We start from the raw sequence: 72089 nt of genomic DNA, 5'->3' as shown, positions 1-72089 counted from the left end.
TCTGTGTTCTGGTGGGCCCCTGCGGGGACGGTGCATCGATTTGTGATTCGTGCAGCAAACACTGATCGTATCACGCTGCCTCCCGCTGACTGCGCCGACAGGATGAAGTGAACAGGAGCAAACATTCATATCCATGATTGCATTGAGTGAAATTGAAAACAGAGGTGAGCCGAATCAATCATGCATCATGTCGCCACTTAAGTTTGAGTTTCCATTATGAAACATCATCGAGTCAGCGCGGATTCACAGCGTGTTCCCAACCCTCCAACCGAGTCAATATCGCATTTAAAGTGAGGAGGAACATATGGCCGCCTGTTACAGAGGAAAGTTTGATTCCACTTCCTTCATCTGCGCTGTTGTTTTGAACCCTCATCCGTTTATCTCAGCACGGATCATTAGTTTAAGAAGCGGGTTATTGTCGAGCGTCAACATCTGTTGTGTCGCGCGAGAGTGTAGACAATATTCAAAGTCTCTCTCTCTGAATCACAATGAGGCTCGTTGTGTCCTCAGCGGAGAGTTCTGTATGTATTTACATTTATATGGCTTTTCTTCTCCTGCTGCTACTGCTGTGTGTGTGTGTGTGTGTGTGTGTGTGTGTGTGTGTGTGTGTGTGTGTGTGGGTAGAAGAAATTAAAAAGTCTAGGATCACACACACACACACACACACACCACACACACACACACACACACACACACACACACACACACACACACACACACACACACACACACACAGAAATCAGTGCCAGAAAAACAAGTGATGCTTTCGTTTCCTTTCTCCCAATGTAAGTCTGAGCTGTGAACTCACCGCCCACGGTTCTCATCTTCCCTAAGCAGATGTGGAGCCGGTACCATGCAGGGTGGGTTGTTATGGGGGGGTGAGTTCAGGTTTACCAGTGTTAAAGAACTGGTTCTCTCTTATGCTGGATACCTCATAGCCTGGGTGCCAGCCGAATTTAGCCCAGCCCATAACATTTTGGGTCGGGAGGTTCGGTCTGGCTCTGCTCCGTTGGGGGAAACATTATCTCCGATCTTGCGACAGTCGAACCAATCAGGTTGCCAGGGCGGGCTTTATACGATGATGGACAGATGATCAACAGGGACGTAATCGACTACGTCACTAAAGAGCGCTGGGGTTGAATTCGTTTGAATCAAACATGGCTGCCGCTGGAGAGCGAGGATGTTTGGATTCTGCCATCGAGTCTGTCCTACAGGATCTCAACATTGCATTGCATTGCACAGTCATCTTCTACCCTCCTTCTTCCAGCTATCCCGCGTGCGTGCAGCTGAGTTCCGTTGACAACAAGTGTGTGTCGCTTAATCTACGTCACATACTACGTTGCTCTGATTGTAGGTCTATCCAATTGAGGCATTTTTTTTCCTGGTTCGGTTGAAACACGCCCCATAATCAAAGCTCTATGGATCAGTTTCAGACTCACTTTCTGAACAGAATCGTGAGTATGACGTAGTCAGGCTAGATACCTCAGTTCCAAAGACCAGAGTTAATTTCCCTCTCCATTCATTGGACTGAGCCAGAGATTAGAGGCGGGGCTTGAGGGAAACTCAGGTGTGCATGCTATTATCTTTATTATGGATAACAAACATAATGAAGCCTTTCCTTATCCAAGCGTTTTTATTTTGACTTTTAAGGACATGTATGTACTATATTTCCTCAGATCTCAGAGGTTCTCCCGTCTCTCTCCGCTTCCTGTTGGACTTTGAGCCCCGCAGACAGAAGCAGATGTTTTCAGGGTCAGTTTCCACTGAGGCGTCCCTGCCTGGAAACCTAATTCGGAGATCAATTTGAGATTGGTTAACACGCAAAGTGCAGGAGTGTGTTTAAATCTGGGAAAAATCTTTGTAACACACACACACACACACACACACATGCAAGCACACACCCTCCCTCCGTTGGGTAGCAGAGAGCGGTGCACTCAGGCTTGTAAAGCAAATAGCTTCTTTTCCCATCCGCAGTAAATGCTTCCCCGCTGCCGTGCGGGCGGAGGGTGGATTTAAATATTTATCACCTGTAATGATTGTCACATTCACCCCAACACCTGCTGTTCAGGTCACACACACACACACACACACACACACACACACACACACACACACACACACACACACACACACAGAGACCGTGAAACAGATACAGAGGAGGCATGGCTGATGCATATTTATCCCCCCGCTGCTTCTCACCTCTGCCATATGAAATTAGGACAGCACTGAAAATAGGACGAGACATCCACAGCTCTCACATGGACTCTCTCTGCTGGGAGATCACACGCTGAGGATTTACATGTAAATGCTTTTCCCTGCTCTGGTTATTGTTAGGAGTTTAAAGCAATGCTTTCACAAATGAAGCGTGTGCTTCTTTAAACCCGAGACACCTTGTCAATGAAGCAGAGACGCTTTATTCCTGTCTTCATTTAGCTTTCAGCAGCTGCTTCTAGTCTTTTCTCTTCCATGACTGAGGCGTTCACGAGGATGTTCTAATTGGGACATTTCAGACATAATTCAGGGGGATCATTTTGGTACATGTTGCGGACAGATGCTGGGGTCATTTCTAATCCACATACGGTTCTGAAGCTTTCACAAAAGTTGATAGTTGAGACTTTGTATATACAGCGGGTAAAATAAGTATTGGCCACGTCACCATTGCTCTCAGTAAATAGATCTCTAAAGGTGCTGCTGACATGAAATGCTCATCAGCTGTCGGTAACAACCCATGCAATCCACACATGCAAAGAATCAATCCGTAGATGTCCCTATATTAAGTTATATGTATTCAAATGGAATGACACAGGGAAAAGTATTGAACACGCTCACTGACATGTATTTAATACTTGGTACAGAAGCCTCTGTTGGTAATGACAGCTTCACGACGCCTCCTGTATGGAGAAACCAGTCTCATGCTCAGGTGGGATTTTGGAGTCTTGCAGGTTCCGTGGGCCTCTTCTGTGAACTCTGGTCTTCAGTTCTTTCCATAGATTTTCTATAGGATCCAAGTCAGGTGATTGGCTGGGCCACTCAGCTTCATTTTCTTTCTCTGAAACCAATTTTCCAAATGAGTTTTCTCAGAATCCTAAATTGAGACTTGTTTTCCAGGTGTCCTCACCTGACCCTTTTCCCTCTGTCTGACTTTCTGAAAATCTAAAAATTACTGATTTTTTTCCCTCAAAATTCAGACTTTGTGATGATCTAAATCCCGTGCAGATATGATGTTTTTTGGTCAATAGTTGTCAAAATATGTACTTTGGTTTGAGGGTGCAAGCCGACAGTAAGAGGGAGCAGAGCCCATGTGTGTCCACATAAACACACACCTGTAATACTGTGTATCCTTACCACTGTGTGTCTGTGTGGTTCCTGTTCAACACATCAGCAGGAAAACCTGGCTCTATTTGTCCATGAATATACTACATTTAAAAAGTTTGTCTCTTTGACTACTTTAATTTCACTTCTGAGTTAACAGGCGGCGGTGTGAATCCCTGTTTCTATGGTTACCTGCAGCTTAATATTCTAAATCACTGTGCAGTGATTTAGAAAAGAGGAGTGTGATTCACACGTTAAGCTCCATACGACGCTTAATATTCCCCCGAATAATCTCCCTGGTGTTTAACCGATAAGGACTTGTCAAGAAGCCCAAACTAAATATTAAAAAAAGACATCAGAGTGTGTGTGAGACATCAGAGTGTGTGAGACATCAGACTGTGTGTGAGTCTCACCGGAGGACGACGTGCTGCTGATGAAGCTCCAAATAAAAAAGTGAATCATATGCCTGCAGCCGCCGTGACCTTTCTGTGACTCCAGACTCCGTGAGCCGGAGACAGGGAATCACAGGAAGTAGAGCAGAAACAGTGTGTGTGTGTTTGTGTGTGTGTGTGTGTGTGTGTGTGTGTGTGTGTGTGTGTGTGTGTGTGTGTGTGTGTGTGTGTGTGTGTGTGTGTGTGTCATGGTAACGGTACAATTCCTGACCTCGCCCTGTCACACTGACTGTACACTGATACACACTGCTCTGAATTTAAAATGATGATCAGACTCGCGTGTCAGCAGTTTGTGTACAAACAGAACCCAGTGGTGTGTGTGTGTGTGTGTGTGTGTGTGTGTTCACTGTCCCTCTGCATGGCTGAACCTCATCTCTATTCTTGGCAGGAGGCGGGGAGTGGAGGGTTCATCAGGGTATTTTTGACTTTGCTGAATGTTGTCGGTTGTTTGAGTCCCTCAGCGGGGGCGTTCACAGGGTGACAGCAGGGGAAGGGAGCGGATCAGAGGCAAAAGTAAAAAAGAGGAGACTGGGGTGTTAAATGAAGAGGCAAGAACACATTACCAAATCTAACAGGTACTAAAATAAGTTTAACCCAAAAAAAAGAAAATGAATCTGAATAAAAAGCGACAAACAGAAACAAAGTGTGTTCATTTATTCTGCAGAATGTTGTTCTCCCACCGTTCCAGAGGCTCGGACCAGCCTACGTCGCCTCTGGTTAGTTGCATTTGTTGTTTAGGTTTAAGGACATGACATGAGATTGGTTAGGCGGCGTAAACATATCAAGCTAAGCCAGTCAGAGGCGGAGTAGGGCGGGACAAACACCCTCTGCTGTTGTGTTGCAATGGGAACAATGGACATCTGATTTCTGTGCAATGGAACATTTTTAGCAACCAATGCAGGACCCAACAGAAGAGAGCTGGATAACTAGCATGACGCTAACTCTGGAGCTATGTGTTTGTTTCTGTTATTTCATATTTCAACATTTATTTGTTAGCTGTTTTTTTTTATAGTAAATTAATAATTATTTATCTCTTTGTTTTTGATCAAGTCATTCTTTATGCTTTTATTCTGAAGGAGGTTTTGGGCACCGTGTGATCAGTATGTATTGGGTTGTGGTGATTGGGTTTTTCCACCAGATAACAGAAATGTGTTATTACCCTTCAAATGTTTTGAGGACATTTGAGTTTTTATCAGAAATATCAGAATTCTGAGATTTTTTGCATAATTCAGTCTTTTGTTCTCAAATACTTGTATGTTGACGTTTTTCAAAAACTTCTAAGCATTCTTGGTTCTTAAAACCTCAGAATTCTGACTTTTTTTTTCTCAACACTCAGAATTGTTGTCATGATCCGTGTCTCGTGTCTGTCATGTCCTTGTGTTGTGTTTCATTTTGAAATGTTGTCCCTCTTGTGTCACTCGTTAAGCTTCACTTCCTGTCTGCGTTTCCCTCCTGTGGCTGATTGTGTCATTGTGTTCACCTGTTGCCCCTGTGTTTCTCCTCCCCCTTCCAGCTGTCTCTCCTCTTGTGAATACCCTTGTGTATTTAGTCCCTGTTCCCCTTTTGTCTGTCGTTCGGTCGTCATCATTTCTTCCCTGATCCCGTCCATGTTACCTGCCTGTTCCTGTCGCCCTTCATGTCTGGAGCTAAGTGTTTTTCATGTCCTGTGTTCCCCTTGCTTCATGTTTTCATCAACAGCTTTTGAATAAAGCTCGCTTTTTGTTCGGGACCCTTACCTGCCTCCCCTTGATGTACTGCACTGGGTCCTGTTTCCCAACCCTGAGACTTTTTATCAAAACTCATTTTTTTGATCCTCAGAATTCTGAGATGTTTGATGATCTAAATGCTGTTCAGATGTGAAGTTTTTTTGGTAAAGACTATATCTGAATTATTTTATTTGAAGTAATTCTTTGTGCTTTTATTTTGAAGGAGATTTAGGGCACCGGCTGATCAGTATATATATTGGACGCTGGTGGTGGTGGGATTGGCGCAGGTAACAGGTGAAGTATTGGAACACTGCATAAGTGGATGTAATAATCTCCTTTCCCACTGCTTACCAAATCACGCTGCAAGAACCCGTGGCAGTTTTGACAGTTTACACCTTTAGACCTGAAAAAATGAGTGAACTAAACAGGAAGTTCCATATTTATTCATCAGTGTTGACTTTCCAATCATCCCCTCTCAAACAAGTAGGTCAACAGAACCCAGAACTTTGTGATGGTAAAAGTTTTCTGCACAAAACTTCCAATCGGTCCTGTTTTCTTCCAGAGAGAAACTTTTTGTATTTCATTAAAAGTATTTGAGGAGAAGCATCTCAAGAGTAGTTCCCCCGGAGCTGCAGGGACAGCAGATTATCAGCAGCGGAGGATTGGATCAATCTGTCTTTGGAAATCAATAAAGTGGTTCACACAGCAGGTACGGTCGGGTCCTCAGGGGCAGGAAACACTTCAAACATCCCTAACAGAGAAGAGCAGCGCTGCTGTTGAATCCACGACTTCCCGAGGGTCCTACACCTTGAGAGGGATGTTATTCACCCAGACGGTCCTCAGAGGAAGAGACAAACTCCAGGCATACACAGAGGGGAGAAGTAGAGCGAGAGTCTGTCAGACTTTACATAACAAAGACCTGGAACTGGTGTGTATCAGAAGCTGAACCAAACACACACGATTTATGCAGCCGTGCATGTTAGTCCCACAAAGATGATGAGGTTTTGGAAAGGCTGCTTGATATTCAGCACGAGCGCTGCACCGTCAATCGCCTCAGAGATGGGGTGAAGCCTCAGAGACCCCGGGGGAAAACAGAGAGGTGGGAAGCGCTCAGTCCAAAGGGAGCTTTACCGTTGTCATGTAGCGCCGTGGGATCGTCCTGCACATCACATCTGAAGAGGCCAGCTGACTGATGGATGAGGTGGGCTTTGATATCCGGAAATGAAATGAAAGCATGAGGACGCTTCACTCCATGCTGTAGGACACAATGAGGCAAGCTAGCAGCTAAGCTAATGCAGCTAGCTTGCCAGATTTAGCCAATATTCAAGCACATCTGCACATTGAAAGCCCAGATAAAGCAGATAGGCACAGGCAACTAGTTCTTGTACCTTTTGTGGGGGGTTGTTCTGCCGGATACGAGAAGGCTGACCGCCCAAAAGTACTTTCTCTTAATCACAATCCCCTCGGGTAGAAGCTCCAGTTCATGGGTTTTGATCTTTAGTTGTTATTTAGTGTCCAGACACTAAACCGAGTTGACTTGCTGTCCAGTGTTTGATGAATCACGTTGTTTTATTCATATTCTAACATTTACTTCTGAAACAGTATGGAGCGTCTCTAGTATTTTTGGACCAAGTCATTGTCTGCAATAAAGTCTTTGAATTCAAGTCCAAACGAAGACGGACGAGTCACAGGATCTTTGGGCTTCAAGTCCCAAACAAGTCTTTATGTCCCCAATTTTGACTCGAGCGTTTTGCACACCGCCTCATATTTTGTTGACCACTGCTTGGATCAGACGAGGTTGATGTTTGAGGACAGAATGTCAAAATGAAGCGACAAAAACAGTGAAAGTCGAGAAAGGACACCATGGTAGTGACCTGTCAATCACACGGTAGCCCCGCCCTATGGACCCATTTACGTTTCACCCGTAAATGGGTCCATAATTTACTGATTGAACATCATGCTGTGTTGAAGGAGACTTGAAACTAGAGACTGACACCATGAAGTCACCGGGAAAACGTTTTCTGAGGGAGTGACTCAAGAGAGAGGAGGGATAATTTTCTCATAGACTTCTATTCACTTTGACCAACAGCTGTCAGATTCTCAGTGGGAATGAAGACGTGTGTGTGTGTGTGTGTGTGTGTGTGTGTGTGTGTGTGTGTGTATTACTGATGCACCTCATGTTAAACACTCACACTGCCTGCTCATTTAAATCAGACCTATCTCCAGACACCCCGCCACACAGATCTGCAGAAGTGAGTGGTAATCTGGGGGATCTGCTGCAGGATTTACCGCTGTATGTGTAATTCAGTTTGTCCTCCACCACCCCGGCTGTGTTTTAATTAGACAAACCCAATTTCACTCAGACACTATCTCTACTTTATTCCCCGTCATATCAGACCCTTTGCTTATTAAGTTCTTCAGAGAATGAACTACAATCTGCACATTCTGCCTCCAGGTTTACTCTCTCCTCCGTCAGTCAGCTCCCGGTTCAGGGGAGGGAAGACGGCAAAGTGTCGTCATGTCGGCTCCCGTCAGGCGCCTGGCCCCCAGAACAGGAAGATACAGAAGCCCTCGCGGCATAAGGAAGGGAACTTTGATTCCAATCCGTGTTTCAGTGCCAAATCCAACCCTCCACGCCGATCAGAAGTCTGTCAGTCCTTCTGTACTCACTTTTGAAACAAGGGAAATCTGTGAACTGCTTCCACAGATTTTGCACGCCATGTAAAGATCCCATTCGCATACCACTTCTGCCACAACGCTTCATACAACCTGACAAGTAGTGTCATAAAGGGGGGGTTCAAGGAAGGCTGGATCCAAACGCAGTATCATTAAGTCACCTGTGAGACGCTTTTCTCCAGAGCGACTTACACACACTCAGTGCTGAGGACAATCCCCACAGGAGCAACTGGGGGTGAGGTGTCTCAGGGACTACAGTGGGGATTGAACCAGTGCTCCCCTGATCCAGAGATTAGAGCATTATCCCACTGAGCCACAGCCTCTTCAACAGGGGGGGTATAACAGGATGAACAAAAAGGGAGCTTTATTAAATAAAAAGCTGGAACACACACACACACACACACACACACACACACACACACACACACACACACACACACACACACACACTAACATTGATCCCAATTTGGGATTGTTTTGTGTTTCAGCAGCATAAAAACAAGGCAATGTAAATACAATAAAATAGCTTTTAAAAGAAAGCACAAACAAAAACTCAAATACAAAGCCTGATATTATATGTACAATACGTGGAATATTGAATAGAACACAACTAGAATTTACAGAATGGTTTAAGTCCAGTTATCCCAGTGAAGCTATGGAGCAGAGCTGTCAGCCAGAGGTGAACTGCTGTACAGGGTTATGGCGGTGGGCAGGAATGTTTTCCTGTAGCGTCCTCGGAGACGAGAGAAATCCAGAAAAATGCAGACAAGAAACCAGGAACCGAAGGAGGGAAACACTGGAAGTAAAAAAAGAACAAGCAGGGAATACATTTCAAAATGAAACAGGAAACCGTCGCTTGTTTTGCACATTATTAAGTATAGAGTAAAGCTCCGTTCTAAAGATGAAGTAATGGAGGCGTGGATTTATCAAGAAGTGATCTGACCCCTGCTGCAGGCTGGAGCAGAGCTCTCCAACATTTCTCTATCTGCATATACAGCACATTTAAAACAGTGCCGTACAGGGAACAAGAAAAAAGATAAAAACGATATAGAATAATACAGAGAATAGAATCAGAGAACAGAATCAGAGAACAGAATCAGAGAATAATACAGAGAATAGAATCAGAGAACAGAATCAGAGAACAGAATCAGAGAATAGAATCAGAGAACAGAATCAGAGAACAGAATCAGAGAATAATACAGAGAATAGAATCAGAGAACAGAATCAGAGAACAGAATCAGAGAATAGAATCAGAGAACAGAATCAGAGAACAGAATCAGAGAATAATACAGAGAACAGAATCAGAGAACAGAATCAGAGAACAGAATCAGAGAATAGAATCAGAGAACAGAATCAGAGAACAGAATCAGAGAACAGAATCAGAGAATAGAATGAGAGAATAGAATCAGAGAATAGAATCAGAGAACAGAATCAGAGAGCAGAATAACACAGAGAATAGAATCAGAGAACAGAATCAGAGAATAGAATCAGAGAACAGAATCAGAGAACAGAATCAGAGAACAGAATCAGAGAATAGAATCAGAGAACAGAATCAGAGAACAGAATCAGAGAACAGAATCAGAGAAGAGAATCAGAGAACAGAATCAGAGAACAGAATCAGAGAACAGAATCAGAGAACAGAATCAGAGAAGAGAATCAGAGAATAGAATCAGAGAATAGAATCAGAGAATAGAATCAGAGAATAGAATCAGAGAACAGAATCAGAGAAGAGAATCAGAGAACAGAATCAGAGAATAGAATCAGAGAATAGAATCAGAGAATAGAATCAGAGAATAGAATCAGAGAATAGAATCAGAGAATAGAATCAGAGAATAACACAGAGAATAGAATCAGAGAATAGAATCAGAGAACAGAATCAGAGAACAGAATCAGAGAACAGAATCAGAGAAGAGAATCAGAGAATAGAATCAGAGAATAACACAGAGAATAGAATCAGAGAATAGAATCAGAGAATAGAATCAGAGAAGAGAATCAGAGAATAGAATCAGAGAAGAGAATCAGAGAATAGAATCAGAGAACAGAATCAGAGAACAGAATCAGAGAACAGAATCAGAGAATAGAATCAGAGAATAGAATCAGAGAATAGAATCAGAGAACAGAATCAGAGAGCAGAATAACACAGAGAATAGAATCAGAGAATAGAATCAGAGAATAGAATCAGAGAACAGAATAACACAGAGAACAGAATCAGAGAATAGAATCAGAGAATAGAATCAGAGAACAGAATCAGAGAACAGAATAACACAGAGAACAGAATCAGAGAATAGAATCAGAGAACAGAATCAGAGAATAGAATCAGAGAATAGAATCAGAGAACAGAATCAGAGAACAGAATAACACAGAGAACAGAATCAGAGAATAGAATCAGAGAATAGAATCAGAGAATAGAATCAGAGAATAGAATCAGAGAACAGAATCAGAGAATAGAATCAGAGAATAGAATCAGAGAACAGAATCAGAGAACAGAATAACACAGAGAACAGAATCAGAGAATAGAATCAGAGAATAGAATCAGAGAATAGAATCAGAGAATAGAATCAGAGAACATAATCAGAGAATAGAATCAGAGAATAGAATCAGAGAATAGAATCAGAGAACAGAATCAGAGAATAGAATCAGAGAACAGAATCAGAGAATAGAATCAGAGAACAGAATCAGAGAATAGAATCAGAGAATAATACAGAGAATAGAATCAGAGAATAGAATCAGAGAACAGAATCAGAGAACAGAATCAGAGAATAGAATCAGAGAATAGAATCAGAGAATAGAATCAGAGAATAGAATCAGAGAAGAGAATCAGAGAAGAGAATCACACAGAGAACAGAATCAGAGAACAGAATCAGAGAAGAGAATCAGAGAATAGAATCAGAGAATAGAATCAGAGAATAGAATCAGAGAATAGAATCAGAGAACAGAATCAGAGAACAGAATCAGAGAACAGAATCAGAGAATAGAATCAGAGAATAGAATCAGAGAATAGAATCAGAGAATAGAATCAGAGAAGAGAATCAGAGAACAGAATCAGAGAACAGAATCAGAGAATAGAATCAGAGAATAGAATCAGAGAATAGAATCAGAGAATAGAATCAGAGAATAGAATCAGAGAACAGAATCAGAGAATAGAATCAGAGAATAGAATCAGAGAATAGAATCAGAGAATAGAATCAGAGAACAGAATCAGAGAACAGAATCAGAGAATAGAATCAGAGAATAGAATCAGAGAATAGAATCAGAGAATAGAATCAGAGAATAGAATCAGAGAATAGAATCAGAGAATAGAATCAGAGAATAATACAGAGAATAGAATCAGAGAATAGAATCACACAGAGAACAGAATCAGAGAACAGAATCAGAGAATAGAATCAGAGAATAGAATCAGAGAATAATACAGAGAATAGAATCAGAGAATAGAATCAGAGAATAGAATCAGAGAAGAGAATCAGAGAATAGAATCAGAGAAGAGAATCAGAGAATAGAATCAGAGAAGAGAATCAGAGAATAGAATCAGAGAAGAGAATCAGAGAATAGAATCAGAGAAGAGAATCAGAGAATAGAATCAGAGAACAGAATCAGAGAATAGAATCAGAGAAGAGAATCAGAGAATAGAATCAGAGAACAGAATCAGAGAATAGAATCAGAGAATAGAATCAGAGAACAGAATCAGAGAATAGAATCAGAGAATAGAATCAGAGAATAGAATCAGAGAATAGAATCAGAGAATAATACAGAGAATAGAATCAGAGAACAGAATCAGAGAATAGAATCAGAGAATAATACAGAGAACAGAATCAGAGAATAATACAGAGAATAGAATCAGAGAACAGAATCAGAGAATAGAATCAGAGAATAGAATCAGAGAATAGAATCAGAGAACAGAATCAGAGAATAGAATCAGAGAATAGAATCAGAGAACAGAATCAGAACAGAATCAGAGAATAGAATCAGAGAACAGAATCAGAACAGAATCAGAGAATAGAATCAGAGAATAGAATCAGAGAATAGAATCAGAGAACAGAATCAGAGAATAGAATCAGAGAACAGAATCAGAACAGAATCAGAGAATAGAATCAGAGAATAGAATCAGAGAACAGAATCAGAGAATAGAATCAGAGAACAGAATCAGAGAATAGAATCAGAGAATAGAATCAGAGAACAGAATCAGAGAACAGAATCAGAGAATAGAATCAGAGAACAGAATCAGAACAGAATCAGAGAATAGAATCAGAGAACAGAATCAGAGAATAGAATCAGAGAACAGAATCAGAGAATAGAATCAGAGAACAGAATCAGAACAGAATCAGAGAACAGAATCAGAGAATAGAATCAGAGAACAGAATCAGAGAATAGAATCAGAGAACAGAATCAGAGAATAGAATCAGAGAATAGAATCAGAGAATAGAATCAGAGAACAGAATCAGAACAGAATCAGAGAATAGAATCAGAGAATAGAATCAGAGAACAGAATCAGAGAATAGAATCAGAGAACAGAATCAGAACAGAATCAGAGAACAGAATCAGAGAATAGAATCAGAGAACAGAATCAGAGAATAGAATCAGAGAACAGAATCAGAGAATAGAATCAGAGAATAGAATCAGAGAACAGAATCAGAACAGAATCAGAGAATAGAATCAGAGAATAGAATCAGAGAATAGAATCAGAGAACAGAATCAGAACAGAATCAGAGAACAGAATCAGAGAATAGAATCAGAGAATAGAATCAGAGAATAGAATCAGAGAATAGAATCAGAGAACAGAATCAGAGAGCAGAATCAGAGAATAGAATCAGAGAATAGAATCAGAGAACAGAATCAGAGAATAGAATCAGAGAATAATACAGAGAATAGAATCAGAGAATAGAATCAGAGAATAGAATCAGAGAACAGAATCAGAACAGAATCAGAGAACAGAATCAGAGAATAGAATCAGAGAATAGAATCAGAGAACAGAATCAGAGAACAGAATCAGAGAATAGAATCAGAGAACAGAATCAGAGAATAGAATCAGAGAACAGAATCAGAACAGAATCAGAGAACAGAATCAGAGAATAGAATCAGAGAATAGAATCAGAGAATAGAATCAGAGAATAGAATCAGAGAACAGAATCAGAGAATAGAATCAGAGAACAGAATCAGAGAATAGAATCAGAGAATAGAATCAGAGAACAGAATCAGAACAGAATCAGAGAATAGAATCAGAGAATAGAATCAGAGAACAGAATCAGAGAACAGAATCAGAGAATAGAATCAGAGAACAGAATCAGAGAATAGAATCAGAACAGAATCAGAGAATAGAATCAGAGAATAGAATCAGAGAACAGAATCAGAGAACAGAATCAGAGAATAGAATCAGAGAACAGAATCAGAGAATAGAATCAGAGAATAGAATCAGAGAATAGAATCAGAGAATAGAATCAGAGAATAGAATCAGAGAATAGAATCAGAGAACAGAATCAGAGAACAGAATCAGAGAACAGAATCAGAGAATAGAATCAGAGAATAGAATCAGAGAATAGAATCAGAGAATAGAATCAGAGAACAGAATCAGAGAACAGAATCAGAGAATAGAATCAGAGAATAGAATCAGAGAACAGAATCAGAACAGAATCAGAGAATAGAATCAGAGAATAGAATCAGAGAACAGAATCAGAGAACAGAATCAGAGAATAGAATCAGAGAACAGAATCAGAGAATAGAATCAGAGAATAGAATCAGAGAATAGAATCAGAGAACAGAATCAGAGAATAGAATCAGAGAACAGAATCAGAGAACAGAATCAGAGAATAGAATCAGAGAACAGAATCAGAGAATAGAATCAGAGAACAGAATCAGAGAATAGAATCAGAGAACAGAATCAGAGAATAGAATCAGAGAACAGAATCAGAGAATAGAATCAGAGAACAGAATCAGAGAACAGAATCAGAGAACAGAATCAGAGAACAGAATCAGGAACACAATAGAAATGTCAAGTTCAACTGTTATTAAAAGCCAGTGGAAAGAGGAGGGTTTTTAGAGGAGATTTAAAACGTTCAATGGACTGAGCAGTTCTGATTTGTACTGGGAGGCTGTTCCACAGACTGGGAGCTGCAGCAGCGAAAGCCCGGTCCCCTCGGCTCTTCCTCCTGCACAGAGGAACCACCAACAGGTGCTGCTGAGCGGGGCGCATTGCTCTAGCTGGTGGTGCCAGTCCACGCAACCACTTGAAAACAGTAAGGTCATCATCAGCTGTCACATTTTTTAGAAACGCTTTCCTGCTGTTGCTGTCAACTCTGGTGTGGGGTTGCTGGTCTGGTATCAGCTGTGTGACTGGTTTACTGACTGATTGCAGGTAATTATCTTATGTCAATTTGACTGAATTAGGAAATTACACATGGGGACACGGGTCTACAAAACGACTTCAAAGCCTTTAGATATTTCTTTAGCTCTTAGGGAGTCTTTAAGACCCAGGAAGCGAGCTAGAAAAAAAACCAGTACACCAGGCCCAGGTGAGCTGAGTGTGATTCATTGATACCTGCAGGTGAGGGGCACGCCATGATGTCACACAGGTGCGTCCCGCGTCATAGATATTACACAGCTGACTAAACCTCTACATTCATGCCTACTGTGGAGGAAATCAGAGAGAAAGCAGAGAGTCGGTCAGATTTGACCCAAACACAAAGGGAGTGTTGCACTCTGGGTAATGTAGTTTGCAGTGTTTAGCAGCGAAGGAAGAAATACGAACAAAAAGGCGTATTTTTTCCAAACTAAGGGCTCAGTGGGGAGTGTTGTACGCTGCACAGGTCGAGGAGACTTCATGATGTTAGTCTATAAATATGACAGACCCCCCCCCCCCTCGTGGTTAAAGGTCACGCCGCTCTCACCCCTGGCTCATCCTCACTGTGACAGGATGACCTTTGACACCTGCAGTGCCTTATCTCTGGATGTTCTTCTACTTGTCCGACAGTTTACTGATTATTTATGTTCATAGTCCTACTGTAAATGTATATTTATAATACTGCTTCACTTCTGTTCCTTCTTTATGTTCATACTTACATTGTTTGTTTCTTATGCCATGACTTGTATTGGGTTATGCTGCTGCAACACAAACATTTCCCAGTCTGGGATCAATACAGTCATTCTTATCTTATCTTATGTTAGTTCTTCTCGAGCAGCGGCATACTAACAAGACTGATTCATATTTAACAACTGTGAGGAAACAAAATAGAGTCCATTTTACGGTGAGGATAATCCTCCATTCAACTCATCACTCAAAGGACTCAACGTCTGGGTTTCTTTGCAATTTGAAAGCTAATTTCTCTGATGCATTCAAATCCAAAAGGATGCTGTTCACTCACCATGGATGCATAGAGAGGATGAACTCCATGTTTCTCCTCAATGCTAAACATAAGTCCTAGCAGTTACCCTTCTGCAGTTCCCTTTGCTCTCTCTAAAGACAGATAGAAATGTACATTACATGTTACTTGTTAGATGCTTTTATCCAAAGTGACTAACATACATACTGTTGAAAATCCCCGCAGGAGCAATTTGAAGGTGAAGTGTCTTGCCTAGAGACACAACGACATGCTGACTGCAGTGGGACTCAAACCCGCCAGAGCCTCCAACAAACCCCAGCTGTGCCTCAGTGTTGGTCACCAAGAAGCTGAACACTGGTAGCTCATTGAGGATTAAATTGGGATTTCTGGAAAACCAACTTGACAATTCACAGGTGAATCCAAGTTTGCCATTTAATTTTGGTCGGTCAATCTCAAGGTTCATCTGTCTGTCACTTATTAAACAACCCAGCACTCCATTTGTGCTGCAGAGAGTTATACAGGCAAAAAGAACAAGATGAAACCATTGCATGAGGGGAACCTGATTTGAAGTATAAGGAATGGATAAAAATCTTAGAATTAAAGAACAAGTTACTATTTTTGCAGGAAGATGAGAAAATGATGTGCAAAACCTGATGACTATCATCTGGTAAGGACATAAATAATGAAAATAACTGCTGTCTTTACGATCTATGTCCTGAATCCCCTCCTCCTCTTCCTCCAGGTGTGGGGTTTTTTCCCAGCGTGAAGATCGACCGAGACTCCGAAGGCTTTTATCTCCCGCTGTGCTTCTGCAGAAGTTCTGTGTGAGCCTTGCCGGCCTCCACGCTCTGAAGGAACCTGCATCTTATCAGTCCTGTCAGAGGGCACAGTGCTCCCTTTACATGGTGTGTGTTCAGAGAAACAATCCTTTCAGTCGGAGGTTTGATGTTCGAAGCAAGGAAAGATACGTTTTGTGCAATTTATTTTATAGAAATACAAAGGTGCACACTAAAGCATGCTGGTTGAATATAGGACAGAACACACAACTTTCTGTCCAAAATAAATATATATAATATAAAGTGAGGGACAGCAGGCTGAGCGCTCTGTGAAATGAGACGGCCTGGCCGATGGAGCACTTCCTGTTTGCATCACCCTGCTGGTCCGGAGCACTGAGTGGAGAAGGAGAGTGCCATGGTCGTTTACTCGACGGAAAAAAAGGATTTTCAGGAATTCATCTAAAATAAATCTTTATGAATACCAGCACATTTTAAATTATAGCTGATGAAAGAAAGGTAGCTGCAGGGAAGTAAGGAGCCTTATTTATCCAATGCAATATACAATATTTAAGGGAACACCATACAATATACAATGTTCAACCCCCCCCAACTCAACATTTGGCAGCCCTGGTTTAGACGCTGGTCATAAACTCTGTCAGTCGACTCTTTTTATATCGGGGTTTCAAACAGGCACAAGACCACCGACAGCGCCATGTGTCACAAAGTACAATTCAGCTTTAAAATCAACCTCAAAATCCAGGCTCACAGTGACAGCAAATTAGCCGGGTTGAAATGTCCAAACCAAGACGAGAGGATCTGGATTAAATGACAGTCCTTCATCAGAGGGTGGTGTGGAGACACACTGCATACACCCAGCCCTGTGAGGGTACAAGTACATGAAGGAGGGGGGAGAAGTACGCAGCTCCTGTACTTCAGTAAAAGTAGAAGTACTCAGGTCTTGTATTTGAGTAAAGTAGAAGTACTCAGGTCTTGAGTAAAGTAGAAGTACTCAGGTCTTGAGTAAAAGTAGAAGTACTCAGGTCTTGAGTAAAGTAGAAGTACTCAGGTCTTGTGCTTGAGTAAAGTAGAAGTACTCAGATCTTGAGTAAAAGTAGAAGTACTCAGGTCTTGAGTAAAGTAGAAGTACTCAGGTCTTGTGCTTGAGTAAAGTAGAAGTACTCAGATCTTGAGTAAAAGTAGAAGTACTCAGATCTTGAGTAAAAGTAGAAGTACTCAGATCTTGTACTTGAGTAAAGTAGAAGTACTCAGGTCTTGTACTTGAGTAAAGTAGAAGTACTCAGATCTTGTATTTGAGTAAAGTAGAAGTACTCAGGTCTTGTACTTGAGTAAAGTAGAAGTACTCAGATCTTGTATTTGAGTAAAGTAGAAGTACTCAGGTCTTGTGCTTGAGTAAAGTAGAAGTACTCAGATCTTGTGCTTGAGTAAAGTAGAAGTACTCAGGTCTTGTTCTTGATTAAAGTAGAAGTACTCAGGTCTTGTACTTGAGTAAAGTAGAAGTACTCAGGTCTTGTACTTGAGTAAAGTAGAAGTACTCAGGTCTTGTACTTGAGTAAAGTAGAAGTACTCAGGTCTGTACTTGATTGATATGAATTGATGAACAGATGATTCCATGTTCATTTATAAGGGTTATGAAAGCTTCCCTCGTTGGGAACTCTGGATAAAGACATCACTCTGTGGAGATCTCATATCTGCCTGTTTTACTTTGACCAACAGAGGGTTTGTGTGCAAATGAAGTCTCATGAGATGAACCCTTTTGCAAACCGATTGGCTGGAAAGCTTCAAAGCTTCAAAGCTCATCTCGCCATCACTACAGTAGCCTATGGGGAAAAGGGAAGTAACATCAGAGACACTACACTACACATGCAGCCCAGAGGAGAAGGGAAGAGAGATGCAGCTCGTCAGATGCAGGTCCTCACTGGGGATTGGGACCACCTGAGGGAGAGGCTGCACCTGCAGGGAGACAATCAGAGGAAGGGGGAGACACACAAACACAACACGGGACGCACTTATACACTCCTTCTTTAATTAGTAAGATCAGAAGTGAAATGAAGGCAAATTGAGACGCAGCGTTAATTGTTATTGACATGTATTTTTGTTGCTCTGAGCACCACATCAGAGACGACAGACATCCTGAGTGTCAACATGCATGTGTGTGTGTGTGTGTGTGTGTGTGTGTGTGTGTGTGTGTGTGTGTGTGTGTGTGTGTGTGTGTGTGTGTGTGTGTGTGTGTGTGTGTGTGTGTGTGTGTGTGTGTGTGTGTGTCAGAAGCAGTGGTTGAAAGCCCCCTGACCCTGACCGGTGTGTAAATGTTTAATTGTTTGTGAGAATCTGTGTTTTTATAACGAGGTTTCTTGGTAGATTTTTATTTGTGACAGACGACTCTTAATAATCACTCACCAGTTTAAGTCCCTTAAGACAAGGGTACGGTGGAATAGTCCAAAAATCTGCTCCTATGGTCTATCTATCAGCTGTTCCTTGACCTCTGTGTGAAAGGTCCCGGGGTTAAGGAACAGTGGATAGGAGAACTCAACAGGACTGAGGAACAGAGGCTGCTTTGAGAACCCGACTGATCGACACTATCCACGTATTGATGATGAAGGCCGTCCTTAATGAGCGTCTGCTGTGGGGAACTACAGCTCCTCTAAAGCTACTGAGAGCCTCTCCTCTGCACCGTGCTCTCTGATGGTGCTGTTTCTGCTTTATGAACCAGGACAGTAGAGACAGATACTCTGCATTACAAACCCCCCCCCCCCCCGGTCTCCACGTATTAACCCACATGAATCCAATACGTATGATTATATGTGCTCCTCTCCTCTCCTAAAGGAAGGCCCAGTGTTTCCTAAAGGAGGTGATAAAGGAAGGTCCAGTGTTTCCTAAAGGAGGTTATAGAGGAAGGTCCAGTGTTTCCTAAAGGAGGTTATAGAGGAAGGCCCAGTGTTTCCTAAAGGAGGTTATAAAGGAAGGCCCAGTGTTTCCTAAAGGAGGTGATAAAGGAAGGTCCGGTGTTTCCTAAAGGAGGTGATAAAGGTAGGTCCAGTGTTTCCTAAAGGAGGTGATAAAGGAAGGTCCGGTGTTTCCTAAAGGAGGTGATAAAGGAAGGTCCGGTGTTTCCTAAAGGAGGTGATAAAGGAAGGCCCAGTGTTTCCTAAAGGGGGTTATAAAGGAAGGCCCAGTGCTTCCTAAAGGAGGTGATAAAGGAAGGTCCGGTGTTTCCTAAAGGAGGTTATAAAGGAAGGTCCAGAGCTCCTTTCCTCTCATCTGGAGAATCAGAACAGCTCTTATCATGGCGGCCACTGAGGGGCTCCCGGGTCATTTTGCTCCGTTAGGAACCTTCCTAACATAAACTGAATATTCCACCTCAACCCAAGACTCCCCGGGCGCCGTACACTAGGATGGGTCAAATGCAGGATGTACATTTCCCCTCTGTGGGACCAGTAAGGGTTCCTTCTTCCTCTTCCCCTACTACTGGGAATTGATCACCAGCTGGATGGACGGCACTTTGCTTTATATTATAAGTCATAACTCCAAATTGTAAAATAGAGGACCATCCTGAAGCTGTGTCTTGTGGTTTGGTGTGAGCCTCAGAGGGATTTTAAAAACGATATCTTCTTTAAATATTATGTGACCACTGATTGAACGTCCTGGTACTGAAAATCAGCCCTAATCCCCCGGGTGATTGGATTTTTAAAGTCTGGTTCTTGTTTCTTTTTATGTGAGATTCCTATTTTGTTGTCAACTTGCGTATTCTCTCGGGCAGGAATCGTGAATTCAAAGTGTCTGTTTCCTGCAGACACACAGAAACAGAGCAACAGGTGGACGGGACTTTCGGCACAATGTTGAATCCAGCAGCTCGTCTGTTTCCTGTCTGTCATTTCATGATGTGAGACAACAAGAGGAGTTATGAAAAGAAATACAAAGACAACAATAATCTGTGCAGTCATTCAGAGATGTCTGTGGTGGCTGCACGACACATGTTAAATCCTCATTGTTAACCATGAAGCGTCTTTGAGTGAGCAGTTTCTGATCCACAGAGAGTCAGAGGGAGTGCAGAGAAGGAGGGGGAGGAATATTCGAAGGCTCGCCCCAGAAGAGAGGAGGTTACATGAGTCTGGAACAGGAAACACCTTGGAGGAGGAAGAGAGGGCGGGAAGAGGAAGGTGAAGGGAGCTCTGAGCGGTAGCAGGGTTTCCTCTAAACCTGGCACCAGGGTCTCTGCTCCCTCTCACTGGGGGCGTCCCCCTCAAACCAAAATGCAGATTCTCCCCTTAAAATGTCAAAGTGCTGCCAGAAAACAATCTCTCTGTGAGTCAGAAAGGGTTTAATGAGTCCAGAGATATGGAGATGGGGTCAGATGTCTGGTCAGACGGCAGAGACAGCTTACGGAGAATAACTAGGGGATGGATGTCCGGTGGGTCTGCGGGGGACGCGTGGCAGGCAGCAGGCTGACACTGAGACTGAGATTTCTGATCCTTTCTTTTACTCTCCTTTCTTCTGGAGAGGAAGTAAATAAACTCTGGATGTATTTGTTGTTGGAGGTGCAATATATGACTCAGCAGCTTTAAGACATGAAGACACTATTATTTTTAGCTTCTCTCTGATGCAGGATTTACATCTGGAAGTGGGCGGGGCTTACTGTAAACAGGAAGTGACGTTGGCGTCTCATGCTGTATTTCTCTACCTTGCTAACACAGCAAGAGTCCTACAGTTCGGCTTCCAGTGAACCCTGACTGAACCCTGACTGAACCCCTCTGTGGATGTAGGAGTGAAGCTGGAAAAGAGCAGAACTTGTCTCCAGAAATGAAACGGCTCTAAACAGCCTGTCCATGCTAACCTGAACCCTGAAAACAATCAATACTTTTATCCTTTATGGCATCAATCAATAGGCTGTGCAGCTCCTCCTCGGCTGGATGTTGTTTCCAGTTAGCTTCTTACTTAGGGAGCAGATTAGCTGCCCCGAGGCATCAGTGTAATGGGCGTTGTGGCGCGGTGGGCAGAAGGTCGATGGACATCGATCCGCCTCATTATTCCTCTCCATCGAGCGCTCACCTCGGCCATTAACGGCGAAATAAAAACCAGATCTCTGCCTCTCTAACGCCCGGCGATTCTCTGACGCTCGGCTCTACCTTTGCTCTTTATTGTTGTTTAAAAGCTGCAGCACTTTATCGACTCTTTGTTTAGGCGCTGTGGCTCCGGAGGATGTGATTACCGGCTGTTTAGCTTTTTGTTTCGGGCGGAGCAGAGGAACCTCGGGAGGCGGCGGTCGATCACGCCCGGCGGCACGGGGCTCTTATCGAGAGAAGAGGGATCGAATTTAAACTCCCAACTTTCCACTTTCAACCTCCAGATGCAGACTGTTAGAAAGGCCTCTGTCAGGACACACACACACACACACACACACACACACACACACACACACACACACACACGCACACACACACGCACACACACTTCAGTAACTAGCTTTCCTTGGGGGTGTAACAATCAGGTTTATATGGCTGTACAAATGGAGTGGTGCAGGAAGGAGTCCTTAACCCTCACACAAGTCAGCATTTCATCTCATCCTGTCCCCTGGTCTTGAAGACAATGGTTTTCTGAATGTGGTTTTGGTTGTTACTCTGAAATAAGGTCTGAGGTTAACACCAGCTGGAGAGATTACTAAAACTAAACATCATCACAGCCAACATTAGCCTCCTTTAGCTCAGCGGTGGAGACGTGAAGTCATGTGACCGTGCTGTAGTTCCTTTATAGCCCAACATTAGCCTCCTTTAGCTCAGCGGTGGAGACGTGAAGTCATGTGACCGTGCTGTAGTTCCTTTATAGCCCAACATTAGCCTCCTTTAGCTCAGCGGTGGAGACGTGAAGTCATGTGACCGTGCTGTAGTTCCTTTATAGCCCAACATTAGCCTCCTTTAGCTTAGCGGTGGTGACATGAAGTCATGTGACCGTGCTGTAGTTCCTTTATAGCCCAACATTAGCCTCCTTTAGCTTAGCGGTGGTGACGTGAAGTCATGTGACCGTGCTGTAGTTCCTTTATAGCCCAACATTAGCCTCCTTTAGCTTAGCGGTGGTGACGTGAAGTCATGTGACCGTGCTGTAGTTCCTTTATAGCCCAACATTAGCCGCCTTTAGCTCAGCGGTGGAGACGTGAAGTCATGTGACCGTGCTGTAGTTCCTTTATAGCCCAACATTAGCCTCCTTTAGCTTAGCGGTGGTGACGTGAAGTCATGTGACCGTGCTGTAGTTCCTTTATAGCCCAACATTAGCCTCCTTTAGCTTAGCGGTGGTGACGTGAAGTCATGTGACCGTGCTGTAGTTCCTTTATAGCCCAACATTAGCCTCCTTTAGCTTAGCGGTGGTGACGTGAAGTCATGTGACCGTGCTGTAGTTCCTTTATAGCCCAACATTAGCCTCCTTAGCTTAGCGGTGGTGACGTGAAGTCATGTGACCGTGCTGTAGTTCCTTTATAGCCCAACATTAGCCTCCTTTAGCTTAGCGGTGGTGACGTGAAGTCATGTGACCGTGCTGTAGTTCCTTTATAGCCCAACATTAGCCGCCTTTAGCTTAGCGGTGGTGACGTGAAGTCATGTGACCGTGCTGTAGTTCCTTTATAGCCCAATGTTAGCCTCCTTTAGCTTAGCAGTGGAGACCTGAAGTCATGTGACCGTGCTGTAGTTCCTTTATAGCCCAATGTTAGCCTCCTTTAGCTTTTCATTGTGTCATTATCAAACCACTTCTTCTGTGGTTTCTCATTCTGGATTCAAACAGACATCTTAAACCTGCAGAAACTGAGCCACTTTTGTTTGGTTTCCTTTAGACTTACCAACCTGTAATAGCTATACTTTTCAAGTTACGTTTGGAAGTATCAGGAGTCTCACTTTCGTGCGTGTGTGTGTTCATTGTATTTCCTGGTGCGACGGGAAGTGCATGTTGTTTCCATGGAGATACCGTTGACAGGAATAATGTGGAGCCTTTTTATTGTGACAGCAGCAGTGTGTGTGCAGGCAGATAAGAAGCTTTCTCTGAGATCACAAAGGGACTGTAAACTGCAGGAGGAAGATGAACTCATCAGGAGACGGTAACAGTTCAAAGATAACCTGAACATGATGTGAACACAGAGGAAACACAGATACAGATTACAGAGGAGAAGAGAGACTACAGTTCAGATTCATCTGTACAATTACTCAAGGACTTATACTTTATAGGCACAGGTATTGGGCCACTTGATCATTGGATTCAGTTGCTTCCTTCAGTCCCACAGGTGTATAAAATCAAGCACTGAGCAATGCAGTCTGACTTTACAAACATCTGTGAAGGAATGGGTCGTACTAAACAACAGGGTCCTGTGATAGGATGCCACCGCTGCAACAAGTCAGCTTGTGAAATGTCTTCTCTCCTGGGGGTCGGCCAGTTCCACACTCCAACATCTTGTAGAAGGCCTTCCCAGAGGAGTGGGGGTTGTTACAGACTGGACTGGGTGTGATGTGTAGGTGAAAGACTTCTGGTTCCACTGGGGATTGAACCCAGGACCTTCTGCGTGTAAAGCAGACGTGATGACCGCTACACTATGGAACCTCTGCTAGTCCAATGTTATCCAAGTGAATCAAATGAAAAATGTAACCGAGGTGAAAAGGGTGATTCCTCTATATAATTCGTAATGTTAACGGTCAAAAATAGGTGAAACATTTTTTTCACCTATGAGATCTACCAGCGCAACGCCCCCCAGATCTTGCGCCCTAGGCAACCGCCTATATCACCTATGCCAAAAAACGGCCCTGGATGCAAACAGGATCAGGTTTCTTTGTACCAACATTCAGGAGTTTAAGGGTTTCGATTACAACAGTTTACTTAAGAAAAGTGGTTCCCTGCTGAATCAATATTCTCACAGCTGAATTCAAGGTAGTGTCCCGGTAAAGTTACGAACATGGTTCTGAATCCTTTGACCAAGTGAAGACAGACTTCTGGTTCCACTGGGGATTGAACCCAGGACCTTCTGCGTGTAAAGCAGACGTGATGACCGCTACACTATGGAACCTCTCAGCTACTACGCCATGGTCAAACGCCCTGGGGTTCCCCTGTGGTTCTGGGGGTTTCTTCTGCAGACTTGAGTCGTGCTGAGGAACAATGATCGGTTAGTCTTTAGAAGACGAGTTCTGTCAAGACGGCCGTAAAAGTTGTCTGAATGCGTCCACCACGAATCGCTCTGCAGTGAAGAGTGGATCCAGATCAGAGAACCTGCCACCTGCAACCACTCAGCGCATCGTCTGTGACATCATGACATCAGTGACATCATTACGTGAGAGTTCCAGAACTCTAGGACACAGACACAGGGGTTCCATAGTGTAGCGGTCATCACGTCTGCTTTACACGCAGAAGGTCCTGGGTTCAATCCCCAGTGGAACCAGAAGCCTGTCTTGTTGTTCCCTGGCTGATCTTCACTCAGTCAAAGGATTCAGAAACACAGGAAAACAGAGTTCAGTCCCTGACGGTCCCAGTACTCCTGTCCATATAGTAAAAGTGCACTTTACTTTACTTGAGTATTTCAATGTTATGCTCCTGTGTACTTCTACTTCACTACATTTATTGAATACATTTTACTCGAGTACAAGATCTGAGTACTTCTACTTTTACTCAAGATCTGAGTACTTCTACTTTTACTCAAGTACAAGATCTGAGTACTTCTACTTTTACTCAAGTACAAGATCTGAGTACTTCTACTTTGACTCGAGTACAAGATCTGAGTACTTCTACTTTACTCGAGTACAAGATCTGAGTACTTCTACTTTTACTCAAGTACAAGATCTGAGTACTTCTACTTTTACTCAAGTACAAGATCTGAGTACATCTACTTTTACTCAAGAACAAGATCTGAGTACTTCTACTTTGACTCAAGTACAAGATCTGAGTACTTCTACTTTTACTCAAGTACAAGATCTGAGTACTTCTACTTTTACTCAAGTACAAGATCTGAGTACTTCTACTTTACTCAAGTACAAGACCTGAGTACTTCTACTTTTACTCGAGTACAAGATCTGAGTACTTCTACTTTACTCAAGTACAAGATCTGAGTACTTCTACTTTTACTCGAGTACAAGATCTGAGTACTTCTACTTTTACTCAAGTACAAGACCTGAGTACTTCTACTTTACTCAAGTACAAGATCTGAGTACTTCTACTTTACTCAAGATCTGAGTACTTCTACTTTACTCAAGTACAAGACCTGAGTACTTCTACTTTACTCGAGTACAAGACCTGAGTACTTCTACTTTACTCAAGTACAAGACCTGAGTACTTCTACTTTACTCAAGTACAAGATCTGAGTACTTCTACTTTACTCAAGTACAAGACCTGAGTACTTCTACTTTACTCGAGTACAAGATCTGAGTACTTCTACTTTACTCAAGTACAAGATCTGAGTACTTCTACTTTTACTCAAGTACAAGATCTGAGTACTTCTACTTTACTCGAGTACAAGATCTGAGTACTTCTACTTTTACTCAAGTACAAGATCTGAGTACTTCTACTTTTACTCAAGTACAAGATCTGAGTACTTCTACTTTGACTCGAGTACAAGATCTGAGTACTTCTACTTTACTCGAGTACAAGATCTGAGTACTTCTACTTTTACTCAAGTACAAGATCTGAGTACTTCTACTTTTACTCAAGAACAAGACCTGAGTACTTCTACTTTGACTCAAGTACAAGATCTGAGTACTTCTACTTTTACTCAAGTACAAGATCTGAGTACTTCTACTTTTACTCAAGTACAAGATCTGAGTACTTCTACTTTTACTCAAGTACAAGATCTGAGTACTTCTACTTTTACTCAAGTACAAGATCTGAGTACTTCTACTTTTACTCAAGAACAAGACCTGAGTACTTCTACTTTGACTCAAGTACAAGATCTGAGTACTTCTACTTTTACTCAAGTACAAGATCTGAGTACTTCTACTTTTACTCAAGTACAAGATCTGAGTACTTCTACTTTACTCAAGTACAAGACCTGAGTACTTCTACTTTTACTCGAGTACAAGATCTGAGTACTTCTACTTTACTCAAGTACAAGACCTGAGTACTTCTACTTTTACTCAAGTACAAGATCTGAGTACTTCTACTTTTACTCAAGTACAAGATCTGAGTACTTCTACTTTACTCAAGTACAAGACCTGAGTACTTCTACTTTTACTCGAGTACAAGATCTGAGTACTTCTACTTTACTCAAGTACAAGACCTGAGTACTTCTACTTTACTCAAGTACAAGACCTGAGTACTTCTACTTTACTCAAGTACAAGATCTGAGTACTTCTACTTTACTCAAGACCTGAGTACTTCTACTTTTACTCGAGTACAAGATCTGAGTACTTCTACTTTTACTCGAGTACCAGATGATATTTTTTTTTAAACATTAAACACAAATATATATTTGGTTTTATTATTTCTGATATGTATATCAGAAATCTCAGTTATACTCAATGTGATTTGACTTTTTGACCTTGAAATGATGTCACGGTGTGTCAGGAGTGCTTGGAGGTGTGTGTGTGTGTGTGTGTGTGTGTGTGTGTGTGTGTGTGTGTGCGTGTGGTCCCTGAAGGGTGCAGCTATGGGAGCAGGAATCGATGGAGCAGGAAATTATCCTTTAATTAATAAATATCTGTACTCAGCTCACACAGCGCTGCACAGGGAGACACCTGTGTGCATAATAAACACACACACACACACACACACACACACACACACACACACACACACACACACACACACACACACACACACACACACATATTCCTTTAACCGGTGTAAGTGACACTGCAATGCTTTTTTTTGGAAAGAACACAGAGACTCTGAAACAGAAGAGAAGATGGAGGCCAAAAATTGACGGAGAAAAACGAACAGAGAAGGAAAAGTATGTGACTCCATCTTTGTTACGTCTCTTCCTCGGCACTCAGGTAAAGATACCAAGTATTTTCTGAATGCAACACGAGAAGCGTGCTTGCACACTGCAGGACAGGGAAGTAAACACCTCACAGAGAAAGGGATGCTGGCAAATAAGAGAGGGATGTTGGGGACGTTCCGGTAATGGCAGGCAGGGGTCCGCCCTGCTGGCTCTCAGATGTGATTTATATTTTTTTTAAAGAAAGAGGGATGGAGGCGGAGGTGACGCAGAGATGGTAATGGAGGATGTCTGGAGGAAATGAAAGGAGGTCAGAGGTAGCTGGAGAGACGAGGCTAAAGGACGAGATGAGGAACAGAACCCTAAAGATTAAAGCTCCGTCGCTCTGCGGCCGAGGGAAGACCTGTGCAGAACTGTGTGGGAATAACTGGGGGAGATTTAGCTATTGTGATTAAAGCGTCTTACAGTCATTGTATAGTATGTCAGGTAATGTCATATAAAGTGATAGTCGTTAAAACCATACATTTATCGTATATGATTAAAAAAAGACATTAAATCTCATGAAAAGTCGTATTGTAGTACAAGTTTATCCTAAAACGTAAAAATACTTGATAAAAAAGTCCTAAAAGTCATTTAAAGTCATAAGTAGTAGGTATGTCATAAAACATAGATTGTATGTGATAAAAAGTCATATTATAGTAAAAGTATGTCAATAAAATGTCTCAAAAACATCATTCAAATGGACTTCTCTCCAGGGCGTCACAGATGAGTATTTAGGCGTTCAGACTCAGGTGGAGCGACAGTAACGGACCAGCTCCTTCAGTGTCATATCAGAGGTAAGTCCTGTTTCATTCTGTGAACGGAACATGACTTAGAGTTGGAGTGAGTACAAGTATAATGAGGTGGTAGTTGGTGCAGTCTTGTACCAGAGATGAACTGTGTGATATTTTCAGTCAGTAAACCCAGAGCCATGCGTCCCGTTGTGTTGGCCGTCTTCATCCTGGCAGTGCTGATGCTCACTGTGGACTCTCGACGCCGTAAGAACCAAAGACTCAGAATAACGTTCATAAATAAGACAAACAACAGGCACTTTAATACCTCCTTTTTCCTTGCAGTATATCCTCAGAGACCACGTGTGGATCCACAGCGACAGGGACGTGGAGGTCGAAGGGCAGCGCTCGATGTTGGGCCGAGACCTTTACAAATAGAACGTAAGCTGAGAACACCTCCATCCAATCACAGCATTGCATTTCCATCAGGTTATTATTAAAGTGTATCATCTTCTTCATAAATCTGCATTTCAAGCTTTAAGGGATCTGATTAATGACGGGTTTCATTTCACATGATATTTACTACATAACAACAGATGCACTGCAGGCCGTAACTATTTCATTCTGTCCTTTTTATTTTACTTTAACAATCAAACAATCAGACTTTTTTTGGGACGAATTCAATTTATTTTTAAATAGCATTCCAGAATGAAACACAATTATAATGATTTCCTTCAGGTTTTCTTCACTGAAGGCCAAACCTTTACATTTTTAGTCCAAAGTCTCGTTATGCTTGTAAAAGAAGTCCTCGACCAAGACCAAGACCAAGACACTACAAAGACCGGGGAGTATCGAGACCAAGACCAAGAGCAAGACCAAGACAGACCGAGACCAAGACCAAGACCAAGACCAAGACCAAGACCAGGCCAAGACCAAGACCAGGCCAAGACCAAGACCAAGACCAAGACCAAGACCAAGACCAAGACCAGGCCAAGACCAAGACCAAGACCAAGACCAAGACCAAGAAGACAGACCGAGACCGAGACCGAGACCTAGACCAGGCCAAGACCAAGACCAAGACCAAGACCAAGACCAAGACCAAGACCAAGACCAACACAGACCGAGACCAAGACCAAGACCAAGACCAAGACCAAGACCAAGACCAAGACCAAGACCAAGACCAAGACCAAGACCAGGCCAAGACAGACCGAGACCGAGACCGAGACCTAGACCAGGCCAAGACCAAGACCAAGACCAAGACCAAGACCAAGACCAAGACCAAGACCAAGACCAAGACCAAGACCAGGCCAAGACAGACCGAGACCGAGACCGAGACCTAGACCAGGCCAAGACCAAGACCAAGACCAAGACCAAGACCAAGACCAAGACCAAGACCAAGACCAAGACCAGGCCAAGACAGACAGACGGGATTCTGTGTTTTTGCAGTTAATCTGTGAAGCTGCACTTTTCTTCGGTGCAATGCTGCTCCGCTGCCTGCTCTGCTCCCTCTGTGTGTGTGCGCCGCAGAGCTATGCCTCTCAGGAATTAAGTCACGCAACAGAGTACCTTAGACGTCTGTGCAAAGCGCCAGTCAATGTAAGTACACGCTTAATGGTCCCGTGAAAAACAGTGAAACCAGACGTTTTCATGAATGTATAAGTTACTACAACTTTCATTTTGTTCTGAATCAATGAACGCAGAAATCTGAGTTCAAATGACACAACATGAAGTTGATGTAATTACCAACATCACTATGTAAACACAACTCATCGAAATCATTTGTGCAACTTCTAAACATTGATCTAAATCAATGAATTAGACTTTTTTTCTTGCAAACATGCATCTAATTCATTGGTGGTAAAAGGTCCCCTGCATTACTTTTTAGAGTGCAGCAGGGGAGCATTTCTGAGGGAGTCCCATTTTTAAAAAGCAGTTATAGAGACAAATCTTCATGTAAATCTTAAAGTCGTATCCTCGGCTTTTTGGAGTTCTGGACGTGTGTTTCTCAGTCAACATTTGGAGGGTAAAGACAACAAAACTCAGACTCAAGACTTAATGACATCTCTCTTCTAAAGCAGGGAGAAAAGGAGCGGGACAGTTTAGGATGAGCAGGAGGTCTGACGGAGAAGCGAATCAGACAGGAAACAGCAAAGGCCGCTCTTATTTCGAAAGTCCTTTGAATGTAAAGAGCAGGAGAGGAACTCAAAGGTGCTGAAGAGTAAAAACAGGCAGGATAAAAACAAGGCGGGTCCATCAGCTGTCAGTCAAAGTTCCTGCTTGATATTGAGTTCAAACATCTATCAAATCTCCATAAAGACGTCCTTCAAACACGATGTGATGAGCTGCAGAGGGAGTCCAGGGAAGTGGTTTTTATTGCCTGATTCTGCTGGAGTATAACACACACCTGTACTCTGCTGCCATCTGCTGCAGAGAGCGGGGCACTCAGGTGGGTTCTGTTCAGAGTGCCTGAAGACTGAGGAAGGCCAGAGGAGACGAACATTTGACTGCTACTTTCTTTTGGCCGTAGAGTCTTGAGATCCGTCTCAAACTTTTATTGGTTCTGTATTTTTCCTCCAAGGAGCGGGACAGCTCTTCTGAAAGAACTCCAAACAAACCCAGCCGTTTCTTTCTGTCTCACTTTTATTGTTTATTACATTTCAGATCCAGCAGTATCAAAACCAAGGTTTACAGAAAGAGCCGGACCGCCCCGAGCCGGGCTAAAGCTTGATGACCACGCTAACACTAACCAGTACTCAGGTACTGATAGGTGTTCTAGTAGAGAACCAGGAGGTGTCTTCCTGAGTGTCTGAGTATTAAACAAACTGAATTTCCCTTGGTATTATGGTATGTAACATCATGGTACAGAGAGCCTATTCCCCAGCCTGCAGCTGCACCAGAGTGCCCGGCTCGGGGCGGTCCGTGACGATGAAGAAGAGAATAATTCAAGAAGAAGAAGAAGAGTATAAGAACTATACCAAATACTCCTCAGCTGTTAGGAATATATAGTTATGAAACAGCTTCTGCTAAATGTCTGACAGAAATATGTTTCAGAGATGAAGCTGCAAACATCTGCAGGTCTCAGGAAGAACTGAGGAAACCTCCCTGCATTATTTTACAGCGATAAGACACAAGTCCACATGTTCGAAGGAATGAAGCTTTTCCTCCTGCTCCTGGGAGAGCAAGGCCCGACTGGAGAAGTGTTATGATGTTCCTCAGAGGGATGATAGCTCATAAATGAGGTTTCAAAGGTCTTTTATTTTGAAACTCTACATCAGATTGTCCTGGCTGAGTCACTAGATGGGGGGTCCTGCTGTCACCCTGCAGTGAAATATAATAAGCAATAGAGATTTATTTATTCATGTACCAACATGGAGGGACCATGATTGATAAATGAAATTCCAAAGGTCTTTTATCTTGAAACTCTACATCAGATCGTCCTGATACTCGCTGAGTGACTTCATCAGTCTGAAACGGAAGGACTCTTTGATTATGGACAGTTTCCATTCAATAATAACCAAAATATAGATGGACAATAGATCTAATTTGAGACTTTAAGCAGCATACATTTCAAATTGTGCTTCAGAATGCTGGTGTTGTGATGGTGTTCACCACGTGGAAATGCACATTTTAATAATGAATCTTGACGGTCAGGTATGTCTTCATAACCCTCCGTTCTCTCAGCTATGGTGTGGTCGTTATACGCAGTTTGTTTTAAGTTAGTATGGATCACACTCTATGGTGCATATTGCTTCATTTAAGCTCCGTATGTATGAATATGTTTGGTTGGCTGGCAGTTGAACTCCGTCCTTCTCTCGGATCAACTCCAGCACCACAGATATGGCGTCCTCCTGGTTAAGCTCCTTTATTCTGAAAGATAAATGTCAGATATCAGCTGCAGTGCTGGACGGCCGGCCAGGTGTGACTTGTGAATTATAACAAATCTTGTCTGAAAATCTGAAAATCTGAGAAAACTGAACTTTTTTCTTCAAATTTTATAATTTTCTCAGAAATAGAAATCTAAAAATTCTGCTTTTTTCAAAAGAATTTGACTTTTTTCTAAAAATCAAAGCGTTCTTTTTCTACAAATGTCTGACTATGTCTTAAACATCAGACATTTGTCTTAAATTCTGAGAATTCTGAATTTTTCTCGAAATCTCAAATTTCAGAAACCTGAGTTTTTTTTTAATTTAAAAATTCTGACTTTTCTGAAAATCCCAGAATTGTGATTTTCAGAAAAGAAAAAACCTAACAGGAAGTCTCACATCAGCTGCAGCCTTCTAAATTGTTTAACAAAACGCCTCCACGCTCCTCTACGTCTCCACCTCGCCCCGTAATAAATAAACTGAGCACAGATCAAACCTGAGCTGCAGATTTGTCTGGAATCAGAGAAACCCTGAGCAATAACTACATTTGATTCCGTGGTGAAACCTCAATGAATAACCTTCACACGGTACGACCTCTCACCTTTCTGTGTGTCTCCACTTCCTGTTCTGGAGTCACCTGAGAGGAGAAGGTGAGAGAGAATAATGATGATCATAGAACATGAAGAGAAACAGCCAAAGTGATGGAGAGAGAAAAACCAGAGAGTAGTTTTCCTCTGAGGACATGCTCCATGAAAGGGTTCAATATCTGGATGATGGAGGATCTGGTTTCAGGACTCACAGCTCTTCTGGATCTTGGCTGTGATCGTCTCGCCTGTGATCCTGTAGGGATGAACAGAGCCCAACAGTTTAGATCCAGTTTAAAATCAGTGTTAGTTCTTTGAGTCAGCTTCAGAGTCCTGACTGATCTTTACATCCCATAATATCTTCTCAGCAAACACTATGATGACTGCCTCAGCTCTCAGGAAATAACCAGTCATTAGATCATTGTTTAATACCACACTGCTGAACCAGCAGAGACCCCTTACTGACCTGAGAGTCTGCAGTCTGCAGTGAGGACTCTCCAGAAGATCTCTCAGCAGCTCCACTCCTGAATCCTGCAGAGTGTTGCCACTCAGGTCCAGCTCTCTCAGATGGGAGGGGTTGGACTTCAGAGCTGAGGCCAGAGCAGCACAGCTGATCTCTGACAGACTGCAGCACCTCAGACTGAATAAAGAAAACATGATGTGAGTTCAGAAACAAAGTTCCTGTTTGAAATAACTCCAGGGTTCATAATCTGATCAGAGCTGAAGGAGTTCAGGAAGTGGAAACTGATTGATCCGTATGAAGTACTATCAGTGAACTGACCTGAGAGCCTCCAGTCTGCAGTTTGGACTCTTTAGTCCAGAACTCAGCAGCTCCACTCCTGAATCCTGCAGATTAACGTTGTAACTCAGGTCCAGCTCTCTCAGATGGGAGGGGTCAGACTTCAGAGCTGAGGCCACCACCTCATAGTGAGCCTCTGAGAGATAACGGTAAGTAAGTCTATAATAAAACATATTACAACATGTGTTAAGAAGAGGGAACATTAGATTAACCTCAAGCATCTGATGGAAAAAGACCCATGTTCTGTTGGTCCTTTAATATAATATCTAATAATATATAACAGAGTGTAAAGTGAGGTCAGTGGGATCTGATCACAGGTGTTGCTCCTGCTGTCAGAGACTGTTACAAAAGAGACAGACATTAAATAAATCACTGACAATATTAGAGATGAACATATTCAAATGTTATTCATATTTGAAGTGAATGAAACACAATAACAAACCAATACAGAGCTATCATTTAAACTGGAAACCATCAGATGTTCCCAGTATGTCAGCATTCAGACATAACTCTGTTGTTGGTGGGAAAGGATGTGGATCTGATTCTAAACTCTAACACACTGTGATTAAACGTGTGTGTTTAATGATCAAGAAACTAGAAAGTAATAACTGAATCCTGCTGAGTGATCACATGCTGCTGTGAGGAACCTCTGAAGGCCTTCATGAGTTCCACATGTCGCCTGCATCACTCAGAGGAGGAGGAAGAGAGAGACGTTCAGTTCAACCATAATTATAAATGAAGAAGAACAGTGTGGGTTTATTTTGCTCTCAGTTTGTAAACAGCAGAAATGTTATCGTGTTTATTAGAATAATTAAACTTCTGATCCACATCAGTTTATGAAGCTCATCACATCTGGACTTACACAGCCTTCCTGCAGTTCCTCACAGCTGGAATCAGTTTCAGTCGTCCCTCCTTTGATGCGTTGTACTTCTTCAGGTCCAACTCATCCAGAACCTCCTCTGACATCTGCAGCATGTAGGCCAGAGCTGAGCAGTGGATCTCAGAGAGCTCCTTCTCTGATCTGTTCCCTGACTTCAGGAACTCTGTGATCTCCTGATGTACTGAGTGGTCCTTCATCTCTGTCAGACAGTGGAAGATGTTGATGCTCCTGTCAGGAGAGATATCATAACCGCTCCTCTTCTTCAGGTTGCTGATGGCTCTCTGGATGATTTCTGGACGGTTGTCTGTGCGACCCAGCAGGCCTCCTAAGAGTCTCTGGATGATTTCTGGACGGTTGTCTTTGCGACCCAGCAGACCTCCTAAGAGTCTCTGGTTGGATTCCAGAGAGAGGCCGTGGAGAAAGCGGACAAACAGGTCCAGGTGGCCATTTTCACTTCTGAGGGATTTCTTCATGGCTCTCTGCAGAAAGACATCCAGGGATGGGTAATCCTGATCACTGCTATACCTGCTGTTATAGTCTCCCTGCAGGAAGTCCTTCAGTACCGCTGTGTCTCTGTTGGTGTAGCAGTGCAGCATGTAGACTGCAGCCAGGAACTCCTGGACGCTCAGATGAACAAAGCAGTAGACTGTTTTCTGGAAGATCACACTCTCTCTTTTGAAGATCTCTGTACAAACTCCTGACTGCACCAAGGCCTCTGTGACATCAAGACCACAGCGCTGCAGGTCTTCTTGGTAGAACATGATGTCTCCTGTCTCCAGATGTTCAAACGCCAGCCTCCCCAGCTTCAGAAGAACCTCCCTGTCAGCCTCCGTCAGCTGCTGTGGACTCGTCTCATGTCCCTCATGGTACTTCTGCTTCTTCCTCTTTGTCTGGACCAGCAAGAAGTGTGAGTACATGTCAGTGAGGGTCTTGGGCAGCTCTCCTCTCTGGTCTGTATTCAACATGTGGTCCAGAACTGCAGCAGTGATCCAGCAGAAGACTGGGATCTGACACATGATGTGGAGGCTCCTGGAGCTCTTGATGTGAGAGATGATTCTGCTGGACTGTTCTTCATCTCTGGATCTCCTCCTGAAGTACTCCTCCTTCTGGGCGTCAGTGAAGCCCCGTACTTCTGTCACCCTGTCCACACACTCAGGAGGGATCTGATTGGCCGCTGCAGGTCTGGAAGTGATCCAGACGAGAGCCGAGGGAAGCAGCTTCCCCCTGATGAGGTTTGTCAGCAGCACGTTGACTGAGGACTGCTGTGAGACATCAGACACAACCTCACTGTTTCTGAACTCCAGAGAGAGTCTGCTTTCATCCAGGCCGTCAAAGATGAACAGCACTTTACAGACAGCCAGCTGCTCTGCTGTGACCTTCTGTAAGGCTGGATGGAAAACATGGAGCAGCCTGAGAAGACTGTACTGCTCAGCTTTGATCAGGTTCAGCTCCCTGAAGGAGAGCGGGATCACCAGACTGACCTCTTGGTTCTCCAAACCCTCGGCCCAGTCCAGAGTGAACTTCTGCACTGAGAAGGTTTTTCCAACGCCAGCGATGCCGATGGTCAGGACCGCTCTGATGTGGGTCTGATGGTCAGGTAAGGCTTTAAAGATGTCCTGGCACTTGATTGGAGTGTCATGGAGGGTCTTCTTCTTGGAAGCTGTCTCCAGCTGCCTCACCTCATGTTGAGTATTAACCTCTTCACTCCGTCCTTGTGTGATGTAGAGCTCAGTGTAGATCCTGTTGAGGAGGGTTTCCCTTCCATCAGTTCCTTCACTCACACGTTCACATCTCCTCCTCAGACTCGTCCTGTGCTCCTCTAAGACCTCCTGCAGACCATCTGTTGAAAAGAAGAACCATGAGAGGATCAGGAGAATGCTTCTGAGGATCTAACAATAACTAAAGACAGAGTTTAACTTGTTTATAAAACAGCTGACTGTCTACGCTCTGCAACAGCTAATCAAGAGCAGATAAACCAGGAAGAATCCTGCTCCACTTCCTTCTGTGAAGGTTCTTTGCTAACGCTCCCCTTCAGATCTGTCCAGTGTCTCTACTGAGGGAAACACTGCTCTCTGTTTTAACACACGTCAAAAACAAAGCCTGGAAGAAGATCAGGTGACCCTCTGAGCCAATGAGAGCTCCTCCGAGAGTAGAGACCCAGCGCCCCGCCGGCCTAAAGACGCTGCATGACTTCGGCCTCTTACTTCCTACAGAGCTGGTCTGACTGGCTGTCTGCAGTCCAGCTCTGGTTCTGGAACTTTTTCCACACTGGGGACAGGAGGGGTCTCCTGATGGAGGTCGCTGCTCCCAGTATGAGGTGATGCACTGTCTGCAGAACCAGTGTCCACAGCGGGTAGAGACTGGATCCTTCAGGACGTCCTGACACAGAGCACAGCTGGACAGCTGCTCCTCCACAGGAACAGGACTCTTCCTCCTGTGGAGAGGAACACATCCTTTACAGCACTTGACTTTAGTGGAGCTGATTCTCACCAAGGGTTCAACAACATTTAAAGAGGTCTCTATATAATACATCTTTGTGATCAGGTAGATAGTTTACTCATTATAGAGCATCCTGTCTGGATTCATGACATCACCCAGAGCAGCACATGCTCCCTGTCTGCACTGAGACACACAGCTGTGTGAACCTGCTGCTCTGTAGCTTTACACACACTTCACATAGAGTTTGCTGTGAATTAATATCAGTAGACACTTGGAAAGGAAGGAGCAATAACATCATGATAGTGGTTGGAGTTAGCCATAAGGACAGCAGAGACTCTAGTGCCACAGACAGCCTCTGGTTCATACAGGTACATGAATAACCTGATTCAATATGAGGTTCTGTAGAGCTCTGTTCTCCTTCTGATTTCAGACCGTCGGAGCCCACAGGAGCAGAATCTCAACACTGACAGGTTTCTGTAACCTCACAAACTTTACACTGAAGACGAAATGTTTCTCTCTGCAGGAATACGCAGGAGACCTGAATTTCACTTCTTCTCTTCAGTCTGTTGCCGGGCAGGATCTGGGTCTGTGCTTTGACTCTACATGTGATCTCTCTGTTATATCTGCTAATGCTAAACAACCAGCTCACCAGGGTATCACTATCATTCATAATACATCATTAACATGCCGGAGGAGTGAATCATGTCTTGGAGGATATATTTAGTTTAAAGAACAGTTAATGTTAATTAATATTTTGGGATTTAAAACCATGTAATGCCACTGATACTGATACCTTCAATAATGTTAGCTAACTGTACTCTGCTGCACACATCACATCAAGCAGGAACAGTTTAGATGATCAGAGAACATAGAAACTGGATCCTCTTCAGGGTCCAGGAGAAAGTCTTACTTCCTGTCTGAGGGTCCGGGTTCAGTACTGAAGTTTGGAGGTTCCCACATAGACTGGTCACTCTTCAGAGACAGACAGCTGGGGACTGGAGATGTGTCCTCTTCCTCATCTTTTAAAGCAATCATCTTCTCCAGCCTAAAACACACACACACACACACACACACACACACACACACACACACACACACACACACACACACACACACACACACACACACACACACACACACACACACACACACCAATCTAAACCATCCTGATAATAAACTTGGTTCAAAGACATCATATCAGTCAGGCTTCAGACCGGCCGCTCTCCACCCTGACTGTTGTCAGGTGTTATGTAGTGATGGCGAGATGAAGCCTTATGAGGCGTATGTTATGTTGCTCTAAAGAATCAGCAAACAGGAAATGGAAAAAAGTTCACAACATCTGCAGAGGTCTCATTGGACTCCAGGACGCTGATGTTCTGACACCAGTCTATCTGTGAATAATGAGTGTGTTTAAAGCAGAGGCTGGAGTAACACTCACCCTGTCCTACTCCTCTGTCGAGCTGTGAGAAATGAAATGGCGCCTGGCAGTCAGACTTTCACCTTCACTTTCACTTTCCCCCTGTCTGCAGCTCCTCCTCCAGCCTACAGAACAATATGGACGCAAACATGTTCAACTGCTTTCACAGTAAGGCAGTTCCAAAAACACACATAAGCAGGAACGGAACTCAAAGGTGCTGAAGAATAAAAACAGGGAGGATAAAAGAAGGTGAGTCATAACACATCTCCATAAAGACATTCAGAAAAACGAGTCGAGGGGAAGTGGTTTTATTGCCTGATTCTGCTGGCGTATAACACACACCTGGGGGGGGTCACTCAGGTGGGTTCTGTTCAGAGTGCCTGAAGACTGAGGAAGGCCAGAGGAGGTGAACATTTGACTGCTACTTTCTTTTGGCCGTAGAGTCTTGAGATCCGTCTCAAACTTTTATTGGTTCAAGGAGCGGGACAGCTCTTCTGAAAGAACTCCAAACAAACCCAGCCGTTTCTTTCTGTCTCACTTTTATTGTTTATTACATTTCAGATCCAGCAGTATCAAAACCAAGGTTTACAGAAAGAGCCGGACCGCCCCGAGCCGGGCACTCTGATGCAGCTGCAGGCTGGGGAATAGGCTCTCTGTACCATGATGTTACATACCATAATACCAAGGGAAATTCAGTTTGTTTAATACTCAGACACTCAGGAAGACACCTCCATGTTCTCTACTAGAACACCTATCAGTACCTGAGTACTGGTTAGTGTTAGCTTAGCTTAGTTAGCACTGTGCTGCTTCTGTTTCAGGAAGACTAAATATCTTGTTTTCAGCTCCAAATTGCCCAAAATCAAGTCTCTGATTACAGATATTTTAACTGTTTGTCTGTCTTTAGTTTAGCCAATCACACATTTGAGCTGATCTAATTTATTAACACGTTTTTTATTAACCTCACTTGGCATTGCAGTACAGCAATTCTGACACTTATCTATAGCAGTGTCTTCCAGTTGGCTGTACAGAAATATCAATGAAGTGACCTACAACACGAGGGACGAACCAATAAGGTGACAGAGAGGGAGCCAAGGGGGTCATCATCAGTGTACAAAATCACAGAACGGGACCAAATATACAAAGAAAGCCTCCAATTTAAAGCTCGTAAATTAGGATCTGTATCGTCACCCTGTTTTCAAACTATACACAATTACATTAAATTACATTATTGCTTGACATTCAGGTATGGCTAAAGTTCACACACACACACACACACACACACACACACACACACACACACACACACACACACACACACACACACACACACACACACACACACACACACACACACACACACACACACACACACACACACACACACACACACACACACACACACACACACACACACACACACACACACACACACACACACACACACACACACACACACACACACACACACACACATCCCCCAATTGAATACGTCACCCTGCATAGTTTCCTTTCTGTAAAGCATTGTCCATATTGCATATTGAAACCCTCACATTTGCAAGTGTTTTAAACCTATGGTCCACAGACAGGAAGTCAGACACCCACAGATATTTGGTTTATTTGCACATGAACTTTCTTGGGAAAACTCAAAATACGAATGCTTAAAATCCTCAGAGAAATGCAGACTATGACTTTAATGTTTCATTTCAGATTATGTTCGTCTTAGCTGCAAGATGAACATTAATAAGACGGTCAAAATGTCCACTTATTGCTTCAGTTCAGATGCTTTTAGTTGCTTTTGTTGGCAGAGTAATATTTAATGGGGATTTCAAAGGACAGTATTAGACGCTGGTTTACATTTTCTCACAGTAATGTCATTAAACCTGTAACTGCTGCAGCTCCCTGTCAGGCCAGCAGGTGGGGCTACATGCTAACTGCTACACTAGAATGAATGCGCTGCTCTGTGTCTGTGAGGTGATGCTGTCTGCTGGTCTGTGCAAAGACTCAAAATCACAAGTTTCTGTAGCCCAGTTTAATCTCTGTCTTAGAAGACGTGCCGTCAGTAGGGCTGCTGCTGCTACTGGTCAGTTTCTGAACACATTACTTCCAGGACTACACTACCCATGAGCCTCAGCGGTCAGTGCTGAAGACTCCAGAGTAAATCACAATGTGTCTGAATGTCTCCTCTCCCTGCAGGAGCTCGGTGTCTGTAGATCTCTCCGCTGTGATTGTGCTCGTAGTTTCTCAACATGTGCTTATTTACTTTGGTTGCTGTTGTTGTTGTTGTTGTTGTTGTTGTTTAGAATCAGTTCATTTCTGCTGCTTCGACTCCCGGATGACAGGCATTTCCCCCTATATCTCCACTACTAGTCATTGTTCCTGAAACATCACAACAACAACAATAATACAAATGAATATTGTCCTCCTACGTGGGTCCCTCTTCAGAATCGGGTTGGCACCGTATGCTAATGACATGCTAATGCCAATCAGTAATCCTGCCTGAGACACACATGTTACATTTTCTCAATCTGCATTAACCTGAGTGATGCGTTCACTGACATCAAGTGAGGAAAACAGACGATATGCAGCAGACATCATTTAGAAAATCCCCAAAATCTAAACACTTTACTGGTTAAAAGACACACACATCCCAATACGGTTCTTAGAGAGAGAGGATGCTTTCAGGAATAGTGTCTTTCTTTGGGAAACACACTTCGTATTGTAATTGGCATTTTTTCTAAATGTACATATTTTTGAGAGATAAAGGTACTAACCTGGCTCTTAAACGTTGATGCAGTAACTCTTTATTTACTTTACAACTTTTTTTAAATATAGTGCTGGAAGAGTTTCCAAAGACAGCAAATCTGTAAGTTTGACTTTTGAGAAATGTGTCTAAAACGGTTTCATAAATAATAGTGCAGCCTTAAGGACGTATAAAAGACAAACCACCGTTGAGAGTTAGAAACAGGAACCTTTTACAAAAACCCTGATGAGCTCCGAGGACAAACTGCCGCTCGACGAGATGTAGAAGTGTTTTCTGTGACACGGTTGAGATGCTCAGACGTGAGGATAAAAAAGAGGTGACGTGGTGTCGGACGAACAGAAGCAGTGGCCACACTGAAGGAGTCTTTCAATGTCTGAGGAGAGTCCAGATCCAGGGAGGAGGGAACAACGACAAAGAGCGGTGCGTCCAGTAGAACATATTTCAGCTTTCAGTAACGCTCCGGTGACATCACGGCAGAAACTATAAACAAAAGAGAGAGAAAAGTCGAGTTGTTTGAGCAGAACATTCCCTCCTGGTTTCCTCCCTTGTCTCCTCCCTGTCTCAGTGGTCGCTGGGATGCAAGTTGAGCTCCATGTCGGCTCCGAACAGTTCCCGGTACAGTGGGGGGAAGTGAGTCCGCACGGTGTCAGGGGTAAACGGCTCTGAACGCCGAAAGGTTCTCCGAGTGACGACCGCACAGCGAACGCAACGCTGACACCTTGCATCTGAGCTGAGGAGAGGAGACCAGGAGAGGAGACAAGAGGGTGGAGAAACAAGAGAGGCGTCAACATGAGGACGGAAGAGAAGGTGTGACGAAGAGAAGAAAGAAGAAGAGAGGAAGTAAGGAGAGGAACAGGGAGGAGAGGATACAAAGAGAAAAGATAAGAAAGGAGAAAGGAGACAAGGAGAGGACACAAGAGCGTGAAGAAACGAGAGCAGGAAGGAGAGGAAAGAAGAGAAGGCAAAAGAAACAAGAGGAGAAAAGAAGATGAAGGAAGAAGAGAACAAATGAGAGAGGAGTCAAGATGAGAAAGGAAGAGAAGATGTGACAAGGAAAAGAAAGAATAGGAGAGGAGATAAATAATGAGAGGAGAGGAAACAAGAGAAGAGATAAGAAAGGAGGAAACAAGGAGAGGAGGTGTGGTAAGGATAAGAAAGAAGAAGAGAGGAATCAAGTAAGGAGAGGAGAAGAGAAAAGTAGTGAAGACAAGATATGGAGCAAGTAGAAGATAGGAAACAAGGAGAGATTAGACAAGAGGGGATGATAATATGAGAGTTAGTTGTTAAGGAGGGTCCTCTCAGGTAAAGGTTCCTCATGAATATCTGAAGGGAAATGTAGGAGCTGCAGTTCACTGTCTCTCCACAGGGGGGCGTTGTGAGCTCATTTCAAACCCTTCATGTCTTTAATATTCCACTTCCACCATACAGTCTGATCATCACTGCTGTGTGTGTGTGTGTGTGTGTGTGTGTGTGTGTGTGTGTGTGTGTGTGTGTGTGTGTGTGTGTGTGTGTGTGTGTGTGTGTGTGTGTGTGTGTGTGTGTGTGTGTGTGTGTGTACCTTGCTCAGGGCTCCGTCCTCCCTCTGGTTTTTCTGCAGCACGTGTTTCAGGGCGAGCTCCGTCTTCTGCTGCAGCTTCTCCACCTGCAGCTTGTCCTGCAGCCACGAGCGGTCTGCACACACACACACACACACACACACACACACACACACCCTTTGAACCCTCATAAGAGCTGCAGGTGAGTGGTGTGTGTGTGCGTGTGCGTGTGTGTGTGTGTGTGTGTGTATGTGTGTCCTCACCTGCAGAGAGCAGGATGAAGGCTGAGAAGAGAGCGAGCTCGTCCTCAGACAGATGCAGCGAGCACATGCTCTTAGCGAAGTCAAACACTGAGGATATCAAGTCATCACAACCTGCATACACACACACACACACACACACACACACACTGCTAAGTCTGGGGAATACAGCTTTGAACAGTTTAAATTAATAACGTTTAAAAATATTTCGTACATTTTGATGAAAAACATTGAAATATTTCCCAGTGTTTGAATGTATTTATATCCAGAAATATGAATTTTAATCGGCTTTTTTTTAAACTTATTCTTGTAAAAGATTTTCGGGACTTTTAACAAATCTATATTTTAATGGGGCAGAAGCTAAGAACCCAGCGTAATGAACCTCAGAGACTTTCACACACACACAGACGGGGAAATAGCGAGTTTTATGGATATCCCATGTCTTTTTGATGTCGTGATTGATCACTCATCTGTAGTTTTAACAGACTCAACGTTAGGAAGTACTTCCTGTCACCTAAAGCTCTGAAGACGTCCGGACCTGCGAACTTCCCGTCGAAGAAGACGCTGTTGTTCTGCGAGTCAAAGAGGCGACACATCCGCACCAGCACCACCTCCAGAGAGCCTGCAGAGGAGGCAAGGAGGCAGGGAGGATGAAGGAAGGAATCCAGCCGTGCTCTTTCACCTTGATGTTGTAGCGCGGCAGCCTCTCACCAGCTTTCAGCAGCACGATCTGGTCGTTCTGACAGAGCTCCATGAAGCCGTCGATGCGCTTGGCGAACTCCACCACGTACTGGATTGCCTCCGTGATCTTTACGGCGCACAGCTGCCACATCTCCTCCCGTGGCTGAGACACAGAGAGGCGTTCAAAACAGATGATAGACCAGAAGAGGAAAGGAAACAAGGAGAGAGGGAAGAGAGGAAGGAAGGCAAGAGGGGGTATGAGGAGAGAGGGAACGAGGAAGGTAGTAGAGAAGAAGATGAGGGGAAGAGGACACAAGACGGTGTAGTAGACATGGAAACAAAAGAGGACAGGAGATAAGGAAAGAGCGGAGAGGAGACAAGGAAAGAGGAAAAGAGAAAGAGGAGGAAGAAGGATTTGAAAGAAGAGACGGTGTATTATGGAGGGAAACAAGGAGAAGGTGATAAGGAAAGAGCGGAGAGAGAAAGAGGAGGAAGAATAGTAGAGTAGTAGAGAAGAAGGGGACCGACGGTGTAACATGGGAAGGATTTAGAAGAGAGAGGCTTATAGAAAACAAAGGAAAGGAAACAAGACAGAATGAGAGGAAACAAGGAGAGTAGAAGAGAATAGGACATGGAGGGAAACAAGATGGATGAGGAGATAAAGAAAGAGGAGAAGAAGAGAAAACAATCAACCAAGAAAGGAGAGGAGAGGAAGCAAGAGGAGAGGACAGGAAACAACAGGAGAGGAAGCAAGAGGAGAGGACAGGAAACAACAGGAGAGGAAGCAAGAGGAGAGGACACAACAGGAGAGGAAGCAAGAGGAGAGGACAGGAAACAACAGGAGAGGAAGCAAGAGGAGAGGACACAACAGGAGAGGAAGCAAGAGGAGAGGACAGGAAACAACAGGAGAGGAAGCAAGAGGAGAGGACAGGAAACAACAGGAGAGGAAGCAAGAGGAGAGGACAGGAAACAACAGGAGAGGAAGCGAGAGGAGAGGACACCACAGGAGAGGAAGCAAGAGGAGAGGACAGGAAACAACAGGAGAGGAAGCAAGAGGAGAGGACAGGAAACAACAGGAGAGGAAGCAAGAGGAGAGGACAGGAAACAACAGGAGAGGAAGCGAGAGGAGAGGACACCACAGGAGAGGAAGCAAGAGGAGAGGACAGGAAACAACAGGAGAGGAAGCAAGAGGAGAGGACAGGAAACAACAGGAGAGGAAGCAAGAGGAGAGGACAGGAAACAACAGGAGAGGAAGCAAGAGGAGAGGACAGGAAACAACAGGAGAGGAAGCAAGAGGAGAGGACACAACAGGAGAGGAAGCAAGAGGAGAGGACAGGAAACAACAGGAGAGGAAGCAAGAGGAGAGGACAGGAAACAACAGGAGAGGAAGCAAGAGGAGAGGACAGGAAACAACAGGAGAGGAAGCGAGAGGAGAGGACACCACAGGAGAGGAAGCAAGAGGAGAGGACAGGAAACTACAGGAAAGGAAGCAAGAGGAGAGGACAGGAAACAACAGGAGAGGAAGCAAGAGGAGAGGACACAACAGGAGAGGAAGCAAGAGGAGAGGACAGGAAACAACAGGAGAGGAAGCAAGAGGAGAGGACACAACAGGAGAGGAAGCAAGAGGAGAGGACACCACAGGAGAGGAAGCAAGAGGAAAGGACAGGAAACAACAGGAGAGGAGAGGACACAACAGGAGAGGAAGCAAGAGGAGAGGAAAGGAAACAACAGGAGAGGAAGCAAGAGGAGAGGACACCACAGGAGAGGAAGCAAGAGGAGAGGACACCACAGGAGAGGAAGCAAGAGGAAAGGACAGGAAACAACAGGAAAGGAAGCAAGAGGAGAGGACACAACAGGAGAGGAAGCAAGAGGAGAGGAAAGGAAACAACAGGAGAGGAAGCAAGAGGAGAGGACACCACAGGAGAGGAAGCAAGAGGAGAGGACACCACAGGAGAGGAAGCAAGAGGAAAGGACAGGAAACAACAGGAGAGGAAGCAAGAGGAGAGGACAGGAAACAACAGGAAAGGAAGCAAGAGGAAAGGACAGGAAACAACAGGAGAGGAAGCAAGAGGAGAGGACAGGAAACAACAGGAGAGGAAGCAAGAGGAAAGGACAGGAAACAACAGGAGAGGAAGCAAGAGGAGAGGACAGGAAACAACAGGAAAGGAAGCAAGAGGAGAGGACAGGAAACAACAGGAGAGGAAGCAAGAGGAGAGGACAGGAAACAACAGGAAAGGAAGCAAGAGGAGAGGAAAGGAAACAACAGGAGAGGAAGAAAGAGGAGAGGACACAACAGGAGAGGAAGCAAGAGGAGAGGACACCACAGGAGAGGAAGCAAGAGGAAAGGACAGGAAACAACAGGAAAGGAAGCAAGAGGAGAGGACACAACAGGAGAGGAAGCAAGAGGAGAGGAAAGGAAACAACAGGAGAGGAAGCAAGAGGAGAGGACACCACAGGAGAGGAAGCAAGAGGAGAGGACACCACAGGAGAGGAAGCAAGAGGAAAGGACAGGAAACAACAGGAGAGGAAGCAAGAGGAGAGGACAGGAAACAACAGGAAAGGAAGCAAGAGGAAAGGACAGGAAACAACAGGAGAGGAAGCAAGAGGAGAGGACAGGAAACAACAGGAGAGGAAGCAAGAGGAAAGGACAGGAAACAACAGGAGAGGAAGCAAGAGGAGAGGACAGGAAACAACAGGAAAGGAAGCAAGAGGAGAGGACAGGAAACAACAGGAGAGGAAGCAAGAGGAGAGGACACAACAGGAGAGGAAGCAAGAGGAGAGGAAAGGAAACAACAGGAGAGGAAGCAAGAGGAGAGGACACAACAGGAGAGGAAGCAAGAGGAGAGGACAGGAAACAACAGGAGAGGAAGCAAGAGGAGAGGACACCACAGGAGAGGAAGCAAGGAATGGGATAAAGACACTGGGAGGAGACTGTGAAGGCACCTTGCTCTGGTAGCTCTGCACCTCCTCCTGCGGGAACGTGTCCCAGCTCATGGCCTGCAGCTCCTCCCTCAGGTACTGACACGTCTCCAGGTGAGACTTGGAGGTCACCTGAGCCAGCTGATCTGCAATCAGAGCCCACCGTGAGCGAGAGGAGGACACGTGACGAGGTTCAGCCTCTCTGGGGGTACAGCATGCAGCTCCTGGAGGGGAGGGGGGGTAATTCCCACCCGGCTCTCATTAACAGGCGGCTAATTGAACAGGGGTTTTAACGAGGTCTGAAGATGCTATTTTGAACCTCCTCTACTTTATATCTGTGTGCGTTTTATTCCTGCAACTCTTCCTCTACCTCATCATCACTTATCTCTGGGCTCCACGAGAATCCACAGGAGCGTTTTATTCTGGGTTTCATCTTATTGTGTTTGTTTTGGATCGGGCTCTTCCGAAAAAAGGAGTTGAGAGGAGAGGAGGAAGAAGGATTTGAAAGAAGAGAGGGCTTAGACAACGGAAAGGAAAGGAAACAAGGCGGATGTGAGGAAACGAGGAGAGTAGTAGATGAAGAAGAGGACAGATGGTGTAGGAGACATGGAGGGAAACAAGGAGGCAAGCAAACTAGAGGAGGAGGTAAGGAAAGACAGGAGAGGAGGAAGAAGGATTTGAAAGAAGAGAGAGCGTAGAGAAAAGGAAACAAGACAGAATGAGAGGAAACAAAGAGTAGAAGAGAATAGGATATGGGGAAGAGGACATGGAGGGAACAAGGAGGGAACCAAAAGAGAAGAGGAGATAAGGAAAGAGGAGAGGAGACGTATTTGAAAGAAGTAGTGCTTGGAGAGAAGAAAGGAAAGGAAACGAGACAGATGTGAGGAAACGAGGAGTTGCTGTCGGTGCTTTTTGTTCTTCGAATGTTTTCAGGACTTTTTATTGTAAAGAAGAAGAAGACAGGGTACATTTTGACGGTGGTTTTCTTTTCGGTGAGCGTTGGTTTTCTTATGTTCTCTGTAAAGTTTGGGGAACTCGTAATGATAAAAAAAAGTGATATGTGAGAATTTATTGAAGGATATTTCCTCGAGAGGAAGATTATTCCAATCCAAAGGAGCGTCGTGCTGACATGACGGACGAGGCTCTAAAAGGAACCAAAACTCTTTGAAATTACAGGGACATCTAAAAGGGACTGAGTTTGAAGATCCAATGAAAAGGCTGGGAATGTTCTGTTGCCGGGTAAGTTTGAAAGCTCCATAAAAATGTAGCTTGTTTATTAACATGATGTCCATACATTTAGAGCACATGTAAAGCAACAGTATTTTTATTGATATTTGATATCATGAATAAGTTCTTCAGTGAAATATAATCCTCTAGGGAATTCATCCTGAACTTCTGAATCCCTTTAGCTCTGAAACAGGAACAGCTGCAGTCCAATGGAGCCTACATTACCCACAATGCATCACAAAAGCATCCTCGTGTCAGACCCTCGCTGCCAGCTATTCCTCCCTATGAATGTGGAATTTATTGAGCAAACTTCTTTTGAATGAGGAGTGTAAAGTAAGGCAGGAACCTCTCACCCAGGTCAGCCAGGGAGAGGGGGGGGGCGCCTCCGTCGCTGAGGGAGCAGTACGGGAGGAGGCCGCTGCTAGAGCTGAGGTCGCTCAGCGGCTCCGGTTTGATGCCGTTAATGTCGAGGCCTGACTGGTCCGGGGACGGCTGGATGTCCAGGTAGAAACCCCGAGCCTCTCCTCCTCCTCCTCCTCCTCCTCCTCCTCCTGAGTCTGCCTGTTGTGGAGGAGACTCTTACAGGTCATGTGAACTATTGTAATCCATGTCAGAAATCAGACATGTTCATACAAATAGAAAAAGCTAAAATAAATAATCTGTGAAGGCAAAAAGAGCAGCCCTAACCATTGACCGCTGATCACTTACATCTGGTGAGCCATTGACTGATATTAAAAACAGACGTCTGTAAATAAAAAAAATGTCATCTACTAAAGTTGTTAAATGCGCTAAAAGATCCAAAAAAGTATCCAGAATTATTTCCGCTCTCTCTTCATTTCGGGGTTAAATGTTGGGAGGCGGGGTTAAAGGTGAGAGGCGGGGTTAGATGATGGGAGGCGGGGTTAAAGGTGAGAGGCGGGGTTAGATGATGGGATTAGATGATGGGAGGCGGGGTTAGATGATGGGAGGCGGGGTTAGATGATGGGAGACGGGGTTAGATGATGGGAGGCGGGGTTAGATGATGGAGGCGGGGTTAGATGATGGGAGGCGGGGTTAAAGGTGAGAGGCGGGGTTAGATGATGGGATTAGATGATGGGAGGCGGGGTTAGATGATGGGAGGCGGGGTTAGATGATGGGAGACGGGGTTAAAAGTGCTAGTTCGTTATCGGCCCAATTGATGAGAAAGACCCCCGAAGTTGAGGATTTTTTGTTGTTGTTAAAAGCCACTGAGGACCTTTTCATCAGGGATGAACAGGACCCGCCTCCAATTCCGCATCCAGAACCAGATTTATGACCCCACCTCACACTGGAGCCTCTCAATGACTGCTCAGGGTACAGAGTAAAGACCACCCACCTTTGACGACACTGATCCTCCTTCGGGGGAGTTTTGCTCAATGTATCCCCCTCCAGCTTCGTCCTGCAGCTCGGTGAGGCCGGCGCCAGAGGGGCTGTAGAGGGGGGACAGCGGCTCGGCCTCCCCTGGGCTCGGGGTGCTGGGGAGGGTCAGGAGCAGGGGGGGGGCCTGCTGCTGCTGCTGCTGCTGCTGCTGCTGCAGGCGGTGCTTCTGAACCTCGGCGTACAGACTGTCCCGCTGCTTCTTAGACATGCGGCCGAACTTCACAGCTGGGGGGGAGGAGGGTGTTGAATGCTTGGAGTCAGGGTCTAAAGATGCATGCTACATTATATCTTAGAAAACAAACAACTCCAGAGGCCAGCCCAGAGGAGGTTTACGTCCCGGCACACTCCAACATATTCTGACAGTTCCCTTTGCCATTACTGGTTTCTGCCCAAAAGCAGGGCTCCCAGTCCAAATGAAGCCTGCCTTTAGGTTTGATTTGGCCAGAAAAGTCAAGCTGTTACTTCTCTTTCATTTTTTGTCAAAGCTCTTAAAGTAAGTAGGATCCCTAATTAACATTTTGTTCATGATCTAGGCACGAAGGGGAGTTACATTTCACAAAAAAAGAGACATGACAGAGAGCTTTCCAGTTAAGGGGTCAGAGGATCTCCAAACTGCTAGCTCTACCACCATTAAGCCATAGTTTTGACCCCAAAAGAAAGGACACTCTTTGGACTCCTCTTGGTCCCTCTTGATTTGCACACCCTGAGACTGGTCAAAGCAGGAACACAACAGTTCTGCTCGGCTGGGTAACATCCTGCAGGATGCTGATCGCCAGATGTTTCTGCAGCTGTGTGTGTGTGTGTGTGTGTGTGTGTGTGTGTGTGTGTGTGTGTGTGTGTGTGTGTGTGTGTGTGTGTGTGTGTGTGTGTGTGTGTGTGTCTCACCATCTCTGGACATGCCCACAGTAAGACACTTCTGCAGACGGCAGTGTTGGCAGCGGTTTCGGCTCGTTCGGTCGATCAGACAGTTCTTCTGACGCGGACACGAGTAGGAGGCGCTACTCTGCTGACTGCGTCTGAAGAAACCCTGAGGGAGGGGGGAGATATGTAAGTAAAGGAATGAGTCCTAAAACCTGGAGATGAGTCAAAATGTCATCACTTCCTGTTGCCTGGTCTGGAGTTCAATGGTTTTCTGAATGTGTTTTTGGTTGTGAGCCTGAAATACATTCTGTGGTTAAGGTTTTGTTCTAGGACATTAAATACGTCAGTAAATATCTCACTGGAGGATTTAAAACCGGCTACTGCTAACTAGAGTCTAAAAGAGACGAGTAAACGTCATCACGGCCAACATTAGCCTCCTTTAGCTTAGCGGTGGAGACGTGAAGTCATGTGACCGTGCTGTAGTTCCTTTATAGCCCAACGTTAGCCGCCTTTAGCTTAGCGGTGGTGACGTGAAGTCATGTGACCGTGCTGTAGTTCCTTTATAGCCCAACATTAGCCTCCTTTAGCTTAGCGGTGGTGAGGTGAAGTCATGTGACCGTGCTGTAGTTCCTTTATAGCCCAACATTAGCCTCCTTTAGCTTAGCGGTGGAGACGTGAAGTCATGTGACCGTGCTGTAGTTCCTTTATAGCCCAACATTAGCCTCCTTTAGCTTAGCGGTGGAGACGTGAAGTCATGTGACCGTGCTGTAGTTCCTTTATAGCCCAACATTAGCCGCCTTTAGCTTAGCGGTGGTGACGTGAAGTCATGTGACCGTGCTGTAGTTCCTTTATAGCCCAACATTAGCCTCCTTTAGCTTAGCGGTGGTGAGGTGAAGTCATGTGACCGTGCTGTAGTTCCTTTATAGCCCAACGTTAGCCGCCTTTAGCTTAGCGGTGGTGACGTGAAGTCATGTGACCGTGCTGTAGTTCCTTTATAGCCCAACGTTAGCCGCCTTTAGCTTAGCGGTGGTGACGTGAAGTCATGTGACCGTGCTGTAGTTTCTTTATAGCCCAACATTAGCCTCCTTTAGCTTAGCGGTGGTGACGTGAAGTCATGTGACCGTGCTGTAGTTCCTTTATAGCCCAACCTTAGCCGCCTTTAGCTTAGCGGTGGTGACGTGAAGTCATGTGACCGTGCTGTAGTTCCTTTATAGCCCAACATTAGCCTCCTTTAGCTTAGCGGTGGTGACGTGAAGTCATGTGACCGTGCTGTAGTTCCTCTATAGCCCAACATTAGCCTCCTTTAGCTTAGCGGTGGTGACGTGAAGTCATGTGACTGTGCTGTAGTTCCTTTATAGCCCAACGTTAGCCGCCTTTAGCTTAGCGGTGGTGACGTGAAGTCATGTGACCGTGCTGTAGACGTCTCATTAAGACATTAGAATTATTATTTTTTGGACTCATGTTTCTGTGCTCCCCTAACAAGCGCTCCTCCCATCATCCTCTCTGTTTTGTCACACTGCTGAACTCACTGGCTGTGAAAGGAGCCTCCAGGTGTCGACAGCAGCTTCTCACGCTTTTTGTTCGGGGAAAGGTTTCCTAAGCCAGATGCAAACTGAACGTGTTTCCCTGATTCTGCTAATGAGCCTCCGGTCGGAGGGGAAGGAGGTGGAGGGGGAGGAGGAGGATAACCGGAATTGTGTGAGGGGTTTTACAGGAAGTGATGAAGAGGAAGGGGCGGGACTTACCTTGCACCCCTCACAGGTGATGACCCCATAGTGGATCCCCGAGGATTTGTCCCCACAGATCTTACAGGGGATGATTTCGATCTGAGCTGCAGACACACAGAGGAGATAAAGGGAGTCACACATCTGGCAGCAGCTGCACCCCCACAGGTTCATTTACATGCATTCAGTTTGACGTCATTAAAAAGTCATCATATTACAACACAACCCACTATCCCCTCTCACACAGGACATAAGACTCAGACGTGGTGGATAAAACCGAAGAAATAAAGAAGACAAACACTGCTCAGGGTTGCCAGATCGTGTGAGAGAAACGAGTAAACGGGTCTGTGGAAGAAACCCCAGAAGACGAAACTCAGCTCTGTTTTTTTAAAAGCTCAACACTGACGTCTGCCACTTGATCAATTCACATAACGCACGTCAGTTTGTTTTGTATTTTATCAAGAACCATTACAAACATGAGGGAGGACTGGAAATGGAGCAGGGAGAAGGTGGTCTTTAAGGCCTAATTACTCAGGTAAGTGATGTTCCTTCAGCAGACTGACAGCTCAGAGAGGATATATTCAGCAGAGGGGAGTTATATAAGGACACACTGCTCCTGGATCAGATCTGTTTTATTCATTACCTTGAACATGTAACAACATGTCTGTCTGAAAACTGCCTTTAACTTTATTTGTATTACTTTTAAATCACGGTATCCTCCGCATCATGTATGAGTGTGTAGAATACATGTCTGATTTGTGCGTTAGCATGTCAAATATGTCAATGAAGTTTATTTAAATGAAGCAGGCTGATGATAAACAGACGGACATATCACACACACACACACACACACACACACACACACACACACACACACACACACACACACACACACACACACACACACACACACACACACACACACACACACACACACACACACACACACAGTAATTATCTCTCTGAGTTAATCCCATCTGAATTCATCAAAGAAGCCAGCGTCTGAAATCAGAGCCGATGTGAGCAGAGGATATTTTTACACCATGCCAAAACACACACACACACACACACACACACACACACACACACACACACACACACACACACACACACACACACACACACACACACACACACACACACACACACACACACACACACACACACACACACACACACACACACACACACAGTGATGCAGAAGAAGCCGGATGCATCTTCCATTGCTTCACAAACATGATCAGTAATGTTCATTTAAGATCTAATCCAGCTTCTGCTCTCAAAAGACAACGCGAGGTCCTTTACATTTGTTTTTTATAAAACCTGAACGTCTGTATCTTAATCAAACCCAGTTTAAAGAGGAGACTGGGATCAACAGTGTCAAAACTGCGTTGGGAACTGAGAGACCTTCTGTACGTCTCATCAGGAACAGTGACGTATTCTCGCGCGTTGATGCAAGTCTATGGAATAAAAAAGTATTAAAGCCATGAAGCGTTTCACTGGAACTGCAGGACACCAAGTCTGAGGGACGTCTCTTTTGACTTCAGGTCGGACTCAAAGCTCGACTTTGAGAGAGTAAAAATCACAGAAAGCACAGGATATCGTTTCTGAGAAAGAACAGAACCCTCTGGAGAGAGGACCCGGATGTACAGCAGAGACTGAACTGAACCATATATTCAGACTGTGTGTTCCCAAAGTCCTGTAAATAAAAACAATAACCACTGAAACCAAGCAACTTATGACTGAAACAGAAAAAATACAATGTCTGTATTTTAGGTTTATTATACCTTATTACTTTATACAGCCTTTGTCTTTTTGAACGCGAGGTTATTGTGCCCCCGTCATGATCCTTGCTTTGTGTCTGTTTCCTGCTTTATTTTGAAAGGTTGTCCCCTCTTGTGTCACTCGTTAAGCTTCACTTCCTGTCTGCGTTTCCCTCCTGTGCCTGATTGTGTCATGGTGTTCACCTGTTGCCCCTGTGTTTCTCCTCCCCTCTCCAGCTGTGTCTTGTCTTGTGATTACCCTTGTGTATTTAGTCCCTGTTTCCCTGTTTTTGTCTGTTGTTCGGTTATCATCGTTTCCCACCTGGTCATGTCCGTGTTACCTGCCTGTTCCTGGTGTCCCTGTGTCTCCTGGTTAGTGTAGGTTAGGTTTTTCTTTGTTTGAAAGTACAGCTTTAATTTGAATAAAGCTAACCTTTTGTTTGGACCCATACCTTCCTCCTTCACTCACACTGCACTCGGGTCCCATTTCCCTAACCCAGCAGCCCCTCTCATTTCATAACTGGCCCCGGCCTATAATAGAGGATAGAGTCCTTGTGCCATTGCAGGAACACAAGATTTGTTTTTGGTCATTTTCACATAAATACAAATCAATTCTTCTTACAGTTTTTTGGTTTCATCACATTGTTCCATATCTGTCCTGTTTGGACATGCTGTACATATTATTTTGGACCTCTTGAAATGTTCTCCGTCACATACCTGACTAATCTCTCATTTTTTATCCTGGACTTTTTAAAGGATATCTTTCAGCCGCCTTTTGCATATTTTCGGGACATTTCTCACATATTACTATGATCATGTTTTTCCTTGTATTTGTAACCCATGTTTAAATGTATTATTCTTACATGCTTTGGGTTTAAATCTGACACATTCTATATTTCCTGGACTTTAAAAAGAATCCTTTTTCAGACTTATTGCGCAACCAAATGAAGGAAACTCAGATCTCCATATGAACCTCTCAGAGTTCCCTGCGGACGCTGTTTCCGTACACACACACCACTATATAATGTGTAATTAGCAGCAACACACACCCCTGTACTGATGATGTGTAATTAGCATCGCAGCGCTACATGAAGGCTAACGAGCCGTCGGATGATCAGGAGCCACCGCCGGTTCACGGTGTTTACTCCTCACTGCCGAGCAAAACAAATCCCTGGTGGGTAAATGATGTGGAGCTCTACGGATAATAAGGTTTCTCAGAAAGACGATGAAAGGGGGAGCGGGGGGAGGGTCTCTGAAATGAGTCAAGGTCTGAAGAGTCTTCAGCTCCACCTTTAGAAAACAGGGGATTCTCCAGATGTTTTTCTTTTGACATCTGTGCTTATTTGTCACAAATGGTTTATTCTTTGGATTGTACATCTGTCTTCAATCAGAATCCAAAATACTTTATTTATCCCAAACTGGGAAATGTTTTCGTTGCAGCAGCGAAATAAAAAAGAAAACAAAAAGCAGAACAAATAACAAATAATTACAACTGAAAGTGAAAAGGAATAAAAATGTACAAACGATGCGGTGAAATACTAAACCAGAACAGTGTGAGTGTGTCCAGAGAGGCTAGGAGCAGGGAGTTGTCTGCCATGTTATTTCATGTGAAGTTCTTCCCTACATTTTTTAGGGGCATCTGTTTTGCATTATTCCAACATTTTCCTTTTTCTTTTGTATATTTTATTCTGACTTTTCAACACATGATTCAGACTTTTTAAAACATATTTTTCAGTGAAATATTTATTTTAGACGTGTCGCATAATTATCACACCTTTTCTCAACATAATACATTTCAGTTATTATTTGTCTTGTCTGCACTGTGTATGTTGAGCTGTTGGAGGAGCCTGGGATATAAGACTTTCATTGCCAACATGAACGTTGTATCTGCTGTCCAATCAAATAAAGCCGTTGAACCGTTGAACCTTTAAAAGGCCAACATTCAACTATTTTATTCAGACATTTTTTACATTTGCGTTCGGCTGTCTCATAACATTTTGGGGCATTCTTTGATAAATCTCCTCCTGTCTGGCCTGGTGTGTTTATCCCCTCTCCCCTCTATCCCTCAGCTCTGTTTACTTTGTGGTCAGGAATCAAAACCAGCGCACAGAGTCAAAGAAATCAGGCGGATTCTCCTTTAGTCGCTTTCAAACGTTTCTGTCCTGTTTCAGACGGAGCAGGGGACAGTTAAATAATCTGTGAGCTGCTCTAATCCTGTGACATAACAGGCTGACACACACACACACACACACACACACACACACACACACACAGCTAAGTCTTGCGAATACAGCTTTGAACCGTTTAAATTAATGAAGTTTGGAAATACGTCACACAATTTTATGACAATATCCGAAAAGTACATTTATGATGTCACAAATGCCCATCCCTGTGTTTGGATGTCCAAAGGTATTCACTTCATTAGTGAAGTGCATGTAGAGGTTTAGGTTATTAAAGCATTTGTTTTGCCTCAGTTTGTGGGAAGAGACGATTTAATAAAACCATGAGATCTTTTTGACATTTGTTTTGGCACATCTTACAGATTCTTCACGCATTTCTCAATTTTTAAAATCTATTTTTTCCTAAACGTTTTTAGGACTTTTAAGAATATATATTTTGTGGTTCAGCGACTAACACAGCTGGGAGGTCAACGAGCAGCGTGACACATACATCTGTTTTACTGAGCCTTTAACATCGAGCTATTTCAAAATCTCATGTTGGGGAAACCAGTGGCCAGAACGAGCTGAAAAAGTCCTCTGATTTATTCATAATGAACTCAGCCCTCTGAGCCAGAGAGGAAACACACACTCCACTGCCATGAACACAAAGACCAACAAATAACAACAATCACAAAAACTGAAGCTCCAAAAAACACCGCTGCAAACATGTCACTGCATGCCTTCACGCATTTATGCATCCCTACACACACACACACACACACACACACACACACACACACACACACACACACACACACACACACACACACACACACACACACACACACACACACACACACACACACACACACACACACGGAATCTCACACACTCTACCTTCACCACAAACTTCAGTTCAGGGTTTATTAACGAGAAGACGCTCAGCTCGGATTGACCAGCCGCGGGCAGTCAAGTGCTAGCCTGGTCCTTCAGACTCTGACATTCAGACATTTCCTTTGTACAGACAGTCTGGGCACTCTCCATCCCCATTACCTGAAGGACACTCTGTTGAAGTGTGACTATTGGATCTGCCCAGTGCCACTCTGGATCTGCCATAACCAATCGCTAACGTTTGGTCGGGACGTATGCTCCTTCACCACTAACGGAGCGAGCTGGAAAATCAAACTTTTCCCGAACCCCGTGGGGAGGGGGACCACAACATCACGGCCTCCAACAAAACTCAAACATTGTTTTTGCTCCGGCTTTAACTTCTGGATATTCGGCAGGGTTTCCACAACAGCCCGAATGGCTTCGCTCGCATCCCTCTCCGCCCCATCGCTGAACTACAACTCAAACTCGCGCACGACCTCAACGTCATCGTTCTCAGCCACTCACGAATATACCGAAAACCCAGACCTGGTACTGAAGGGAAACGAGAACTGAGCGGAAGTACGTAAGAGGGCGGAGCCAGGCTATTCAAGTGCAGGAAACGGTGTGTCCGAAATCACTCCCTACTCACTATATAGTGCACTCATAGTGTTTCCCACAATGCACCGTGAAATGTAGTGGGCAACCGATGGTCACTACCAAGCAATATATCCCACCATGCATTGCAGTCGCGAAGCACGAACCATGGCGGAGAGAGAGGAGCAGCGTCCGCACGTGACAGTTTTTTCGCGCGTGTTGGGGTTGGATTTACGGAGGAGACGCATTACAAACAGATTCCAGTACAAGTAAGAGAATAGAAAACAAGCAAAGGAACGGAATAAAACGCAGGCCTACAGTGCGGCGCGAGGAACTGATCAAACATCTGTATATAACTTAAAGTCAGCGGGAAAAGGACAGCATTCAGTCTTGAGTACAAACTGAAGGTTGCAGCAGATACTTTCTGTGTGTTGGTCTGAGGAAAACACGCTCGGTATAATATGAATCCATCACAAGAAGTAATTCATCTATCTTGAAAAACCTTTCGTTTTCATTTTGCCACAGTAATGACGAGGAGAAGTAGTGTCCGAAACCGTCTCTCATTCAACCCATGAGTCCACTGTATAGAACCCACTGTATAGAACTCACTGTATAGAACCCACTGTATAGAACTCACTGTATAGAACTCACTGTATAGAACTCACTGTATAGAACTAACTGTATAGAACCCACTGTATAGAACTCACTGTATAGAACCCACTGTATAGAACTCACTGTATAGAACTAACTGTATAGAACTCACTGTATAGAACTCACTGTATAGAACTCACTGTATAGAACTAACTGTATAGAACCCACTGTATAGAACTCACTGTATAGAACCCACTGTATAGAACCCACTGTATAGAACTCACTGTATAGAACTAACTGTATAGAACCCACTGTATAGAACTCACTGTATAGGACTCACTGTATAGAACTCACTGTATAGAACTGTATAGAACCCACTGTATAGAACTCACTGTATAGAACTCACTGTATAGGACTCACTGTATAGAACTCACTGTATAGAACTGTATAGAACTCACTGTATAGAACTCACTGTATAGAACTCACTGTATAGAACTGTATAGAACTCACTGTATAGAACTCAATGTATAGAACTCACTGTATAGAACTCACTGTATAGAACTCACTGTATAGAACTCACTGTATAGAACTGTATAGAACTCACTGTATAGAACTCACTGTATAGAACTCACTGTATAGAACTCACTGTATAGAACTCACTGTATAGAACTGTATAGAACTCACTGTATAGAACTGTATAGAACTCACTGTATAGAACTCACTGTATAGAACTCACTGTATAGAACTCACCGTATAGAACTGTATAGAACTCACTGTATAGAACTCACTGTATAGAACTCACTGTATAGAACTGTATAGAACTCACTGTATAGAACTCACTGTATAGAACTCACTGTATAGTCCACTGTATAGAACTCACTGTATAGAACTCACTGTATAGAACTCACCGTATAGAACTCACTGTATAGAACTGTATAGAACTCACTGTATAGAACTCACTGTATAGAACTGTATAGAACTCACTGTATAGAACTCACTGTATAGAACTGTATAGAACTCACTGTATAGAACTCACTGTATAGAACTCACTGTATAGAACTCACCGTATAGAACTCACTGTATAGAACTGTATAGAACTCACTGTATAGAACTCACTGTATAGAACTCACTGTATAGAACTCACTGTATAGTCCACTGTATAGAACTCACTGTATAGTCCACTGTATAGAACTCACCGTATAGAACTGTATATAACTCACTGTATAGAACTGTATAGAACTCACTGTATAGAACTCACCGTATAGAACTCACCGTATAGAACTCACTGTATAGAACTCACTGTATAGAACTCACTGTATAGAACTCACTGTATAGGACTCACTGTATAGAACTCACTGTATAGAACTGTATAGAACTCACTGTATAGAACTCACTGTATAGAACTGTATATAACTCACTGTATAGAACTGTATAGAACTCACTGTATAGAACTCACCGTATAGAACTCACTGTATAGAACTCACTGTATAGAACTCACTGTATAGGACTCACTGTATAGAACTCACTGTATAGAACTCACTGTATAGAACTGTATAGAACTCACTGTATAGAACTCACTGTATAGAACTCACTGTATAGAACTCACTGTATAGAACTGTATAGAACTCACTGTATAGAACTCACTGTATAGAACTCACTGTATAGAACTGTATAGAACTCACTGTATAGAACTCACTGTATAGAACTCACTGTATAGAACTGTATAGAACTCACTGTATAGAACTCACCGTATAGAACTCACTGTATAGAACTGTATATAACTCACTGTATAGAACTGTATAGAACTCACTGTATAGAACTGTATACAACTCACTGTATAGAACTCACTGTATAGAACTCACTGTATAGTGAGTAGGGAATGAGTGAGTAGGGAATGAGTGAGTAGTGAGTAGGGAATGAGTGAGTAGGGAATGAGTGAGTAGGGAATGAGTGAGTAGGGAGTAGTGAGTAGGGAATGAGTAGTGAGTAGGGAATGAGTGAGTAGTGAGTAGGGAATGAGTGAGTAGGGAATGAGTGAGTAGGGAATGAGTGAGTAGGGAGTAGTGAGTGATTTCGGACACAGCATGACTCTGCACCTGAGGGACATAAATATTCTTCTTATTCTTTTATTACCATCATAGCTTCCTGGTATTTGTGATGAATGTTTTGAAATTATTTTCACATTTTATCCTTAAATTTTCCAGGTGTTTTTAAAAATATATATCCGACACATTTCTGTTTTTTCTGACTCTTCACATATTTTTCCTGGACTTTTTAAAACTCACATTATGAAGACATGTTCTCCGGTATAGTTCACACATTATGTTATTAATAATCATATTTTTCAGACCTTTTCTTAAATGTAATTCTTCAGACACATTTCACGTTTTTTGGGGGGATTTATCGAAACAATTTCCTGGAATTTTTTAAGAACGATTTTTCGACATTATTTTCAGATTTCTTTTTTTCATATTCTCACATTTTATTCAAGTTTCTTCATCAGAGGAACTTTATTTATCCCAAACTGGGACATTTTTGGAATATGTTTTTTAGATCATTTTTTTTTCCATCATTCTTTAAAAAATATGATCCAACTTTTTCAAACATTAATGAAATTTAAAAAAACGATTTTAGACTTTTTCCCCAAAAGTTTGACCTATATTTCATATTTTTTACACATGTCTGACTTCACATGCTTTGTTTGCCATTTTATATTTTGCTGACCCTTTTCCCCACAAATCATCAGATATGTTGTGAGGTGCAGCGACTGGGGGGGGGGGTCAACTTGGGTTCTTTAGTTTCCATGTTTACATCCTGACCTCCAACTTCCTTTCGCAATAAAACATGTTAAATCATCCTCTTCCTCCCTGTCTCTCTTCCTCCCTGTCCCCATTCCTCCTCCTCCTCCTCCTCCTCCTCTCAGGTTCCTGCACACATCTCTGAGGTGACGGACAGATCCTGAAATAGTTTTTACACGATGAGTGAAGGTGTCCTGTTCCCACTGCCGGTAAACACAGGATCTAAAATACTACCAAACACTCAACCCAGTTCTCCCACACACACAGCTGCACCTGAATTCAACACACACACACACACACACACACACACACACACACAGCTGCACCTGAATTCAACACACACACACACACACACACACACGTTTTACTGTAGAAATATGAAAACGTCGAAAGATCAAACTGAAAGTAGACCGAGTGTTGCCTCCTCTCTACAGAAGCCCATCTTTGACACAGCTTTTCATGCAAAAACTAAAATAATAAATACAGAAACATGAGGACATCAGTGTGTGAAGCCTCACAAGCTTTCGAACACACACGTTGAAATAAAAACAGATGCTTTTATTCTTACCTTTCATCGCAGAAATCACAAAATACATATCTATAATCCCGTCTCACTGGGTGTGTGCGTGTGTGTGTGTGTGTGTGTGGGGGGGGGGGGGGGGGGTGTGTGCGTGTGTTAGCTCTGTTATACCCGTCTGCTGTCTGCACCACATGAGGATCCATGTGACTGGCATCATCGGTAGCCCCGCCCCTCTCCAAAACACACCGCCCCATTGTGATTGGCAGGTCTGTCAGCCAATCCCAAGAGAGGAGACAGATCTGACGGATTTAACTCTTTTTATTTTACATTTAAAATGCTCCTACTCTTGGAAAAACGTCTCCTGTTTATTTCACAATAAAGCAAAACACCCACATTATCTCAAGCCCCTTCCCCAAGGAAAGGCAGAAGACAGGATCATTTTTCACATATTATCCAAAGTTATTTAAAACATTTTAACACATTTTTAGATTATTCTTTGCAAAACACACTTTTCCCTATTGGATTGACCATCCATCCATCCATCCATCCATCCATCCATCCATCCATCCATCCATCTTCTTCCGTCAGGGTCTCGGAGGTAACAGCTCCAGCAGAGAGCCCCAAACTTCTCTTTCCCTGGCCACGTCAACCAGCTCTGACTGGGGGATTCCAAGACGCTCCCAGGCCAGCGAAGAGATATAATCCCTCCACCTGGTCCTAGGTCTACCCCTCGGTCTCTTCCCAGCTGGACGTGCCTGGAACACCTCCCTAGGGAGGCGCCCAGGTGGCATCCTCACTAGGTGCCCGAACCACCTCAACTGGCTCCTTTCAACGCGAAGGAGCAGCGGTTCTACTCCGAGACCCTCCCGGATGACTGAACTTCTCACCTTATCCCTAAGGGAGACGCCAGTCACCCTGCGGAGAAATCCCATTTCGGCCGCTTGTATCCGCAATCTCGTTCTTTCGGTCCTGACCCATCCTTCATGACCATAGGTGAGGGTAGGAACGAAGATGGCCCGGTAGACAGAGAGCTTTGCCTTCTGGCTCAGCTCTCTTTTCCTCACAACGGTGCGGTAAAGCGACTGCAGTACCGCTTCCGCTGCTCCGATTCTCCGGCCCATCTCACGCTCCATTGTTCCCTCACTCGAGAACAAGACCCCGAGATACTTGAACTCCTTTACTTGGGGTAAGGCTTCATTCCCTACCTGGAGTGGACAGTCCATCGGTTTCCTGCTGAGAACCATGGCCTCAGATTTGGAGGTGCTGATCCTCATCCCAGCCGCTTCACACTCGGACCGCGAACCGATCCAGTGAGTGCTGAAGGTCACAGACCAATGAAGCCATTAGGACCACATCATCTGCAAAAAGCAGTGGTGCAATCCTTAGCCCACCAAACTGCAGACCCCCTCCCCCACGACTACGCCTCGAAATCCTGTCCATGAATATCACAAACAGGATTGGTGACAAAGCGCAGCCCTGGCGGAGGCCAACCCTCACCGGAAATCGGTCCGACGTGCTGCCGAGGACCCAGCTCTCGCTTTGGGAGTAGAGAGATTGGATGGCCCTGAGTAGAGTCCCCCTCACCCCATACTCCCGCAGCACCTCCCACAGTATCTCCCTGGGAACCCGGTCATACGCCTCCTCCAAATCCACAAAGCACATGTAGACCGGATGAGCGTACTTCCAGGCCCCCTCCAGGCCCCCTCCAGGATCCTTGTGAGAGTGAAAAACTCTTCAATCTGAGGTTTGAGAATCGGATTGAGCAATATTTTTAAATACTTTTCTTTTCACATATCTTTGGGAACATTTTTGCTAAATTCTTAAACATTTTTATCTTATTTGTCCAACATTTTCAATCAGAATTTTTGAGTTTATTCAACACATTTTCCACATGTGTTTTGCGTGTTCATTTTGCTTCTGTGTAGTCTGAGGTGTGTTTTACCACTGCAGGAGGATCCCACTATACTGAAGCAGTACCATGAGTCGCTACAGGTCCAGTTTTATTCAAGGTTTTTAAACCATCAAGCAGCAGAAGAGCAGCCAGACTTTGTGCATTCCTCCACAAAAACCCAGCACCAACAGTCCCTGTGTTGGCGGACAGATACAGCAGGAACACTTCTCCCAGTTTAACCAGACTGTTCACACACCCCACAGACAGACGGCTGAAACAGAAGCTGAACTCACATGTGTGTGTCTTCTTCACAGCTGCTGATGACCTGCAGGGAACAGAGAGAGGTTCAGTCACCACGTTCAGCCGCAGATGACTTAGTCTCACTCCGAGGTGTTTCAGAGTACACACACATAAGGTGTGGCATCCGGTCGCTCTGTTTCAGATGAAATATCCCAGTCTTATAAAGGCACTCAACTTAAAACCAGCTCTTGTAATGCTGAGAGCTTCAGTGTGTGTGTGTGTGTGTGTGTGTGTGTGTGTGTCTGAGTGTGTGTGTGTATGTGTGTTAATGCTGATCCAGGTGAATTTTGCACAGAGAGCGGAGGATTCTGCACCAGCTCTCTGTGCAAATATCCCAGGAGCAGCATCACCGTGAGAGACATATTGAACCTTTATGCAGAATTAGAGGAAGCAGAAATTTGAGACACATTTTATTATTATGTGTATATTTATAAATGTGACGGTGAAACATGTCTGGCCTCTCTCCAGCAGGAGATCCGAACTGACAGCAGGGGAGAGGTGGAAGCTGTCACCGTAGCAACTGGGTCTCACCTTAGGGCAAGAGTGTGTGTGTGTGTGTGTGTGTGTGTGTGTGTGTGTGTGTGTGTGTGTGTGTGTGTGTGTGTGTGTGTGTGTGTGTGTGATTATGCATACAGGCAGCAGTGTGTACAATATATTGATGGTAGCTCTGTATTCAGATAAAATGAAGGATTGGCGCTCCTCTCTCTGATTCTAACGTCCCTTTTGTATATTTGTTCTGCGTGTTAAAGAGCCCTCGGTCAGCGTCTCAGATGTCTGGAGCTTTTATTGTGAAAGGTTGAAAGGAGTTTCTGAAAACAGGTAACAGAAAAAATGAGTCATTATGAAGACGTTTCTCTGAGAGCATCAGATAAATGTTCTTCATCACATAAAGAGGTTAATGGAAGGTGTGTGTTGTGTCCAGGAAGTCAATTCATCAATGGCACTACTATTACTTCTTACTGAACACCAGAATAAAACGGCTTCCCCCCCTCCTGTCTCCGGAGGGTCAGACAGGACAAAACGACGGAGGGGCAGTTCGTCCCTCCAGGTAATATCCTGACAGAGACGAGGAGCAACCTTCACAGTTTATTATCCTGAGGGACGTGGGTGGCCTCAATAAATGAATGCGTGTGTGTTTATCCAGTGTGTGAGCATGCTGGCATTGGCTAATTAGCAGTGAACGTGCATTTCACTTGCAGCTGATACGATCTGCTCCTCTGCCCTGAACCTGAACCTGAACCTGAACCTGAACCTGAACCTGAACCTGAACCTGAACCTGAACCTGAACCTGAACCTGAACCTGAACCTGAACCTGAAGCACCTCCTGATGGTGTCAGATAGAAAGCCCTGCACCACCATCTGATCTACTTCCTGTTGGCTGAGCGCTGAGTGTGTGGTGTTACCGAGAAAACCTGAAGAAGAAGAAGAGTTGATTTCATTGATCATCCAGTTTGATGTAACGAGGCTGCAGAGTCAGCAGAAAGTCTCTCTGTTGTTCATCTGCAGCGACCTCTGACTCCTCACTTAATCTAATGCACACACACACACACACACACACACACACACACACACACACACACACACACACACACACACACACACACACACACACACACACACACACACACACTTCATAATTCAAAGACATGCTAATAGGCGTCATCACGCACCTATGAGGCTGGGGGATCTGGGGCAGATAAAAAAACAGAAAACAGAATCCAGAGGACTTCAGGCTGACTGAGAGGAGAGGAGGAGAGAGGAGGAGAGGAGGAGAGAGGAGGAGAGAGGAGGAGAGGAGAGAGGAGGAGAGGAGGAAAGAGGAGGAGAGAGGAGGAGAGAGGAGAGAGGAGGAGAGGAGGGAGGAGAGAGGAGGAGAGAGGAGAGAGGAGGAGAGGAGAGAGGAGGAGAGGAGGAGAGGAAGACGAGGTGAAGGAGTCATGAAGACGAGATGTGAGGAAACACAATCTGGGAGGGAATCCTCTCTGTCACAGAAAAGTGTCTTTTTGAGGAAAAGGTGTTGATCTGTCATTTGAGAATAAAATAAATAAAAGTGAAATAAAAAATGTATGAAATAAATATAAACATAAGTTAAAAGTCAAATGTCCAAACTCAAAGTATTTTAATCGATGATAGCAGTTCATGTTTTAAGCATTATTAGTTATAGTAAAATAGCCAATAAAAGATCAGATCAAACCTAAATATTTAAACAAAAAGAGAAGCTAAGATAAGAAAATGTTGTATCTAATAAATAATACAACAATAAGGAAAATATTTCATACAAACAGCTTTTTCTGATAAAACCGTTCACATGTCAAAGGTTGTGCACGGAACATTCTGTATACTAAGAGTTTGGCAGCTGATGTTTTGGTAAAAACTCTTGAACTTTGATGTGTCTTTGTGGTCATTTTGCATCTGAGTTGTGTCGTTCTGTGTCTCTTTGTCATTTCCCGTCCCTCATGTCTCACACATTTGCATTCTGTGCACTTTAAGGGGGACGCAACAATTCACATCAGGACAGCTTTGCACCAGGGGAAAGCTAGAGTTTTGCAGATATACACACACAACACACCTCGTTAGGACCTCAGACGCAAGGTGGTCACTAGATCAGATTCTTCCTCTGTCTGTATTATCATCACTGCTCCTTCTCTTTAGTGTGCCACCCCCCCCCACACACACACACACACACACACACACACACATTGACACACTGACCCAGAACCTGCAGTCACTGCTGAAATATTCACAGCCTGACAGAGGAGACGAGATTCACTCTGAGGGACCATCCCCTTTGGAAGACCAGTGCAGAAACATCTGATGGAGTCTCAGCTAGAGATCAGAGCTTTAATATATGTAAATAAACTCCTTTTTGTGGAGTTTATTTACGTATGTGGACATTGAAAACTAGAGAAATACATCAGGGATGTTTGTCTATCTGTGTCAGTGAGATTAGCAGAAAGCTTGTGGAGGAAAACAAACTCTTTAGATCCTGAAGAGATGACAGACAGCTGCGATTCAAAGCTGAAAAACACGCCTTCCAACGCCTAGAAGACTCCTGAAGTTAAGATGTTGTGCAAACATCTTCCATGCATGAGTCAGAGGAGCACCGGACAGCCAGTCAGACTCAGAACTGGACCGTTTCACTGCTGTTCAACTACCACACAGCTGATGGAGGCATGGAAACAAACGTGAGGAAAGGAAATGCTATGTTGTCTGTCAGTGAAGTAAAGATGAGAGGAACAGGTGCATTCAGAGCTGAGAGCAAACACCGAAAGATGATCCTCTTACCGTAGCTCTAAAAGTTTGATTTGCGATCGAACACCAGCAAAGTTAGACGTTCCCATCAGCTCCAGCCATGACGTTAACATGAAGATATCAGACAATGGTTAGTCTGGTATCTTAGGGAGAGGTATTCCATGTTGTTGTTGATAAAGTAAATTCTCATTGAAATGCAGATTTAAGCAAAGTGTGTGTGGATTTCCAGCCTTTTGAAGTTACACCAATCAACTTGGTTGGGTTGAGTTAAGATTGAGGTCTCCGGCGTTATTTAAGTGAGGAATCTACGTCATACATGAGCTGGTTTCATACGACACGAGCAATTGATTGTGGGAGAAGGTACGCCTTTTTTAAACCCCTTCACCCCAACCTACGCCTGTGCCGTCTTTGTAGCTCCTCATCCTTCCTTGTTCCCATTAACATTGAATATAAATGTCTTTGTGTGTTGGATATAAACACAGATGTGAGTGCATTACCTTTAAGAGGTTATGAACAGTGCATGAGAATAGCCTGAAACATCAGCCTGAATCTGAGTCAGCATGGTCAGCATGCTGGCTTTAGCATTTAGCTCAAAGCCACGTGTCCAGCAGCATCTAACTGTTAGCACGTCTTCAGACTGGTATTTCCTGGAAGGATTCTCCTGATCTGCCCCTCTTCTTTAATCTGATCAAACATTGAGCATGCACTCAGCCTCTCCGCCGCTCCATAATTCATCCGTGGAGCCGAGCGGCGACGTCAGGAGACACGCGAGGGGACGGGGAGGATGCTCTCTGCAGGGCCGGGTCAGAGAGGAGGCGCTAACGAGGAGGAGCAGACGACGTGGCGAGGGATCCCTCAGGGCGCTGATGGATGGAGGGGAGAAACGTTTGCTCACAATGAGCGTAGCCTCGAGGAGACTGAAGCAACGGGCTCCAACAAGAGTCTCCAGCTGAGCTGCAGCTAATCCAAACACACACACACTCAGCGCTCATGCATTTTTTAATCCGCTGTCTGCTTTTGTTACACATCTTAGCGACTTGCAAGCAATTTGAAACAAATATCATAGCTGCAGAGGGAGTCTTTTCTAATGCTTCCAAACAAGTCTGCAGTCCTTTAGAAACACCAGCCTTTCAAAGCAAGCTTCACCCAGAAAATATGCACCCCTTTATCCTCACTCGCATTGTTAGGGGGAGCTCGGGATCTGAACCTTTAACCGCTTCTCTTTACAGATTCAGATAATGCGGGATATTTCCCAGCGTCCTCCCCAAAACCATGGTCTACGCACATTGAAATTAAGGGTTCTGACTTTGAGACCAGATACAGGTTCCACTGGGGATTGAACCCAGGACCTTCTGCGTGTAAAGCAGACGTGATGACCACTACACCATGGAACCGCTGGTATGCAGCTTTCGGGCAGTCCCTCACCCGGAGATGCTTTTCAACGCTTGCTTTGTTACTGATGATATGGTACTTCGTTCGTCCATCAACCAGCAGGTACTGGTTGGATCCCAGCCCATGCAGTCAACATGTGGATGTGTCCTCGGGCAAGATACTGGTGTGTTAGCTTCCCTAGAGCTTTGAGGGGTCCAGAAGAGACCTGATAAAGAGCTTTATAAATAGAGAACATTTACCAGGATAAAAAGAGTGCTGTTTCCTCTGGGAACTGAACCGTGATAACCTGGACCAGAACCAGAACTAGCCTTCTAAGTAGGAAAGGAAGTTTCTTTTTCTAAAACTGCAGAGATGTTTTCCGAGTTATAGGTCAGTAACTGCAGAAAAAGAGAATTGATCCACTTTAAATCAAACTCTCCCCTAGGTAAACTCTAGCTGGCTATGGGTCAGGGACTCCTCTGTAGCACTCGGTCTTCTGGGGAATTGAACTGGTGACCTTCCAATTCCCAACTCCGCCATACATATCTCCACTTCTCATGCAGGATCAGTATCAAGCTCAGAAATGAACAAAGTCCAGAAAGAAAAAACGATTGACTTCAAAACAAAGGACGTAATAAAGTTCATAATTATTGGAAGTTGATTCCATGAGGAGGGAAGAGCCGCCAGTGTGTGAGGAAACTGAGTGTGAGTATATCTGAGTCGGTTGAACCGGGACCTTTTGAAGTCTGATTAGTGAAAACAGAGGTGTTTCAGGAGCCTATACCACGGAGCAGACTGTGAACGGTTATCAATCTGACTTGACAGACAGGCTGCAGACGGCACAACCGTAGCTTTCAAGACCCTTCTCTCTGCAGCGTCTCTGAGTCTGACACCGCTTTAAGGCTCTGAAAGATATACAACTCAACGAGGACGGAGAGCATCCAGCTCCTCAGAGGCTCAGCAGGGCATCCAGCTCCTGCTCCTTATAATCGTTCGGAGTGAGTAGCTGCTCGTACCAATTATAGCGCATTAGCAGCAGAGTCCTCTCGTCGGGGAGCTGAAGAGGAAGAGGAGGAAGAGGAAGAGGAAAAGGAGGAGGAGGAGGAAGCCTGCAGCCTCACAGCATCACATGAAGGACTTAAAATGGAGGAGATTAGATGAGATTTAAAGATTAGACGGAGAGATGTTGGTGGACTTTTGGTGACAGGTTTTAAAACCTTGAGATGAAGGTTTCAGCATGCATCGTCCCCACTGCCTTCAGATGGTTTCTCTGTGCTTGACTGAAGCCTAAAGGGTCATTGGTTCCACTGGGGATTGAACCGACGACATTCTGCGTGTAAAGCAGACGTGATGACCACTACACCAAATAATGAAGGACCCAGGCTGGACTGGTGCTGGCAGTATTACTGACATGAGCGGTGCATCAGTACTGCGTGCAGACATCGCTGAAGTCTCTGCACGAGGAGACTAGAAAAGGCTCATCCGTCGAGTCCATATGGGGGCCCTGAGGGTGTGTGTGTGTGTGTGTGTGTGTGTGTGTGTGTGTGTGTGTGTGTGTGTGTGTTTTGGGGAAGGGGCACAGAAGGCTGAGCAGCCTGTTTCTCTGTCAGAGTCCAACTGGAGCACCAAGTGGCTCAAACTATTTCATATATTCAATAAGCATGGGAGGGCGTGGTGAGTGTGTGTGTGTGTGTGTGTGTGTGTGTGTGTGTGTGTGTGTGTGTGTGTGTGTGTGTGTGTGTGTGTGTGTGTGTGTGTGTGTGTGTGTGTGTGTGTGTGTGTGTGTATGTTTTCATTGTTATTCAGAGTCTGGCCATGAATAGAGGTTCCATAGTGTAGTAGAAGGTCCTGGGTTCAGTCCCCAGTGGAACCAGAGCTGAGTGTTATTACAGGAGTCCAATCAACGACTCCCTGCTCTGTTAGGGCAGTGCTGTCATAACGTCCCCATGCATGAAGGGAGACAATGAAGGACTCAGTGTTCCTCTCATGAGCACCACACAAGAGCGTGTGCCGCATTATTCTGCAAGATATGCATCACAAGTAAGCTGTACACACACTTCCTGACTCAGGAAGAACTCAGAACCATGTAGCGGCTGATATGAAGACACAAATGTTTTCTTACGTTCTCACACGAGACAAGATCTGTACGTGTGTGTGTGTGTGTGTGTGTGTGTGTGTCTGTGTGTGAAGAAGCCTCAGGGGTAAACACAGCTCTGCGACAGCACCGTGTGTGTGTGTGTGTGTGTGTGTGTGTGTGTGTGTGGGTGTGTGTGTGTGTGTGTGTGTGTGTTATCTGTGCAATCACTGCTGTTCTTCTGCAGGCTGAAGATCTGTGTGATAAGTCTCTTGTCTGTTTCAGCGTGTGCTTCCTCTCGCACGGCTTTGTTTTCGCACATGCAACTCACAGAACTGTTTCACTCATCTTCACACAGAAGCTCAGATCGATTATTTGAATAAACGGAGTCCCGTCTGGTTGTCAGGCAGGCTATCTGTGCTGCAGACTCACTGCCACACGTGTTATCCTGGGTTCGATCAGCTTAATGTGCACGTCTGGAGAAGGTCACACACACTCCTCGGGACAAGCCTTAGCCTTCATTATCTGACATCTGATCCACTCCTGCTGATCAGCGTCACCTTCAGAGAGTGGTTTGTAGCTGTCATGAACCTGTCAACACACAGGGCGCTTACAGGAGAGAGGTGAGGCCTGCATGACAGCTAACATTAGCCACCGTATGCTAACGCTCATCCCACATCAATAATGAAACCGGTGTGAGTTTCATCACCTTCACACCAGGTGTGTTTCAGCTCAGCTTGACTAAGGAAGAGGATACGGAATAAAGGATATAGTTATGGCAGGATTACAGGAAATATACCAAACACGGAGCAGACATAAGCATCTCTCATTTTGTGATGCATTCATTTGGCATCAGGGATTTTAGGGTTTTCGGATACATAGTATAACCACAAAACCACAATATTGTACAGAGTTTGGATATGTTTTAAGGCAATATCATCCTAATATTCTGTATATATTTACTGTTGTGGTGGTGTGTGTGTGTGTGTGTGTGTGTGTGTGTGTGTGTGTGTGTGTGTGTGTGTGTGTGTGTGTGTGTGTGTGTGTGTGCGCGAGCGTGCGTGCGTGTTACATCTATGTAACACTGACATCTGCTGGGAGCAGTGTTGATGTTGTGATTAGCATCGCTGCTGCTGCTACTGTGTGTGTGTGTGTGTGTGTGTGTGTGTGTGTGTGTGTGTGTGTGTGTGTGTGTGTGTGTGTGTGTGTGTGTGTGTGTGTGCATTAACTCTGATTCTTGCACACTCAGCACATATGGTCCACCATTTGGTTACCACTCAGAGTGTTTTTCTTAACAAAATGAATGTTATAAAGGTTCCATCCATCTTCTTCCGTCAGGGTCGCGGAGGTAACAGCTCCAGCAGAGAGCCCCAAACTTCTCTTTCCCTGGCCACATCAACCAGCTCTGACTGAAGGATTCCAAGACGCTCCTAGGCCAGCAAAGAGATATAACCCCTCCACCTGGTCCTAGGTCTACCCCTCGGTCTCTTCCCAGATGGACGTGCCTGGAACACCTCCCTAGGGAGGCGCCCAGGTGGCATCCTCACTAGGTGCCCGAACCACCTCAACTGGCTCCTTTCAACACGAAGGAGCAGCGGTTCTACTCCGAGTCCCTCCCGGATGACTGAACTTCTCACCTTATCCCTAAGGGAGATGCCAGCCACCCTGCGGAGAAATCCCATTTCGGTCGCTTGGATCCGCGATCTCGTTCTTTCGGTCCTGACCCATCCTTCATGACCATAGGTGAGGGTAGGAATGAAGATGGCCCGGTAGACAGAGAGCTTTGCCTTCTGGCTCAGCTCCCTTTTCGTCACAACGGTGCGGTAAAGCGACTGTAGTACCGCTCCCGCTGCTCCGATTCTCCGGCCCATCTCACGCTCCATTGTTCCCTCACTCGAGAACAAGACCCCGAGATCCTTGAACTCCTTCACTTGGGGTGAGGCTTCATTCCCTACCTGGAGTGGACAGTCCATCGGTTTCCTGCTGAGAACCATGGCCTCAGATTTGGAGGTGCTGATCCTCATCCCAGCCGCTTCACACTCGGCCGCGAACCGATCCAGTGAGTGCTGAAGGTCACAGACCGATGAAGCCATTAGGACCACATCATCTGCAAAAAGCAGTGGTGCAATCCTTAGCCCACCGAACTGCAGACCCCCTCCCCCACGACTACGCCTAGAAATCCTGTCCATGAATATCACAAACAGGATTGGTGACAAAGCGCAGCCCTGGCGGAGGCCAACCCTCGGTCCGACGCGCTACCGAGGACCCGGACACAGCTCTCGCTTTTGGAGTACAGAGATTGGATGGCCCTGAGTAGAGACCCCTCACCCCATACTCCCGCAGCACCTCCCACAGTATCTCCCTGGGGACCCGGTCATACGCCTCCTCCAAATCCACAAAGCACATGTAGACCGGATGAGCGTACTCCCAGGCCCCCTCCAGGATCCTTGTGAGAGTGAAAAGCTGGTCCGTCGTTCCAGGACCAGGACGAAATCCGCATTCCATCCATCCATCCATCCGTGGAATGGAATTGAAAGTTGCATTTATTTAATTTGAAATCAGGAAAATTAACAAACTAAACCAGGAACACTTGGAGGCAGACGTGGGAAATCCAGAAAGGGGCCAAGGGGACCAAACAGAGGGAACA

General features: G+C 44.4%; 2 protein-coding genes, 4 non-coding genes and 1 pseudogene across 8 annotated transcripts; 1 reads left to right on the top strand and 6 right to left on the bottom strand.

Moving 5' to 3' along the window:
- Positions 1-23752: 23752 nt before the first annotated feature.
- Positions 23753-23825, bottom strand: trnav-uac (transfer RNA valine (anticodon UAC)). The gene has a single exon. It is a non-coding gene; the product is annotated as a tRNA-Val (tRNA).
- Positions 23826-24212: 387 nt separating this feature from the next.
- trnav-uac (transfer RNA valine (anticodon UAC)) lies at positions 24213-24285 on the bottom strand. The gene has a single exon. It is a non-coding gene; the product is annotated as a tRNA-Val (tRNA).
- Positions 24286-24581: 296 nt separating this feature from the next.
- trnav-uac (transfer RNA valine (anticodon UAC)) lies at positions 24582-24654 on the top strand. Its single transcript has one exon. It is a non-coding gene; the product is annotated as a tRNA-Val (tRNA).
- A 3779-nt stretch (positions 24655-28433) lies between these two features.
- On the bottom strand, positions 28434-30332 carry LOC134862860 (uncharacterized; annotated as a pseudogene).
- A 201-nt stretch (positions 30333-30533) lies between these two features.
- On the bottom strand, positions 30534-37976 carry LOC134863610 (protein NLRC3-like). Of its 3 annotated transcripts, XM_063882221.1 has the most exons (10): positions 37915-37976; positions 37387-37521; positions 36242-36471; positions 34414-35877; positions 34020-34359; positions 33140-33316; positions 32825-32998; positions 32574-32614; positions 32376-32411; positions 30534-31778 (listed from the first exon to the last, which is right to left on the bottom strand). In XM_063882221.1, the coding sequence occupies exons 2-10, from the start codon at positions 37509-37511 to the stop codon at positions 31774-31776; spliced, it is 2592 nt and encodes an 863-aa protein (XP_063738291.1). In that variant the 5' UTR covers positions 37512-37521; positions 37915-37976; the 3' UTR covers positions 30534-31773. The 3 variants fall into 3 exon arrangements, with proteins under 3 accessions (XP_063738291.1, XP_063738290.1, XP_063738292.1); XM_063882220.1 differs by having other exon boundaries at positions 34020-35877; XM_063882222.1 differs by lacking the exons at positions 30534-31778; positions 32376-32411; positions 32574-32614; positions 32825-32998; positions 33140-33316 and having other exon boundaries at positions 34016-34359.
- Positions 37977-40671: 2695 nt separating this feature from the next.
- Positions 40672-60709, bottom strand: LOC134863623 (nuclear receptor ROR-alpha A-like). Its single transcript, XM_063882248.1, is given in 12 exon segments — positions 40672-41305; positions 41307-41384; positions 42213-42325; positions 42453-42563; positions 42964-43071; positions 43161-43293; positions 46074-46195; positions 47630-47837; positions 48631-48899; positions 49560-49701; positions 51281-51366; positions 60603-60709. Coding segments are annotated over 12 exon segments (1488 nt in total). The 5' UTR covers positions 60631-60709; the 3' UTR covers positions 40672-41215.
- Positions 60710-67318: 6609 nt separating this feature from the next.
- On the bottom strand, positions 67319-67391 carry trnav-uac (transfer RNA valine (anticodon UAC)). The gene has a single exon. It is a non-coding gene; the product is annotated as a tRNA-Val (tRNA).
- Positions 67392-72089: the final 4698 nt, after the last annotated feature.

This window comes from Eleginops maclovinus, chromosome 4 (genome assembly GCF_036324505.1).
Source record: "Eleginops maclovinus isolate JMC-PN-2008 ecotype Puerto Natales chromosome 4, JC_Emac_rtc_rv5, whole genome shotgun sequence".
NCBI lineage: Eukaryota > Metazoa > Chordata > Actinopteri > Perciformes > Eleginopidae > Eleginops > Eleginops maclovinus.
The sequence above is the reverse complement of the archived record's forward strand: the minus strand, read 5'-3'. Positions and strand labels throughout refer to the sequence as shown.

Excerpts from the sequence above, each read along its gene's own strand:
- LOC134863610 (XM_063882220.1), bottom strand. The coding sequence starts at position 37,511 with ATGATTGCTTTAAAAGATGAGGAAGAGGACACATCTCCAGTCCCCAGC. Across the intron at positions 36,472-37,386 it reads CCCGGACCCTCAGACAGGAA|GAGGAAGAGTCCTGTTCCTG; the intron begins GTAAGACTTTCT and ends TCCTCTCCACAG. Across the intron at positions 35,878-36,241 it reads TCAGACCAGCTCTGTAGGAA|ATGGTCTGCAGGAGGTCTTA; the intron begins GTAAGAGGCCGA and ends TCTTTTCAACAG.